At 40.4% G+C, this 70148-nt stretch overlaps 6 protein-coding genes, 1 long non-coding RNA gene and 2 other non-coding genes across 9 annotated transcripts in view; 5 read left to right on the top strand and 4 right to left on the bottom strand.

Moving 5' to 3' along the window:
* Positions 1 to 12786: 12786 nt before the first annotated feature.
* On the top strand, positions 12787 to 25667 carry nipsnap2 (nipsnap homolog 2). The gene is made up of 10 exons (XM_057838849.1): positions 12787 to 12916; positions 13306 to 13442; positions 13522 to 13567; positions 13944 to 14038; positions 14342 to 14412; positions 14508 to 14648; positions 17332 to 17363; positions 17780 to 17874; positions 20322 to 20405; positions 24221 to 25667. The coding sequence occupies exons 1-10, from the start codon at positions 12825 to 12827 to the stop codon at positions 24283 to 24285; spliced, it is 858 nt and encodes a 285-aa protein (XP_057694832.1). The 5' UTR covers positions 12787 to 12824; the 3' UTR covers positions 24286 to 25667.
* Position 25668: 1 nt separating this feature from the next.
* On the bottom strand, positions 25669 to 29894 carry psph (phosphoserine phosphatase). The gene is made up of 7 exons (XM_057838851.1): positions 29827 to 29894; positions 29684 to 29764; positions 28151 to 28297; positions 27943 to 28077; positions 27692 to 27837; positions 26877 to 27025; positions 25669 to 26161 (listed from the first exon to the last, which is right to left on the bottom strand). Exons 3-7 carry the CDS (start codon positions 28288 to 28290, stop codon positions 26051 to 26053), a joined length of 681 nt encoding a protein of 226 aa, XP_057694834.1. The 5' UTR covers positions 28291 to 28297; positions 29684 to 29764; positions 29827 to 29894; the 3' UTR covers positions 25669 to 26050.
* On the top strand, positions 29804 to 31171 carry LOC130917450 (uncharacterized). Its single transcript, XR_009063465.1, has 3 exons — positions 29804 to 30126; positions 30657 to 30714; positions 31000 to 31171. It is a non-coding gene; the product is annotated as an uncharacterized LOC130917450 (long non-coding RNA).
* On the bottom strand, positions 30183 to 38090 carry LOC130917445 (phosphorylase b kinase gamma catalytic chain, skeletal muscle/heart isoform-like). The gene is made up of 10 exons (XM_057838847.1): positions 37606 to 38090; positions 36038 to 36157; positions 35150 to 35328; positions 34953 to 35007; positions 34768 to 34833; positions 34516 to 34679; positions 33802 to 33892; positions 33408 to 33561; positions 33179 to 33304; positions 30183 to 32452 (listed from the first exon to the last, which is right to left on the bottom strand). The coding sequence occupies exons 2-10, from the start codon at positions 36118 to 36120 to the stop codon at positions 32195 to 32197; spliced, it is 1176 nt and encodes a 391-aa protein (XP_057694830.1). The 5' UTR covers positions 36121 to 36157; positions 37606 to 38090; the 3' UTR covers positions 30183 to 32194.
* Positions 30441 to 30573, top strand: LOC130918252 (small nucleolar RNA SNORA15). The gene has a single exon (XR_009063698.1). It is a non-coding gene; the product is annotated as a small nucleolar RNA SNORA15 (small nucleolar RNA).
* On the top strand, positions 30796 to 30924 carry LOC130918253 (small nucleolar RNA SNORA15). Its single transcript, XR_009063699.1, has one exon. It is a non-coding gene; the product is annotated as a small nucleolar RNA SNORA15 (small nucleolar RNA).
* Positions 38091 to 38226: 136 nt separating the features above from the next.
* Positions 38227 to 41618, bottom strand: chchd2 (coiled-coil-helix-coiled-coil-helix domain containing 2). Its single transcript, XM_057838852.1, has 4 exons — positions 41428 to 41618; positions 40618 to 40855; positions 40163 to 40337; positions 38227 to 39747 (listed from the first exon to the last, which is right to left on the bottom strand). Exons 1-4 carry the CDS (start codon positions 41475 to 41477, stop codon positions 39737 to 39739), a joined length of 474 nt encoding a protein of 157 aa, XP_057694835.1. The 5' UTR covers positions 41478 to 41618; the 3' UTR covers positions 38227 to 39736.
* Positions 41619 to 41947: 329 nt separating this feature from the next.
* On the bottom strand, positions 41948 to 51269 carry im:7138535 (uncharacterized protein LOC797998 homolog). Its single transcript, XM_057838848.1, has 8 exons — positions 51150 to 51269; positions 50881 to 50987; positions 47344 to 47469; positions 46965 to 47215; positions 46802 to 46882; positions 46597 to 46713; positions 42316 to 42462; positions 41948 to 42240 (listed from the first exon to the last, which is right to left on the bottom strand). Exons 1-8 carry the CDS (start codon positions 51191 to 51193, stop codon positions 42088 to 42090), a joined length of 1026 nt encoding a protein of 341 aa, XP_057694831.1. The 5' UTR covers positions 51194 to 51269; the 3' UTR covers positions 41948 to 42087.
* A 10224-nt stretch (positions 51270 to 61493) lies between these two features.
* Positions 61494 to 70148, top strand: part of si:ch211-235m3.5 (BICD family-like cargo adapter 1) — a 33610-nt gene continuing 24955 nt past the window's right edge. Inside the window, exons 1-2 of the mRNA XM_057839661.1 lie at positions 61494 to 61850; positions 62890 to 63105. Of these exons, the coding sequence (XP_057695644.1) occupies positions 61605 to 61850; positions 62890 to 63105 (462 nt within the window). The 5' untranslated portion in view covers positions 61494 to 61604. The remainder of the gene's footprint in view (positions 61851 to 62889; positions 63106 to 70148) is intronic.

Below are 70148 nucleotides of genomic sequence, written 5' to 3'. Positions count from 1 at the left end.
GCCCGGCTTCCCAGGGTTGGCAGCGTAGAAATCCCACAAGACGGACGGGTCCAGAATTAGACTTCGGGAGATCCATGACCTCTCCTCAGGGCCAAAGCCCACCCAATCTACCAGAAACTGGAAACCACGGCCGCAAGGTCGGACACCTAGAATCATTGAGACAGCAAATGCTGGGTGGCCATCAATGAGAAGGGGTGGGGGAGGTGTAACAGCCGAAGGGCAGAGGTCACTGGAGGAAACTGGCTTGATCAGGAAAGGGTGGGGTGGACATTCATGGATGCCGGGAGGTCCAAACGACCAGCAGATGGCTTAATGATCTTTGTTATTTTGTAAGGGCCCACGAACCGGGGCGGGGGGGCAAATTGTGTGACTCCACCTGCAGTGGAAGGTCTCGGGCAGACAACCAGACCTCCTGACCCACCTTGTATTCTGGCACGGGTGAACGATGGATATCGGCCAGTCTCTTGTTTTTCTCCGTGGTGCGAGTGAGGGCTGCCCTTACAGTAACCCAGATGCTCCTAATCCTGCTGATGTGGTCCTTCACAGCAGGGACGGCTATTTCCCTTTCCTGCTCCGGGAACAAAGGAAGCTGAAATCCATTGCAAGCCATGAAAGGAGACATACCAGTGGCCGAGCAGACGAGCGCATTATGTGCATACTTGACCCATGGAAGGAAAGTGCTCCAGGAGACAGGATGGTGGGCGGTAACACAACGCAGAGCAGAGCAGCCTCGAGGTCCTGGTTGGCCCTTTCCACATGGCCATTGGTCTGGGGATGGTATCCTGAAGTAAGACTTACTGCCGCACCCACAGCCTTGCAGAACTCTTTCCCCACCAACGAGGAGAAGTGAGGACCACAATCTAAAACAATGTCAAGAGGGAGGCCATGAAGCCTGAAGACATGCTTAACCAAAAGATTGGCAGTCTCAAGAGCAGAAGGTAGTTTGGGAAGGGGAACACAGTAAACAGACTTTGAAAAACGATCGATGATAGTAATGATAACTGTATTACCTTCAGAGGGGAGCAGACCGGTGACAAAATCCACTGCAATATGGGACCAAGGCCGACTGGGAACAGGTTAGGGACATAGCAGACCAGCGGATGGCTGATGGGAGGCCTTTCCTCGAGCACAGACTGTGCATGCCTTGAGAAATTCGGGGGCATCTTTGGAAAATTCCAGGCCACAAGAACGATTGTCGGAGGAAACAGAGGGTCTTATGGATACCAGGGTGACAGGCTAATGGCTCCATTCCAGGACTTGAGATCGCACACAAGATGGGACAAATAAGCGGTTTGGGGCACCATTTCCTGGATCCGGATAAGCCTTCTGAGCTTCCCTGGCCAGCGACGTTATCGCCCATCTAGCTGCAACAACCACGCAGGCCGAGGGAAGAATGGATCCTGGGTCTACTGTGCTCGGACATGAAGAATGCAGCGGTGACAATGCATCGGGTTTGCCATTACATGAACCTGGGCGGTATGACAGTGAAAAATTGAACCGGGCAAGGAACAGTGACCAGTGGGCTTGAGACGCTGTGCGAATTGTATGTAGGAGAGGTTTTTGTGATCTGTCCAGATGAGGAAGGGGATCTTGGCGCCTTCCACCCAGTGACTCCATTCCTGCAGGGCCAAAACAGCTGCCAGCAATTCCCGGTTTCCAACATCATAGTTCCTTTCAGTCGGGCTGAGTTGTCAGGAGTAAAAGGCACAAGGGTGCAACTTGTGGGTAGTGGGGTCCGCTGGGACAAGATGGCCCCAACTCCGGTGTCCGACGCATCAACTTCCACAACTAATTGTTGCAGGGTTAGGGGTGTTTGAGAATTGAGGCAGAGGTGAAGAGTGACTAACTGTGAAAACACCTTACCAGCAGCTTCGTAGCAGGCAAAGGGGTGTTTGGGGGAAGTGAGTTGAGTCAAGGGGAGGGCCGTCTTGCCTTAGCCGTGGATAAAGCAACGGTAGAAATTGGCAAAGCCCATAAATCTCTGAAGCTACCTTCCGGGTACTGGGAGTAGGCCAATCAACAACTGCTTTGATCTTTATAGTGTCTGGTTTGAGGTGCCCCTGGGCGATAATGTAACTCAAAAAGCTCACTGAGGACAATTGCAACACTTCTCCAGTTTAACAAAAAGCCTGTTCTCCAGAAGCCGGTACAAGACCATCCTGACATGATGGCGGTGCTCTTCTAGGGAACGGGAAAACACAAGTATATCGTCAAGGAAGAAAAACACAAAACGATTCAGAACGTCTCTGAACAGGTCGTTCATTACTCTTGGAAAGACAGCGGGGGCATTTGTTAGACCAAAGGGCATTACTAGGTATTCAAAATGACCAAGGGGAGTGTTGAACGCTGTCTTTCACTCGGCCTGCTCACTGATTCGGACGAGATGATATGCAGTTCGGAGCTCCAGCTTGGTGAACAACCTGGCGTGACTAAAGGGCTCAAAAGAAGGTCAATTAGAGGTAAAGGGTGGTTATGCTTTATTGTTATTTGGTTTAGGCTGTTGTAATCAATGCAGGGGATGCAGAGTGGAATATTTTTTCTCCACAAAGAAAAAGCCAGCACCAACCAGAGAGGAAGAGGGGCATATGATACCAGAAGCCAGGGAGTCTCTGATGTAGTCTTCCATAGCTGCTCTTTCAGGACCGGATATGTTGTAGAGTCTGCTCGTTGGAAGGGGAGCCCCTGGCAGGAAATTAATTGCACAGTAATCGCGGCAATGGGGAGGCAGAGTGTGGGCAAGGTCCTTGCTGAACACCGTCGCGAAGTTATGGTATTCAGGGGGCACATTAGTGAAGTCAGGAGGAACTGGTGGACAGGTTGGCTTTCTTACCGGTCTACTAAGTGGGTGCACCGAGCCAAGACATTCCAAATGGCAGCGATGGCTCCTTCCCACGATCTTTCCCTCCGTCCAGTTGATGTTTGGGTTGTGGTGTTTAAGCCAGGGGAGACCAAAGATGACATGCGGTACTGGTGAGGAAATAATAAACAATTGTATTAATTCATGATGATTTCCCGAGACCTTGAGCATGAGAGGGATGGTGCGATGGGTAACCGAAAACAGTTTTCTACCATCCACTGCTTCCACTACCTTGGGGCCTTGAGGGGTTCGAGAGGGATTGTAGCTTGATTCGCAAAACCTTCGTCCATAATACTGTCGTCAGCAACAGAACCGATTAATACCTGAAGTGGCATAGCGTCCAAACCATGGGAGATGCTATCAGGAAGTATGAGTCGCGACTGAGAGTCGGAATCGGAGTAGGTTTGGCTCACCAGGGTGCTTCCTTTCATCTGGTTAGTCCGGACTTTTGGCTGAGCAGAGCAGGTGATTGCAAAGTGTCCAGTTTGCCCAAGTTCCATGGGTTCTTCCAACGGAAGAGGGGATGTCGGTCGCTGAGTGTCGCTGGGGGATGGTTTGATGGTATCGGCAGAGGGTGATATGAATGGCGGAAACAGATGTGACTTAATAGCTTTCTCCTTCTTACGTTCTCTCATGCAATTAACCATCTTTATTGCTAGGGAAATTAGCTCCTCCAGGGTGGAAGGCTCATCCCGTGTTGCTAGTTCGTCCTTTATTTCCTCCGCCAAATTACGCGAAAAGACAAATTAAAGCCACCTCACCCCAACCACTTTCGGCAGCCAAAATACGAAAAGCGATTGAAAACCCTGCCACTGATTTAGAACCTTGCTGAAGGGAAAAAAAGGCATTTTCTGGCCTCATTCCCGCGAACAGGGTGATCAAACACTCTGCGTAGTTCTCCAGAAAGTGCCTTGAAAGAATTTAGCACTGGTGAATTCTTCTCCCAAAGTGCTGTCGCCCACTGACCAGCTTTTCCCCTAAACAGGTTAATACAAAAAGCAACTCTAGCGGCGAGGAGGAATAACTAGAAGGCTGAGGAATAACTAGAAGGCTGCAAATTAAACACTAGATTGCAATTGAGTGAAAAACGACAGCAAGAGCCAAACTCCCCGGAGTAAAATTCAGGAGTTGGAATGAACACGTCCGGCCGAAGGGGGGCGGTAGGCCACCAGTAGTACTACTCACAGAAACAATTGGGCCGGCCCTGGAAGTGGGGGATTGCGAGAGCTGTCTTGACCCGCTGCAAGTCCGTAAATATTCTCCGGAGAGTCTCTCCAAGGCTACATAGTGTCTGCTCATGCTTGCCCAGCATGACTCCCTGGTGCCCGAGGGCCTCTTGGAGGGTGTTGGCGGTCGCTTGGTCCATTTCCATAGGCCAGATGATTATGTTAAAGCAAGGCAGGCAAAGTTGATGTGGACCAAACTGCGACTCGGAAACAGATGGAGTGTGAAGTGGTATTTCTTGTACACAGGCAAGGTGTTGAGCGGCTGGTGGGTTGAATGGTCAATGGCTGTGGCTGCGAGGGCTTTGATGGATGGGTGTCCTGATGGCACAAAACAGAATTAGTTAAGAGTTCTAAGACGAGAGTCACAAACTACAGGCTTAGTTGGCCAATGTACCAATGGTGACTGGCAAATCATCTGACACCTGCTTGCTGCCCAGGCCGCTCCTTATATGCAGTGTGGATCGCTGATGAGCTGCAGGTGCACTCCCAAGTGAGCCAAGTTAGAACTGATATCTTACATCAAAACAGGAAGTGTTATAACAATACAAGCCAGCAGAGGGGAGTGTGGGCAAGGACCACCACAGGGTTTTAAATTTAAACAGTATATTTATGTTTTTCTGCTTCATGTTGGTTGGTACAGCCTCTCACTCTCCCTCCTGCTGCTTTTTTTGGTCAGCAGTGCAGCTAGAGTTTTCTATTTAAAATTAACGAGGATTTACAGGTTAGTAGCTTTGATCTGGCAGGTGAAGGCTCTGTAGCTCTACGATCAAAGGCACAAGTGTGTCATCTTCGTTTAGTCGATCTTTGTTGTCTAGAGGCTGTTGTCGACAGCGTGAGTGAATTTGAGTGGACTCAATCATATGAATTATATGAATGTTATGGAGAGTGATTAAAAGTATGGCGTTAAAGGTGAGGCAATTAAACATGTGTTTGCGCCTACATTTTGTGCTGGAGCACCTTAAGAAAGAAATAGGCACACCAATGCAAAAAAAAATGCAAAAATTAAGTGTGGAGCCCTGGCAATATACGTATATAGCAATGTTATTTTTTTCCAATATCCTTCAGACCTATTTTATATAGTTTTTTTTATCTCATTATCAGCAGATTCTCAAAATCAGGTGACTTGGTGCAAAAATATGCGATCGGGACATCCCTAATAATAAATAATAATACAATATAAACAATCACAATGGGAGTACAACAAACTCCTATGTGGAAAATTAAAACTGTTCTAGCCTTTAAAGCAGACATGTCCAAAGTGCGGCCCAGGGGCCAAATGCGGCCCGTGGTCCAATTTCATCCGGCCCCCAGCCTCTGTCATAAGATCAATAACATCTGGCCCGCACACAGACCTAATAAATTGGTCAGCAGTACTGCTACCAGCGTATAAAGTAGTTTACACATTAAAGTCTGCTCCTCATTTACCCACTAAAAGGCAGCAGCACTCTAAGCAATGTTACCCTGTGTGACACTTCCAATTTTCAAAAATGGCAACAATCAACAAAAAAAAAAAAAAAAAAAAAAAAAAAGTTGACTGCGTCAGCCTACGTGCATGGATAGGTGGAAATTGGACTATTTCGTCACTAAAATACCCACAACTGTGTCTGCCTCATTTGCAAAGAGACAGTCGCTGTTTTTAAAAAGTTCAATGTGAGGCGATATTACCAAACAAGACACGCTGACCTGTACGACAAGATTACAGGGAAAATACGCAGTGGGAAATTGAAGCAACTTGATTTCTTAATTTCACAGCAGCAAGATACCGAGAGTCAAACGCCACAAAGGCTAGTTGAGAGATTGTTGAAATTATTAATTATAAAAATAATAATACTAAAGCAAATGTGACACACAGAATGGCTTGCTAAAATTTGCTTAAATATATTGTTTGACGTAAAGAACGTCAGCCAAGGTCGGCCCCCCACATTTTTACCACACCAAATCTGACCCCCTTTGCAAAAAGTTTGGACACCCCTGCTTTAAAGACACTCAGATTTGCCATTCTTCATGTCTAGGCAGATTAATAGGACACAACTTTTTTCAAACTCTTATCATTGACTTTTGATTTCAAAACTACTTATCTTTCTTTTTTTTCTTCTTCTTTTTTTTTTCTTCTTCTTCTTGTGTATACTGTTGCAACTGAGGCAATGGCAGGATATTATGCATACGTATGTGGTTATACAGTCACTGAGAAATTGCTGCCACTGGGAAAGCTGCAGGCTGCCAAGATGAAAATGTGGTCTTGCTGCGGCCATGTAAAACATTCCCATGACAATAAATATATTCGTTTTCATCTCCACAGCCAGATGTTGCCGAGTGATGCAAACATTAAGTGACAAATCTGGTTTAAGTGCATTAGATTTATATTTGACATGAGTTAGAAACACGAGTCTTGAATGACATACAATATTAGGTCGGTGACTCTGTAAATGTTAATAATTTATACCTTGTAATATAGCGCCCTCATATGTCCTTTTGTTGTATTAGGATATTGAAATTATTTTAGTGAACTCTCTTTTTGGGATATAAACAATATATTGTCACCATTGTGTGAATTTGTGCCAGAAAGCTCATTTTACTGAAAATTGTGATAAAACAGGAGCACCTGATAGGAATTCAGTTGTACTGTATTTTACTTTATCATACTTGGGTCAAATCATAACTTAATGATGCATACAATTTAGGTTTGTTGTTTTAACATGTACTATATTTGACTAAAATCATCAAAGAAAATAAGCACAACTCCAATTGATAACCTCACCACTACCTCATGTGTTCTTGCATTTATCATCACGCTCATAAATCACTTATACAGATCACTATCATGATTATTTCTATCACCTACACCCATGTGCTTTAATCTGTGACTAATGAGAGGCCCAATGCATGAGGTGAATGAGGTCAGCGGGTTTCTTGTACACATTACATTGATAAATGAGACCTGAATAATTAAACACAGTCTGACGAGGTCTGGTTAACCACGATAAATCAAATGAATGTAAATGTTTTCACTGCAGGTAGTATGAGGCCTGACGTAAGGAAACCTGGCTGACTTTCAGTAAACATGGTGCATGTATGGAGAATGAAGCGCTCATTTCTTATTGGTTCGCGTGTGAGCTGGAAATTATCCACGTAGACTTTATGCATAAGAAGAGGTACAACCCGGATTGGTCACCAGCAAATTGCAGGGCACAAGGGAGAGATCGTAGTTGGGTGTTTGTCTCATTTGCTATAGCCTATAGTATAACTCGACCACCAGAAAACAGTGTTGCGCATTATCAGGATTTCGCCTGTAAAAAAAAAAGTTAAAAAAAAAAAAAAAAAAATCTATCTCTTTACTGTAGACTCCACACAGTCTAATTAAATGTTTTTTTTTCTATAGTAGAGTGTAGCATCACTTTTAAGTAAGATAAATTTATTTATTTATTTATTTTTGATCAAAAGGTGTTTCCATTAAAAAGTATGAGGAGAAAACTAGTTTTGAATCACTTTCTTTAGCTAGCAAAATGCTTGCTTGCTTGCTGTTAGTTTAGCTTCTAGAGAAAAAAATACACACTAACAAATGGGAGTTGGGGTTTGTTATCACAATTTGGTTAGGCAGGTTGTCAAAAGTTTAAAGGATGTTTATTGTGACTGTACAGGGCATGGTGAAAATATTTTGCAATACCTTTTAGATTTGTACATCGTATAAATAGAATAAGAACTCTAGAAGATATAATATTTTAGGGCAGTAAAACACAACATTGTACAATGCAGAAGTGGATAGGAGTAATGTGTTACATTTACTGAATTACATTTACTTGAGTAACTATCTGAGAAAAATGTACTTCCAAGAGTAGATTTATCACACCATACTTTTAATTTTGGGCTACATTTCAATATCATTACATTTTCCTCTTCTACATTAGATTTTTACTTTATTTTAGTATGCTGGCCTTTTCAATCAACTGGCATCTTTAAAGTACAGTAAAAATGTATCAATTTGACATATAGTCAATATTACTCGAAAGCACTGATTTCAACCTCCCTCCCAGTTTTTATCTGGCACCGATAGACCAAGGAAAACCGGAGATATGATCGTTTGAATTTCATGGTAGGATTTTTTTTTTTTTTTTTTAAATCAACTAGAGGACACTCATGTATGGGGCCCCCCGGGTTCTAGCTAGAACATAACTAGATGAATGACAGTTTTTGCCTGATGAAATGACAACAAGACAAAAATGTGACATAGTTTCTGTCATATGTTCAAAATGTGTGAGCCAGTGTAAGATTTTCATATTCTACATGGTGTACGTCAGCTTGCATCATGTGAGATGTGCTGCGCCTCTCCCTCACTCTTCTCACTGGAGTTTAGGATGTGTTTCAAGCTAGGCTGCGCTCCATATTGCTTATTTGGAAGCACTTGGTAAGATTTGTTTACTTATCTTGGCAAGAGAGAATATGCAATGTTGCTTTAGTTTTTAAATGTCTGTGCTTAGTGATCATCAAACACTAAATGTAACTCATTGCCTTAGCATAGCATTCGCATTAGCATCAACTTTAGTGTGGCGAGCATCCACTTAAATGCTCGAAAAACTTTTTTTTTGCATACAGTTTGTGGCTTCTATGTGGGTTTAACTGAAAATAAGGTTTTGCTTTTCCTGCTGAGTGTCTGAGTGTATATTATATTCACAAAGTTGGTGTTGTCCTTGTAGACTAGGGGTGTGTATTGCCTCATATCTGGCGATACAATTTGTAACACGATTCACAGGTTACGATTCGATTCGATAAAGATCAATCCCGATACGACTCTTGAAGACGATTATAGCGATATTTGTATATATGTATATCGCTTTAGGAAAAAACCAAATCAAAACGGACATAAGTACATTTATTCCTGAAACCTCATCCAGCACTCACGTCAAAAAAAAAAAGGTTTTTTGTTTGAACAACATGTGGGTTTCATCATAACATTTTCTCTTTTATAGTGCAAATCTGCTGTAATCCAAACCTGCTTAAAGTGCGTACGACAGGAGAAAAAATGTCTTAAATAGCATTATTATATGAATTATAATCATATTTTGAGACGATTCGACTATATACAACAATTTAGTAAAGCGCAGATGACGCGAAATTAGTCTTTTAATCTGCCGGTTAGCCACGCCTACCATTATAGGGCTCTAACTTCCCCAACATGTGGATGACGTCAGCGGGAGAATGGGCTGATCGGTTTTACTATTCAGCCCATTTAGGGGGAATTATTCAGAACGAGGAAAACACGACGAAGAGAGCCGCAAAATGTAATTGTTTCAGTCTCTCCAATATTTTTACAGGATATTCTTTTTATCCAAGTATTTTTTTCCCAATAGCTAAATAAATGGCATGGTCATGACAAATTACAGTCTTGTGCTAAATGGAATAAAATAATAATAAATAATAAAAAAGCATTTATTCAAGACGACATGGCAAAATTAGCTGTCGACTTAACCTTTACTGTCGCACCTCCCGAACGATATTTTATACCACCTAAATCGGGCTTATGTCATTTCCCTTCTCTGGCTTTGGAGAATGTAAACAAACCTAGAGGCGTGACAGCTAGCCGACATGCTAATCCAAACCGAGTGATGTTTCAAAGTCTTTGAAGGTGAAAATCACACATAAATAGCCCGAATCATTTCACATGACGATTGGGTTGTCGATTGTTTTTGCTGATCGGCAACCCGCCCGGCGGCGAACAAGTTAGAGCTCGTCGTTCCCCTGCTGAGGGCAGAGGGCTCGTTTGCGGGGAAGCAGCTGGACAATGAACGCCGGACAAACCGGCTGATGTCGGAGGAGTGTGTAGCTGCCAAATGGTTAACACGAATATGGCGAAAATAATGCTTTGCTACACGGCGAAGTTGTAAACAGCATGAGACTCATAGGAGGGCGGCTGCAGTTGTTATGCAGCTAACATGACAATATGTGTATGAGGAGAGCTTTTTACATGCCCATCCATGATCAAACGTAAGTAGTCCTTTATTTAAAGAACGTTTGTAGTGTTTACTTTGTAATCGCTGTATTCGCGACTATTTTTAACACGAAGGTCCAATTTCTGATCGGTTGGAAAAATTTGACAGAACACAGAGCACATAAAGAGGGCAATAAGCCGAGTATGGTACTCTCCCGGCGGGGTGATGTGCGACAAGCCGCCGGTCGTCGCCCGAGGGGACAAGAAGCATGTCAGCCACAAAATGCAAGCCACCTACATATTCAAATAATCCCAGTATTTGACATAATACAAAACACGATGTTTACTCATTTCCTCGTAAGTCCCATGGTCCCACAGTAGTAGGGCTTGTTTTGGCCAAAATCCACCGGTGAATGGGAACCTTTTGAAACCCCAAAAAGGCGCACACGCCTCTCCCTCGTACAGCAAGATTTTTCTGCAACCGTTTGGCTGGCGTGATGCAAAAAATAAACGAAATAACCCACAAAATCAGCTGAATCCTTAGTCCTTCTCATCCAGTATGGCTGTATAGTGAAGAGGACTCCTTCTCCCGTACATGTCACGGCGTCCTCTTCCTCAATGCAAGACTGAAGCCGGAAGTCTGTCATTTTCGTAGAGCGAGATTCAAAAAATGTAATCAATATATTGATCGCTTCTTCACACATCCAAGTGGTCCATTTCACTCAGGAGCATAAACTACCGCGTGTATTATGAAATAAACATGCTTTTTCGTGTCACAGGCACTTTAAATGCCGGATTTTAAAAACTTTCTGCAGTCAAAGCCACAATGAGCCCAAATTTCAGCCACTGTGTAAGACACGTGTAAGAATCGATACAGACGGAATTTTAATAGAATATATACAGTATATATAGCGGAAAACACAGACAAGACTGAAAAATCAGTTTCTACTCTTGCACTCTTTAAAAGAAACTGCTGTATTTCAAGCAAAAAGAACTGTTGTTTTTGATAGAACAATATGTCTCTATGCTGCAGATTCATGGCGCATTAAGGCCCCGAACTATTTTTAATTAGCCCGTTTTACCCTGAAAACCCCCGTTTACAGACGTTGCGCAACTGTTTTTGTTTCAACCTAGCCATGAAAACAAGGTAAGTAATTATATTTATTATTCAAAATGTCTGTCATTTTTAGCTTTGAATCATTAATTGATGTCTAATATTTCGTTTAAAAAAAAACGACTTAAAAAAAAATTATTCACTCGCATATTTTGGACTTTTAAACAAATTACGTCACAATGAAAAAAATGGCGTCCGTTAAAAAGTCATCGATATCTACCTCATAACGATCGCTAAATTGTATTTTTTTTGTTACTGTCGCATTTTCCCCGATATGATAAATAATCGATACAAACAAAGAAAGATTGGGGAAAAAAAGACGTTTAAAAGGGTAAATATATGAAAATCTCGACCACTCCTTGATGTCTGCGATTTCTGCATCGCATATATCTTACCATATTACCATGTTTCACCCTTAAAATCCCCCAAAAATCCAGCTGTGACAATTCACTGCTGTGTCTTGACACTCAGTGATACATGCGACATGGAGTTTTTGGATCGAAACAAGGTAAGTACGCGATAATATCTCGTTAAAGTCATGGCGTCTGTAATTCTGCTCTCGCATGCTCTCACCTCCATATAGGGTTTTGCTGTTTTAAAACGTTTTTTTTTTTTTTTAATTCCCAAAACTGTCCAAAATATTTCTTCCACCAGAAAATTGAGATTTTAAGCTTTCCAATGATGTAACCCACATGCATATCGGACAATTTTGAAATTTGGCCAAATTGGGGGTCACAGAGCGGAACTTCAAGTCACCTGAGTGTTTTCCGCCATATATAGCTGGAACAGCGGTGAGTCTGGTGTACCAGGCTAAAATCCATCATCAATCGTGCAATTTTATATATTTCTTGTGCTCAATAAGATCAGTTTCAGTATCAGTTGCAAGTGAGCTGGACCTGATTTCAGTTTAGAGGCAGGGCAAATTCCAGATGGACTCTAGCCATTTGCAGAGAACATATCGCCAAACAATCAGTCACACTCACATTCACACCTGTGCAGAAGATATAATTTCAATTAACTTACATTTATTGTTTTTATGTGGGAGGATAAACAGGTGTGGGAAATTCTGTGGTGAAAGACTTTAAAATGTTAACTAGTTGCTACAGTGATCTTTTTGACGACTGTTAACGTGCACTTGAGCAAGGCACAGACTGAAATTTATTTTCCATTATTTGTTCTTGATCCATAGGCAAAAAGATGTTTGAAAATGTTGCAAAATAAATCATTTGCAATTAAATAAATTACACATTTTTGAACATGAACGCAATTCAAGTATAAGTTTAACTACAGTTAATGGTTGCAAAAAATATATAATGTTACAGGTGTGGCAACCGTGCTATCTGGTCAAGCACAAACCATTAAAAAATCTCAAAGTAATGATTAGCCTACCACGGTTGCATTGATTTGAGAGACTTGATTTGAGGATATGACTTCTTCCCGTGATGACGGTAGTTTTTGCTGAGCCTCTTAGCTGGGTATCTTTTTTTTTTTCTTCTTCAAAACGACCAAAATTAAAATCTTGTAGTAACAGGGTTGCATTTTTTAAAACACCCAACTTCTGATGAGTTTATATTTTTTAGTTGACCCAAAAATAGTGACGTAACTGTACGTCACGCCCTGCCTCCACGCGACCACGCGCTCAGCACGACTCTATCGCCACCTAACGGTCAACAGTGTGAACAGCGCCTCGAGCCCGTTAGGAAGATGGCGACAGGAGTCCTTCAGAGAGTGAGCACCGGCTTGGCTCGGGCTAAAAACGGAGCCCAGTCAGCCGGGCAGCTTCTCGTTTGGACCAGGTCAGCTAGCCAGCAAGATGCATTAAGCGTTTTTCTATTTGGCGTAGGCTGTTATTTATGTGTTAGCGTGGAGGTCAAGACGATGTAGTGGCAGGACAAGCTAGCTGCCGACGTGCTAAGCAATGTAGAGTGGCGGTCCGTTTGAACTATACTGTATAAAACACTCGTACCTTCAAATCCTTATTCTACGATTTGAACAATAACATTGTGCACTTACTGATTTAATAGAAACGCACTTCTTGAATTGTTCGTCGGGTTTGTCAGATGTTCAAGGTCAATTTGGTACTTGAAAAATGTCATAAAACAATGGATGCTGCCACCCTAACCTCTGATGCAAATGGAAATGTTTTCAAGCATCTACTCCCTTATAACTAATCCTTATTTTTCAGAGGCTTTTCCACGTCCACCATCACCAGACAAGACAGCTGGTTCAAATCACTCTTTGTCAGGAAAGTTGACCCCAGGAAAGATGCACACTCAACTCTACTGACCAAAAATGAAGAAAGTAACCTCTACAAAATTCAGTGTAAGTACATTGCCCATTTCTGATAATGGACATTATGAAGTTGTCATAAATGTTGAACTTGGCATCTATTTGTTTTTAGTCCATAATGTAAAGCCAGAATGCCTTGAAGCATACAACAAATTATGGTAAGTCCTATTTTGTATGGTTGATTCCCAGATATTTTTTCATCAGCATTACCGTAGCTACAAATGCAACACCAGGACTTCCAGGACCTTTGAGCCCAGCGTTGTGCAGCTAATAAAAATAAACCAGTGCAGTCTATTCCTGTAAGGTGTTTAAGGAGCTGCTAGGCTGCAAGTCATCTGTGCATACTTCGGATGTCTACATGCAAAGTACTTATAGTTGGCTTCTATTTAAGTTCTCCAACCGTAGACATCACGTACCATGTGACAGAATTACTGTATTGAGATTTTGGAGCTATATTTGTCATTTTATTCTTTATAAAACAGCGTAGTATTTGTTATACTTTGTTGTATGATTTTTTTTTTTTAATTGTCACAGCGAGGATGTCTTGCCCTCCATCCATGCTGATAAGTACTACCCCTGTGAGCTGGTGGGCACCTGGAATACCTGGTACGGAGAACAAGACCAGGCTGGTAGGATTGCTTATGTCATCACGGCTAAATCAACAAAACATATGTATTGGTATTTCATTGTGGTGCATTAGTGTAACGGGAAATTATCAGGTGTGCTATGAGGAAAAAAAGGTCCATTTTTATTGACTACAAAAATGTAAGAACAGTTAAATATTCTTACTAGAGGGCAGAAGGTATTCACTTTTTGGATGTACAGTACACTGTACATCCTTTCCAGGAGAATACTGCCATGTACAGTATATTGCCATGTAGATTGCAAATATTTATAATTTTGTGTTTGTAAGGTTTTGTTTTTTTGCCCAGTTCACCTGTGGCGTTACAGAGGTGGTTACCCAGCCCTAACAGAGGTGATGAACAAGCTACGTCAGAACAAGGTCAGCAGAACCTTTTTACCCATTCTGTTTGTCGTCCCTACTGTGTCGTAGCCAAATTGAAATCAGTACTCATCCATTTTTTGTCCCAACTGCAGGAGTTTACAGAGTACAGGAAGGAGCGTGGTAAGATGCTGTTGTCTCGCAGGAACCAGCTTCTACTGGAGTTCAGTTTCTGGAACGAACCAGTACCCAGAGAGGGACCTAACATCTATGAACTCAGATCCTACCAACTGAGGGTGAGTACTCAAGCTCATTTTTTTGTTTGTAGTTTTACATCCAGAATCTACCCATAACTTGGAAATTGTGATTTCTTGCTCCCATACAGATTTTAGGATTGCAAGCAAAAGACCTATTGATCAAAAAATACATTTTCCATGTCTTAGGAATGTGTGACATGAAATGGTTATTACTTTGATAGCATTGTAGTTACTTTGCGTGACATCTTTTATTACCACCACATGATAAAGACAACCGTCCTTAGCCATTAATGGCCATCATGAGTTCAGTTAACCACTTATTGAATGATTCAATTGTACCTATTCTGTATTGCATTAAAAAGTAAATGTGTACAATCGTACAGTGTATAGCGGCTGACATTAATTATAAGCCTTTTAGTCGGGGTGAAAGTGGCTATTTACTGGGGGGGGGGGGGGGGGCAAACTTCTTAACTACTGAAATGCAAAGAAAACTGTTTTAGCACAGTTATTTCTATAACACATACAGTGGGGCAAATAAGTATTTAGTCAACCACGAAAAGTTCATCTCAATACTTATTACTCTTATGTACCTTTTGTTGGCAATAACGGAAGCCAAACGTTTTCTGTAACTCTTCACAATCTTTTCACGCACTGTTGCTGGTATTTTGGCCCATTCCTCCATGCAGATCTCCTCTAGAGCAGTGATGTTTTGGGTCTGTCGTTGGGCAACACAGACTTTCAACTCCCTCCACAGATTTTCTATGGGGTTGAGATCTGGAGACTGGCTAGGCTACTCCAGGACCTTGAAATGCTTCTTACGAAGCTACTTTGTTGCCCTGGCTGTTTGTTTGGGATCATTGTCATGCTGAAAGACCCAGCCACGTCTCATCTTCAATGCCCTTGCTGATGGATGGAGATTTTCACTCAAAATCTCTCGATACATGGCCCGATTCATTCATTCCTTTACACAGATCTTTCGTCCTGGTCCCTTTGCAGAAAACAGCCCCAAAGCATGATGTTTCCACCCCCATGCTTCACAGTGGGTATGGTGTTCTTCGGATGCAATTCAGTATTCTTTCTCCTACAAACACGAGAACCTGTGTTTCTACCAAAAAGCTCTATTTGTTTCATCTGACCATAACACATTCTCCCAGTCCTCTTCTGGATCATCCAAATGCTCTCTAGCAAACCGCAGACGGGCCTGGACGTGTACTTTCTTAGGCAGGGGGACACGTCTGGCAGTGAAGGATCTGAGTCCCTGGCTGCACATTGTGTTACTGATAGTAGCCTTTGTTACTGTGGTCCCAGCTCTCTGTAGGTCATTCACTAGGTCCCCCCGTGTGTTTCTGGGATTTTTGCTCACCGTTCTTGTTATCATTTTGACGCCACGGGGCGAGATCTTGCATGGAGCCCCAGATCGAGGGAGATTATCAGTGGTCTTGTATGTTTTCCATTTTCTAATAATTGCTCCCACAGTTGACTTCTTTACACCAATCGTTTTACCTATTGCAGATTCAGTCTTCCCAGCCAAGTGCAGGTCTACAATTTTGTCTCTGGTGTCCTTCGACAGCTCTTTGGTCTTGGCCATATTGGAGTTTGGAGTGTGACTGACTGAAGTGCTGGATAGGTGTCTTTTATACCGATAATGAGTTAAACAGGTGCCATTAATAAATGTAACGAGTGGAGCTTCGTTAGAAGAAGTTAGACCTCTTTGACAGTCAGAAATCTTGCTTGTTTGTAGGTGATCAAATACTTATTTTCCACTCTAATTTGGAAATAAATTCTTTAAAAATCAAACGGTGATTTTCTGTTTTTTCCCCACATTCTGTCTCTCATGGTAGAGGTTTACCCATGTTGACAATTACAGGCCTCTCTAATCTTTTCATGTAGGAGAACTTGCACAATTGGTGGTTGACTAAATACTTATTTGCCCCACTGTATGAACTAATATAAGTCCAAAGTTCACATTGACAGCTAAGATGTTCTGAACCTCCCCATCAGAGCAAATAAAACTAAATATGATAAATAAGCCTCCTCAACTCTTTCGTTGCTTAAAGATTTGATCCATTTTATGTTGCATTGCCCTTTTTTTGTTGCGTCAATTCAACCTTTTTTTTTTTTTTTTTTTGCCTTTCCAGAAACATGCAAATTTAAACCAATAAAAGCTAACTATCTCTGCTGATCACATGTCAGTATGTCAGCCAATTGAACAGATAAATGAGTTCAGGCGTTTTGCTTTGCCGAGTGCATTCGCACGTTGACGTGACTCTTCATCATCAGACTCCGATAACTGCAGCAGCTGGGGAAACCATGCCGTCCGTGGAATAAAATAAATGATAATATTACACACTACACAAGCAATTTATTATGCTTGTTGTTAACACTTGTGTATGTAAATCTGATGTTAGTAGATTGCTTTCTTCTTGGAGATGAAATGCATGTGTGGCAGCTTAGCTTTTTTTTTTTCATTAAACATAGCGTTTTGACCGTTGCTGTCTGAATTTCGGAATCAAAGCACCATGTACCGGAACAGCATTCCTGCCCTGAATCTTATACCGGAACTGCGTTCCTTACCGTTCTGGCCCACTTTCACCCCTGCTTTTAGTATACTTTAAGAGTGATGTCTCACTGATGTTTATACTAGATAAACCTGGTAAGAGGCATGTTTGGGGCGGTAAAATGATTACGATTACTAATCCCATTGGGTTTTTTTCTCCTCCAGCCGGGGACAATGATCGAATGGGGCAATTATTGGTAAGACAGCATGAATTAATGCACTTAAGAAACATACCGTTCTTAAGAACACCCCGCACATAATTGTCCTGTTAAATGATAAAACTAATGAAGTTACATCACTATAGCCAACAAGACATTTATCACACCACGCAATGCCGTTCATTATGATTAAAATTAGATTTTTTTTTTTTTGTAATTGTGTGCTTTTATGCTATTGAGTATACTTGAACAATGTGTGCCATCATCTCTAACATTGTCTGCGATCACACTGTCAGGTCAGTTTGTATATCTAATCTGTAACTGTAATGACGTAAGGTTTGTTCTTTTTTGGATTAAACATCAGATTAGTCTTCCTCTACGTACATTGACCTGATTGCATGTATTTTTTTTGCCCTAAATCACATTATAAATGATTGCTTTGTTGTCTTTGGCAGGGCAAGAGCTATTGGAATCCGCCAGCAAAACAGTGAAGCTGTTGGAGGATTTTTCTCACAGATCGGCAACCTTTATATGGTTCATCATCTCTGGGGTAAAAAGAAAAAAATGACAGCAAAATTTTAAAAAAGGCACAAAATTCTTATTAAACCTCAGTGTTGTTGTAAAGCCAGCCATCATATTTTACTAAATAATAAATACAATACTCTAGTGCAGGGGTGCGCATTGTTTTTTTGCTCAGGTTTTACTTTTCAAATAGACAACCTCCCGCAATCTACCTTAACAGTGAGGTGTAATGGGGGCTGGTGCATAACCTCATATGTTGCTCATAAAACATCATTAACTTTACACACACACACAAAAAAAAAAAAAAAATCACCGGCCACTTTGTTAGGTACACCATGCTAGTAACGGGTTGGACCCCCTTTTGCCTTCAGAACTGCCTCAGTTCTTCGTGGCATAGATTCAACAAGATGCTGGAAGCATTCCTCAGAGAGTTTGGTCCATATTGACATGATGGCATCACACATTTGGTGCAGATTTGTCGGCTGCACATCCATGATGCGAATCTCCCGTTCCACCACTTCCCAAAGATGCTCTATTGGATGAGATCTGGTGACTGTGGAGGCCATTTGAGTACAGTGAATTCATTGTCATGTTTAAGAAACCAGTCTGAGATGATTCCAGCTTTATGACATGGCGCATTATCCTGCTGAAAGTAGCCATCAGAAGTTGGGTACATTGTGGTCATAAAGGGATGGACATGGTCAGCAACAATACTCAGGTAGGCAGTGGCGTTCCAACGATGCTCAATTGGTACCAGGGGGCCCAAAGAGTGCCAAGAAAATATTTCCCACACCATTACACCGCCACCACCAGCCTGAACCGTTGATACAAGGCAGGATGGATCCATGCTTTCATGTTGTTGACGCCAAATTCTGACCCTACCATGCAAATGTCGTAGCAGAAATTGCGACTCATCAGACCAGGCAACGTTTTTCCAATCTTCTATTGTCCAATTTCGATGAGCTTGTGCAAATTGTAGCCTCAGTTTCCTGTTCTTAGCTGAAAGGAGTGGCACCCGGCGTGGTCTTCTGCTGCTGTAGCCCATCTGCCTCAAAGTTTGATGCACTGTGTGTTCAGAGATGCTCTTCTGCCTACCTTGGTTGTAACGGGTGGTTATTTCAACGCTGTCACGCTTTTATAAGCTCGAGGCTGGATTACTGCAACGCACTTTATGTTGGTCTTCCCAAGTCCTCAGTTTCTCGTCTCCAACTTGTTCAAAATGCTGCTGCTCGATTTTTAACAGATACACCTAGACGTGAACATATTACCCCCGTGCTATCATCGCTCCACTGGCTTCCAGTCCATTTTAGAATTGATTTTAAACTTTTACTGTTTGTTTTTAATTCTATTAATGGCCAGGCTCCTTCTTACTTATCAGAAATTTTAACCATCCGTAACTCTGGCAGGACTCTTCGCTCTACCGGCCAACTTCATTTGCAAGTCCCAAGGTCCAAACTCAAACAGTGGGGAGACCGATCTTTTGCGGTTGCTGCACCCAGGTTATGGAATAGTCTTCCCCCGGAGATCCGCACCACTACAAATTTGGGCCTTTTTAAATCTCGTTTAAAGACACACCTTTTTAGACTCGCCTTTCCCCAAGATTAGTTTAGCCTGGTTTTATTTCCTTAGGGTTTTTAATGTTTTCGGATTTTATCTGTTTTATTGTTTTGTTTGCTGTCTGACTAATCGTGATGTGATGTTTCGTTTCTTTTTTTTCTTTTCTTTTCTTCCTAATGTCATTGTATAATACTTTCCTGCCTTTTATTTACTATGTGCCATGTTTGTCTTTGTTGTAAAGCACTTTGGGGACCTTTCGGGTTTTGTAAAGGGCTATATAAATAAATTTGATTTGATTTGATTTATTTGAGTCACTGTTGCCTTTCTATCAGCTTGAACCAGTCTGGCCATTCTCCTCTGACCTCTGGCATCAACAAGGCATTTCCGCCCACAGAACTGCCGCTCACTGGATATTTTTTCTTTTTCGGACCATTCTCTGTAAACCCTAGAGATGGTTGTGCATGAAAATCCCAGTAGATCAGCAGTTTCTGAAACACTCAGACCAGCCCTTCTGGCACCAACAACCATGCCACGTTCAAAGTCACTGAAATCACCTTTCTTCCCCATACTGATGCTCGGTTTGAACTGCAGGAGATTGTCTTAAACCATGTCTACATGCCTAAATGCACTGTGTTGCCGCCATGTGATTGGCTGATTAGAAATTAAGTGTTAACGAGCAGTTGGACAGGTGTACCTAATAAAGTGGCCGGTGAGTGTATATATACATATATTTTTTTTAAATGCCGCAAGCTACCCACACTAGTGTTGTGATCAACATAATGGGCACCCCTGCTCTAGTCTTACTCCTATGATGTGCAAATTTAGTGGGGATTAAGTGGCACCTGTTAGACTTTGTCAGGTGGCAACAGATTTGTTATTGAATTGAGGCTAGAGGTGTAAGAGATTTTGTTCTTGCAGCCTACAAAGACCTTCAATCCAGAGAAGACATAAGGAATGGTGCATGGCAGCAGGAAGGCTGGGACGAGGTGGTCTATTATACAGGTGGGCGAAGAAACTCTTAAAAATGAAAGCTGGACAATAATCAAGTTCATTGATTCCTTTTTTAAAAACTTTAACAAAAATGTTTCAAAGCTTGATTGGAATCACGGCTAAAAAGAAAATAATCAAAGGGGAATGAATTTGAATTTTACTATTGTCACTTTCTCTAACCAAAGGGAAAAAAATTAAAATAGCTTTTGTTAAAAGCCCCTATTGCACACTCTTTCTACAAATGCTTGTAAGGTCTTGCTAAATTTAGATGTGCCTACAATATAACAGAAGTCAGTGTGAACAGGGTTCCTGTGGGTCCTTAAAATGTCTGAAATTTAAAATCCGGACAATCAAGGTCTTACATTTAATGGAAAATTGAAAGTAGGTATTAAATTTCTAGACAATGCGTTTAATGCCAGGGAAATCACTGTAGTCTGCCGTAAAACTTCTAATGATGTGTATTTGTTTTATTAATGGCCATGCACTAAATACAAGAGTTTGGGATTAATACTGTATATATGTTCTATGGTACGTTGTCCACAATTTCGGCGTATGTCAGCGACTTCAGTTGTCCCCATGGTGAAATTGCCCTAGGTGAAAATAACGGCCCGGTGCAAAGTAGGGATGTGACAATATATTGAAAGGGATGATTAGTGCTGCAATCATTGTCAACAATTAACTCAAGTAATTTGATTAGGAAAAAAAGCTTTGAATTAAATGCTGCTGCTTCGAGTATTCATTTGAGTGGCGTTGTAATGTTGTTGTTTTTTTGAAAGTGTTTGCATTTAGTGTTATTGATACAGTGCCCTCTTGTGGCAACAATAAATATGACATAACTCCTTAAAGAGCATATGACACGAGAAAAAAAAGAGTCTAAAATGTCATTATTATGTGAATTAGAATAATATTTTGAGACGATTCGACTATATACAACAATTTAGCAAAGCACAGATGACGAGAAATTACTCTTTTAATCTGCCGGTTAGCCACGTCTACCATTATAGGGCTTTAGCGTCCCCAACAGGTGGATGACGTCAGCGGTAGACTTGGCTCATCGATTTTACTATTCAGCCCATTGAGGGGAAATTATTCAGAACAAGGAAAACGTGACGAAGAAAGCCGCAAAATGTCATTGTTTCAGTCTCTCTACTCCAATATTTTTACAGGATATTCTTTTTACCCAAGTATTTTTCCCCAATAGCTATATAAATGGCTTGAGAAGGACCAGTCAGCCCGTTGAGGGGGAACTATTCACAACGAGGAAAACGCGACGAAGAGAGCGGCAAAATGTCATTGTTTCTGTCTCTTTACTTGAATATTTTTACAGGATACTCTTTTTATCCAAGTATTTTCCCCAATTGCTAAATAAATGACAAATAACAGTCTTGTGCTGAATGGAATATGAAATAATAAAAATGCATTTATTCAGGACGACATGGCAAAATTACTCCATAATGGTCAAAACTGTCGACTTCACCTTTACTGTCGCACCTCCCGAACGATATTTTATGACACCTAAATCGGACATATGTCATTTCCCTTCCCCGGCTTCGGAGAATGTAAACAAACCAGAAGGCGTGACAGCTAGCCGACATGCTAACCCGAACCGAGTGATGTTTCAAAGTCTTCAAAGCGGAAAATCACACATAGCTATCCTGGATTATTTGACATGACGACCCGGTTGTCGAATGTCTTAGCGGATCGGCAAACCGCCCAGCGGAGAGCAATTTACAGTTCGTTCCCCGGAGGAGGGTGGCTAACGCAGCTAATGTGCTGCTGCTAATGGATTAGGAGAGCTTTTTACATGCCTATCAATGATCAAACGTAAGTAGTCCTTCATTTAAAGGAAGTTTGTAGTGTTTACTTTGTAGTCGCTGTATTCGTATTTGACATAATACAAAACAAGATGTTTACTCACTTCCTCGTAAGTCCAATGGTCCCACAGTAAATGTCCACGGTGAATGGGAACCTTTTGAAACTCCAAAAAGGCGCATACGCCTCTCCCTCACACAGAATGATTTTTCTGCAGCCGTTTGGCTGGCGTGATGCGAAAAATAAACGTATTAATCCGCAAAATCAGCTGAATCCTTCGTCCTCATACACAACAGTACACTGTAGCGTGAAGAGGACGTCTTCTACCGTACACGTCACAGCGCCCTCCTCCTTAATGCAAGACCGAAGCCGGAAGTCACTCATTTTCCTGGCGCGGGATTCAAAAAACTAAATAAATATAGCGATCGCTTCCACACACATCCAAGCGGTCCATATCATTCAGGAGCATAAAATACCGCGTGTATTATGAAATAAACATGCTTTTTCGTGTCACAGGCACTTTAAACATGACTAGTGCTGCAATGATTAATCGATTAACTTGAGTATTCGATTAGAAAAAGATTCAAATTTTGCTGCTTCGAGTATTCGTTTAAATTAAGTGGCGCTTTAATGGTTTATATTGAAAGTGTTTGCATTTATTTTTATTGAGTTGGGTGGATACACTGGCTTCTAGTCTGCCTCATTTCACATGGCTGAATCCAGGTGCTCCCTGTTAAGTTTTTGTTTGAGCTCATGTTTTTTTTTAATGCATTCATTAATCATTATAGGTATATTTAGCCTACAGCCACACGACTGCACAACAACACTCAAGTAAATCATGCCAATTCAATTACTTCAAAGCTCCTTACAAAACTGTTAGGGTAAAAGCATGATTTCATTTGTCCATTTGTCTGCCTGTAGTTAGCTGGGATAGGCTCCAGCAGCACCTCCGCGACCCTCGTGAGGAAAAGCGGTTTGGAAAACGAATGAATGAATGAATGAATATATTTCGCCTGTTTTTGTTGGAATATGTGTCTGAACCATTTGTTCAGAGCATTGTAAAAAAGTTAGCATTTTATAGCGTTTAAACTAGCGGACTTTTGCAATGTAAGTTAGCCAATTGTTCTTTTGTTGTACATAAATCCTCATTTATTTTTTACACCGTTTGAGGCTCAGCTCAGGTCAGGTAATTTGATTTTTATTGTTCCTTATCTGATTACTCGATTATTTGAACTAATGGTTCATCGAGTAATCGACTACTAAAATAATCGATAGCTGCAGCCCTAAACATGACTGAATCCAGCTGCTCCCTGTTGAGACCAACATAAGTTTAATTGGTCAGTAACCCAAAAATCAACAGGAAGTGACCCGTAATTGCCCCAAAGCAAAAGGAAGTAATCGAAAATCACCAGGAATTGACGTGAACTGCCCCAAAATGAACTCGTTTCCTGACAGTGGCTGACACCGATGGCCGAAGACGTCCAATTCATTTGAAGCGGGAGGGATGCCAGCGAATCATTCGCTGCCACCCTCACATTTCAAACTGATTGGATGTCTACCCGTGATAAACTCATTCCAATTCACAGCAGAAAAATGAAAATAGCTTGTTTTGCTGTTTATTAGTTGTTTTGTAGAATATCCTAGAATGATTTCCTGACCCATGTATCGCTAATTGTTGTACTGCCAAATTGTGAGCAAATCATATCGTATCGTGAGGTTCCCAACCCTAGTGCAAAGTCTGAATAAGACTTTTTCATTAGGAACAATGGGGGTCAGAGCCATCAAGTCGAACATGAGAGGAGAAAAACGTCAGTTACAGTGAAATGAAATTTGTTTTTTTCTCCATCAGAAATTGTTGCAACATTTTGGTCTTAAATTATATTTTTAAGGTCTTGAAAATGTTTAAGCACTAAATTTGACTTTTAAAAGGGTGCAACAACCCTGTGTGAAAACTTTTGAGTTGAACTGAAAGTGCAGTATTTCTAAAACTTGTGTTGTTTGCACGGTTTCCACAGTCCCTCTTATTCAGCATATGGATTCCCGGATTATGATCCCCACCAAGGCATCGCCACTAAAATGAAAAGACAAGAGCCTCTCACAGGACTGAGCATCAATTGGGACCGTTCCGATTAAGTAAACAGAGAATTACTTCCAACAGTTTCAATGCTGCCAAACTATATGACCCGTTTCTTTCATCATTTTTGTTTTTTTCTGGACTGTTTAATTTGATGAAAGATTGATATCAAAATGAATACATTTACATATTTTGATGGTTACAGGTGGCATAGCATGGGGTAAACGTTAAAAAAAAAAAAAAAAAAAAAAGTTATTACAACATTTACCATTTTCCTTTTTGTGTTGATGTCCTAACTAAAAATTGTGTGTGTTGTGGTAGTTGCAGTTGCACTCAAAATTATTCAACCCCCATTGTAAAATTCATCTGCTAAATGCACAAAACTTTCAGTAGTCGGCAAGTTTAAAATGTGCTGCACTATTTATTTTGTTTCCCCTTTAGCTTATTGGTGACAAATTTAATTAACAATGGGTGTTGAAATATTTGGAGTGCAAATGTTTCAATTCAATCACCGGATGACCGCATACCCAGTACAGCATCTAAATTAACATAACACAAATCCCAGTTAGATAAAATGGGAGCTAATAGTTGGAAAGACTATCTCAGTGATGCTTGGTAATATTTAAATTACTGGTCATCTACAGTACATGGACACAAACTACAAAAGTGTCAACGCAAACATTATGTCCAAACAAATATTATATATATTTTATTTTATTTTGGGGGGGGGGGGCAAGTCGACATTTTTGCTTTGACATATTCGTCGGTCCTTGTTACTCCACCGCCATATGTCACTGGCTGGTCATTAATTTCAACATTTTCTCTTGCCACATGTCAGCTAATCATTGATAAAGAAGCTGAGAATTTACCAAAGTGGCTTGAAATATTAAAAAGCAGCTGTATGGCATGTACATGTTAATATTCTTGATCATATAACTGCTGGAGCTCACTATATTGTGCAACAGGGGGCTTTTATTTATTCAGTGTAACCTTGATTGTTAACTGTTTAAATGTTAGCTGGGATAACATGATCATCAAAACTTTGAGTCGCAAAGTTAACAGTATCAACGTTTTTTTACACGTTTTTTTTTGACTGAAATGCATCTTGTTTTCCCGAGATCCTTTTTTTTAAAAACAATACAATCCTGTTATGAAGTTTCCTAGACGTGTTTGTAAATGTGACCTTTTCATTTTTTTTTTTTGCTTTTGTGTGAACAAAGCATGCCTTGCTTTTAAATTATATATGTAAGATATTTTCAGGGGATTAAACGATACACACATGAGCAGTCACACCTCTATATTCGGATTTTATCCTCCAAAAAAAAAAAATCATGTCTTTTGTCGTGCTCAGGCAATAACAACAGAATTAAAGAAATTCAAGAAACCAAGTTTATAGCCTGTTTGTTTTTAATCTTTATCATTATAACACATTTAGCTGCAGTCTTACATAATTAAAATCTTGGTTTTTTTCACATTGCACTTCCCATTGTGTTGGAGTTGTCTTAGAAGAAAAAAAAGTGCCTAAAACACAAAAATAACATTTTGAACCTTCACACAGGCAGTGGATGTCTTACATCTTCTAGTATAGAATATCAAGATTGTAAAAACCACATGAAGGTAAAATTGGTCGGACTCAAGTAAATGGTCACTGATTCAAAATCTGTTGACATAATTGGAGTATGCACAATGGATAAAACCATTAGATACATACATTTTGGTGCAAATAACACTGATAAAGTTTTTTTTAAAAAAAGTATTCTTTCTAGGATCTTCAAATCTTTTCCATTTCTTTCAGCAACTCTCCAAAACTTGTAACATACCACGTACTCAACTCTTTAACCTGAGGCCTCACGACATTGCCACCAAATCCGATGAAGGCGCTCTGAAGAGGATAGAACAAATTGGCCAATCAACATTGATTTTCATTACAGTGAAGTTGAATACATTCAAGCTTTGAAGTTTAGGGCCTGTTTACACAGAGACGCTACGACCAAATCAACAAAAATCAAGGCAGTACAGATTTGCGAGCACACGACCGGAGTCTGATTTCAATCCCCGAACAACACTGCAAGCTCCTGTGAATTCATTCATTAGGCAATGTAGTATTCATGCCATGCAGTTGGGGCAGTGCAAGTTTAGAACACGACAGCCAATACACGCACTTCCTTGACGACATCCTCCTCAGCTCAGAATGTGGGTGGAGACAACTAACATTGTTTTTCAATAATTATAGCAGTGAAGTGGTAATGATAGCCTGGCGGTTTTCAGTTTAGATTGACGGAAAATTAGAATTACTAGTTAATTAGTAATTACTAGTAACTAGTACTTTGCGTTACAGGACTACAAAACAAAATATTAATGTAACGTTGACTGGGATTCACTAACTTCACAAATATCCAGAAAGGACACATTCAATTGTTTATTCTTGCACGAATTGTAGGTAGTAATCAAAAGCTTGCGTCTTTGCTCTCAGGATTCACTGTCACCTTCAAAATGCGAAGCCAATCTGCAACACAATTGCTGCAGCTTGCTGTCGCAGCGGCTCTGCATAAACGGCCCTTTAAATGAACCCTGGGGGTATTAACATAAGAACTTACAGCTGGAGGACAGGCCTCCAGATCAGTGGCTCCATCTCCAATCATTACAACTGTCTTGAAGCCGTACTTTTCCTTCAGCATGCTGATGACTTTTCCTTTGCCACCGCTCTCTGCTGTTGCTTGGCTCTCATCAAATCCTGCATACTCGCCTAGACAAAAATCACATTTACTCAATTAAAATCACACTGGAACATTTAATTGAAGAAGAGCAGTACAATAATTGATTCCTTACTGAATGAGGAAATAAAGAACACAAGGACCTTAAGACTCTAAACCAATGTATTGCAAGAATGTTCAGCTACCAATTCATTTGCTTTATTTATTCTTCATCATCTGGCTGCTTTGTGTGGTGTACATTATACCTGGATTCTGCTTTACATCGGTGCAGCGCAGTATTTGCCTTCAGTTTTTGTAATAGTTATTCATTACCCGGATCTTATTTCAACTGATATTGAGTAAAAGGTGGTGTGCCCCAGGGCACAGGTACAATCCCTCACATTCACCCTTGTAGACTACTAAGGCCATAAATTATCCGCAGGTATAATATGGGAGGAAGGCAGAGTGCTTTAAGAGAAAAAACGCGAAGGAAGAATTTGCCAACTTTGTGGGAAGATAAACAGATTTACTCTTGGAATCACGTAACCTCCTTTTAATAGCCATTCTATTCACAGAATACCGAGCAATTTTGAAGGCAGGATTGCAAACCTGTTTCACCTTTGGATTTTTGGTACCTGATTTAAAAAAAATTTCACACAAACCAGATTACCCCATAAAACAGACTTAAAATGAATCAGATGAGATCATACTATACTTACCATTAAAGTAGAACTTGAGCCTGTTGGCGTAGACATTTTCTAAAGGAATATTTAGCTGAGTGGCCACATGTTCAACAATACAGCGAAAGCCACCTGAGATGAGGAACACCTTGATGTTGCGCTGATGTAAACGGTCCACAAGGTCCCTGGATGTAAATACAAAGGGACATCATCAATGTTTCAACGTACGTGCTGCATTCATTCTTTCCATTTTGGAAAAAATATAAAAATATGGTGGTTGTGGCTCTTACCTAATACCTGGGGTGAGCTGTGGAGGGTGGTCTGTGATCAGTTTATTGACTTGTTCTCTGGAACATTTGATGATGGCGAGACGCTCAGTCAAAGCTGATTTGAAAGTCATTGAGCCACCCATGGCTCTACGTGTCCTATAATGTGCAAATTTGAAAAAAAAGTGATAACATCAGGCAAAAATACATTATTTTGCATCAGGCTACTTACATTTCAGTTACCGCATCCCCCACACCACAGAACTTAGCTAGTTCATCAATGCCTTCTTCTTTGATAACTGTGCTGTCCACATCAAAACATACAGCATCTGCTTGTCTGAAAAGTTCCTTTGTCTCTGACATTGTGGACATGGCTATGCTATGAAGAGAAATAAAGGATACGGTATCATCAATATTAGAGGACTAAAAGAAAAATACGAGAAAAACTTTCCACAGAGTTTCTGTTTTGTTTAAATAACAAATAGATCAGATAATATTAGCCTGTGAAAGTCAGTCTGAGAGCAAAGCTAACGAAAAAAAAAAAAAGATTGTCACATTCAGTATGAGATTGCAGACTGCAGATTTTTGTAGTCTGCCAACACGCTATCCATAGGTTTTCTATTCTCTTATTGCCGTGTGACTTTTTTCAGCCTACAAGTAGTAGCAAGCGCTGCACTAGAAAGCGAAAAATGATCAATTCCTGGAAAAAAAAAAAGTTGGTGCATTGTTTTGGGTGGAATAACAGTGAAATGATTTAAAAACAAACAAACAAAAAAAACAGCCAGATTTGAGTGCCAAATGTTTTTTTTACATGTAAACTTACAACGGTGTAGACATTTTTGACTTTTTGACCCCGTCACCCTTTCATAACACCAGTGCATTGCAGAGTAAGAAGATACAAATTCTGTAAAATTTGTACTAGGGTATTTATTTTTCTGATTATTTTTATTCCATGTCGTTTTTAAGGTCCACTTATTTGTCATAATAGGCTTGTCGTGAACATCTGATTTAAAAAAAAAAAAAAAAAAAAAGAGTGAACATCAACCATGTTTCAGGTATTGATTGACACCTTTGAGGTCTACAGTATTATGAGGCAGACTACAGAGATAGATGCTATATGAAGAAAGCTGAAACACCAATATCAAAAATAAAGGGAAGAAAAACGAAGATATTCCCCATCTATGGCCTCATATAAAAAGGGTTAAACAGTGAAACCATTTTGTGTGCAGTGAGTTTTTTCCCATAGTGCTAAGTTAGGAAATGTGTATTGTATCTTTTTTATATAATTTACAGGCGCATAGGTGTGTGTGTGTGTGTGTGTGGGGGGGGGGGGGGGGGGGGTATATAAAACTTAATTTTTAAACCGCGTACATTTCAGAGTTTGTACTTTTACTCACATACATGAGTTGTACCAATGATTTAACTTTTACAATAGTCTTTTTTAAATATACTATAGGTGATCACATGCACAGCAAAGTTATTTAATGTCTTGGATCCAGTGATGCAGCAAAAAGTTTCACAACAATGGCCAGTGAGTGCCAAGAACGCGTTGCATAATGACCGCTTAAACAAAACATATGAAGGGGCCATAGTAGACATCATCTGCCACTGTTGCGTCACCCCTCACTCAACATAATAGTGTGGCAGACTTAAAATGAACCAGGAAAAAACAATAACGCAACATAACAGGCAATACAAAACTGTAAACCATCATTCATATCCGAGGAAAAAGCTGACATTTAATCAAATCAACTAATATGTTCACCTCAATCAATGATGTTTTCGCTCTGCTGTCATCCGCTGACAAACACACCGTTGATTCGAATTAACAGGACTGGTACAAGCACTGGTAGGTCAAGGAGAAGGTAAGCAGTACAAAAGCACACGTTGTTCAGCAATAGTACTTACGGAAAATAGCTACGACGAGAAGGCACGAGATGCCGTTTCTGGACTGGCAAGTCTGGCAGAGGTGCACGGTTAACGGAAGCACCGGTTGGCAAAAAAAATGCAGAAGAAGAGCCAAGCGGAGAGTTGCACCAATCAGAGGAAAGCCGGTGACGAACCGCCCAATCTCTCCTGATAGGACGTCGGAACGGATGACCAATTAGATGTGCGATATCAATGATCCCGCCCATGCATCAGATCATTCGGGTTCGTGTGATGCCAGAAACTAAAAGAAGGAGAGAAGAGGGAACACACCAGGAAAAGGTAGAGCTGCATCGTGAGGAAAAACTGATTCCTTTTGACATTTGTGTCACGCTGTCGTCGGAGTAATACATGAAGGCAACATAATTCCTGCAAATAAACAACTAACCGTCTTTTAACTTTTAAATTACGGTCTAATTAGCTTTAGCTCGTTAGCATTTTTTTCGAAGTCCCTGCTGTAGAAAACTAATAGTAGCTACTGTGGGACATAATGCCAGAAATCTTATATGTATTCAATCTTATCAATGTAGATTTAGTATACTTAACATGTCTTCCCAACTTTACTGAGAACCTTAGCGCACGCCACGTGTTATACTGCATGGCCGAATTCTGATTTACCGTTGATGTGGTAAACTCGGTCAGACACCATGCGAAAGAAATTTCTCACATTGACTTTACAGTGAGTGAGCAGTGTTGTAGCTCATTTCGCTGTCTGGTGAGGACAGATAAATACCAATTCTCATGCAAACTTTAAAGGCATTTCACTTCAATATTTCAGAAAGTAACATGTTTCCCTTTTCTTTTTACCGCAGAAAATGAGGGAATAGCTCTTGCTGAATCAACTCTTCAGTTTCTGGACCAAAGGCTGAGGTACACATTCATAATCTAATAGTTTCAGAATCGAAACGTGAAGTCATTATTGATATTGGGACCAAACTTGACCAAATGACCGCATGGCTGAATTCTGTTCCAACTCTGTGGTGGACACAGTCAGACACCATGCAAGAGCATGGCCTCATTTCTTTGGATGGCGGGAGTGATTTCTTAACTTCACCCAGCACTTTAGAAATGAAAACAAATTAAACACTTGTGACATTTTCCTGACTTTTACTATTATCTACTTGTAGTTATGTCTTTTTTTCCCTCCTTCAACAGGACTTCCGAGAGGATCTTAAGGTCAACTGGCCTAAATCCGAGTGGATCGTGTAGTGAGGTCATCCAGGCATTTATTTGTTCAAGCATATGGTACATATAACTGTCTTGGTGTTACGAATATTTATTGTACGTTCCTATATATAAGTAAAAAAATAAATAAATAACGTTTATCACTGACTTCCTCACTGTTTTTTTTTTTTTTTTAATTCATTAATATACAAAATTTTTGGTTTATCAACTTTTCACACATCCAAACATTAGGGAATGTACCCTTTTGGTCACATCTAATTGGACACTACAGGTACAACCATGTCAATCACATCTGACCAAACTTGAATATATGGCATATGAATCAAACTCGCGTCACCGTTGAGCCCAAAAGCAGGACAATGTTGAAGGAAAAATTCAAAATTATATTTGTTTAAAAACTACTTGTATAGAAAGGGAAAACAGGCAATCTTACCATTTGAAAACAAGTTTTGTTAAAAATGAATGTGGTATGAGTTAAGATTATGAACGTGAAAAATTAGATTATTTTTTATACATTAGTCTTATTTCTCATTGAGGATTGGCATACATTGAGCATTAAGAAATAACCAAAAGCAGTCTGCAATTTTAATTATGAACCAAAGCTACATTTAATATTTAAACATTAATGACATTTGACGCAGGAACCTACATTGAAACTTGAAAGCGCTTTACCATGTTAAAAGATCACAAAAAGTATTGAACAGCATGCGTTATCAAATCAAAAAACAAGTGACTTTTGAAGATGTACAGTTGTGAACGCCTAGAGGGCTTTAGAACAGATTTAACTAACAAGTAAGTTTAAAAAAAAAAACTGCCATACGTATTGTGTCGAGTAAAAACACAGTTGCATTAAATGCATGATGCGGCGTCTCCCTGAATCCAAAAGATGGTGCTATTTTTCTGTAGTGAAGGTAGTCAAAAGCAGCAACTTCAGAAATGGTGAGAATAAAAATAAAAAATGTACATGTGATACTACAAATGTTTGCTTATCTTTAATTGCATTTGGCGAGCCAACTAAAATTTTATATCAGTTTATTTCCTTTGAAGTAACACATATTTAGTTTGCTGGGGGTATGTTTGGTTACCTTATTGATGTTCTCAGTGCTCCACCATTTTCACTTATAATACAAACTCCACCAACACAGCCGAAGCGACCAATTGTATATTACCAGATATTCTGGACTGGCTCATCCACTATAGACAGCAGGATGGCCTTTGGCGTGTTCTCGAAAAGTGCTGCTCTGTTCTGCGTTTGGCCCTTTTTGACCCAGTGACCGTAAATCTTGAAGGCACATGCATCAATGAGCTTGCGAAGGGGCTTGAATGCATATGGGTCACTCTGGATCACCTCCTTGGTGATAGGCTTGACTCTACGGTAGCTGCAGTAGATGCGCATAGTGGCTAGCACCGTGAGGCAGATGACCTGGTGGAAAAGCAAAAATCATTAATGTAATGAGTCAGACTGAATGAATGAATCTGTTTGATGTTAAACAGCATTTTTGATGCAATGTCATACATATTTAAGTTCTTAGCATCATCTTTTGGGTATATATATCTGGCCACTGTGGCCAGACAGTGTCTCTATTAGTACTGTAGTGTAGTGTGATGGTCGTTATTGTACTCATTATCTGAATTCAACTTGTCTCAATCAGTGGCAGAGACTAATGTCTGGGAACATGTTTAAATTGAAATTGAACAATGTTTCTTTGCATGCAAATATTTTATGTCAAATGTCAGTCTTGGCTGACCTAGACTTTTCAAACAAGCTCTAAAGACACCTTGACTGGATGGTGGCCGCTTGTCACTAAAAATGATAAAGTATTGTAATATTTCCCTACAGTTTCTGTTGAGAGGTTGATTACTACAAAACTTCAAACGTTAATTTATTATCTTTGGATCAATTAACTGGAATTTTCAGAAGTTAATGGCCGAACATTTTTGCACATACTGTGCTCAGTTTGAAAAAAGAAAAGTATCAGAAGTCCCACTGTTAGTATTCAGTAAATAATCTGCAATTTCACAAATATACTGGACTATTACATGGAATTGTATTGGCTCTGCTCGTTTTGATAAAGTGTTCATGGACTTTTTAAATGTTTGCTTCTTGAGGCATTTAAAGTCATTTTGACACAGGCTCTGAATACCTCACCTTGAATTTTCTGTATGGACTTAATTGTCGGACTTCATCCACCACATACTGCGAGAAGAACGGATGGTTGAGCACGTCGGCGGCAGTGTACCGCTGTCTTGGGTCCACCACGAGCATCCGAGAGATCTGACAAAAAACCCGAATGAGTATGTTTTACTGTAGTACCATGTAGGAAATTTTTTAAAAATAGATGAAACTACTGAGCAAGAACGAAAATAAAATGGCCAACCAAATCTTTGACTGTGTCGGAACGGTCCTCCCATTCAGGGGATGAAAAACTGTAATCTCCCGCTAAAATCATACGCAGCATCAGCATCTGTTTCCTGTGCCAGAAGGGTGGGGAACCAGCTAACAGAGTGTACATAATCACCCCTGCACTCCATCTGCACATATAAGCCAGACAGCAGGCACTGTGTCAGAATGTATTCATGATTGCAGGAGCATTCATATCACTTACATGAGCACTTGTGAATAAAACGTCTTGGCATGGATGTAGAGCAGTAGAGCAAAGGCATCTAAATCCACTAGCCCAGCCATCAGAAATATCAGTAAAAGCACCTTATGTATTATGTAATCATTTTTACTGTTTTGTAGTGTGTTTTGATTTTTGGAATAGGACTCACATATCCACAGCAGTTCCGTATCCCTCGTGGCCAGAGTCCATGGAGCACTGGATGATCTCGGGTGCAAGATAAACAGGAGTCCCACACACCTCTGCGTGACAGAAACAAGTTCAACTTCAAGTAACACGGCCAAATAACGTTTTAAGGCGCTTTTGAATGAGTGCAGCAGTAATATTTGATATTTGTTGTATATATATATATATTTTTTAAGCATAAATAGACAGGTGTTTACTGCAATCTTGCACACTAAAATTAACGTTAAGGAGCTGTGGGCATGACAGAGATGACATCAGATCAAGCTGATTTAACACTTTGCTTCTTCGGATTTCATAACATACCATGTATGCTAGCGCCATCATTGTCTTCTGTCAATAGTATTTCCTTTGATTTGATGATTCTACTGAATTAATTAACCTGACATCACATGCAAATAAGTAGTTGACCTCGTCGCTCAATAGCAAATACATTTGAATATCTTGTTGCATATAAAGGTTTGTAACTTAATGATGTGGAATCAGATACTTGAATTTGAACAGCTGCTAGTGCATTTTGAAAACTTGTTATATTACTTTATTTAAGAGTACTAACCTGCTAATAATATCACAATAAATCACAGTGTACTGTATCCCCAACTGTGGCAGACAGGGAACTAAGAATCTGATTTGTCCAATAGGCTTTCTGGTGGGATCTTGTTTGGAGTTGAGTTCTTCTAACCTTTAAGCTTCTCTCCCGGTTGGATTTGCACAGCGAAGCCAAAGTCAGTCAGTTTGATGTTCATCTCATCATCCAAAAGAATGTTTTCAGGTTTGAGATCTCGATGAACTATGTTCTGGTCGTGGAGAAAGTGAACCACATCCAGCAGAGCACGCATGATGTTCCTACAACCGGTACACAAAACAACTCATGAAGGCTTATTTTGGTTAAAGTATGAGAGTAGGGTGGTTTTTAGTCAAATTCCATAGTGACCTTGTTTCCTTCTCACTCAGTGTTACTTTCTCCGTGAGGTAGTCAAAAAGTTCTCCCCTTTTCATCCTTTGAAAAAGAAAGACAATTATTAAAACAACAAAGAATCAATATTGTGGAAAGAAAATTATCCCCCGTAAAGTATAAATAATATAGTAAGTGGCTATATTTTGCTTGTGCTTACTTACAGGTCAAAAATCAGGAAGAAGAATACGTTGGATTCGTAGCAATCTTTTAGCTGTACTACAGGGTGTGTCAAGCACAAGATACATCAAATACATAAAATCGAATGGCAAATGTCAGCATTTGCAATTAGAGACCAGTGGTAGGTTGGAAGGACAACAACCCATGAATGAGGTCTTACATGCATTTAAAATAGACTTACTAATATTCTCCTGTCCAAAGACTTTCTTGAGGATATCAATTTCCTTCACTGTAGAGTCCCTGATCTCCTCAATTTCCTCTGGGGTCATTTTGTCTGAGGGAGTGACATCGATAATCTTCACAGCATACTCCTGAGACGTCCGTTTGTCAACACAGCGACGCACCACGCTGCTCACTCCCCTGAGGGTAATAACAAGACAGACATACCCTTAAATGTGCTGTTCCATACATGTTTATTTGTATTGCACTAATACGTAAATTACACTGAGGTAACTTCATGCAAAAACTTGGATTTTACCAATTAATCATCCATCAATTTTTGATGGAACTCTGGAGTAAGTCAAAGGCAACCATATGACTATAAGTGCTCCACTTTAAAATAATGTATTATAAATACACTTCAGTCCAGTCAGTACTTCAACTTATATCAATGGACAACAGGCCTGGGTTAGAATATTTTGTAAAACAATAGTAAAGGCAATTACTGAGCCAATAGAGAATGGGATAAGAATGAATATTTTTTGGTTCCTTCATTTTCCAAATGATCTATTTATAAAAATTAAATTAAAAAAAAAGTGACAGTAAATATAACCTCCATCTCAAAATCTGCTTTGAACACAGAACCAAAACACCCAATAAACACATGCTTGGCCAACAATGTCACTTTATGTAAGCGAGCCACTGTCCGAGAAGTGGAGAGGAATGACAATTAGTGGTCTCATTGTCTGCTCACATGCCTAAAGAGATGTATGGATTACCATTGAGACAGATTTCTTGGGACACTGGTAGACTTTACTTTGAATTATTTTATAGGTTAAAAACACTGAATCATAATACGCACTCTAAAATTAAATTGCTCTCAGTTTATTACATGCCTTATAACATGTACCTTCCCAGAATCTCCTTCGGCTCATAGTTGTCATAGAATTCCTGGGCGCCCACCCAGTCTGGGATCTCCTCCTCTTTAGTCATGATGAAGTGATTGACACAACAGCTCTTTGCTTCCACACTAGTGGGAAGGATGGGGGAATCAAATGTCATCACATAATTCAAAGAGTTTGTATTTAAGAATGTGCAGTTTGTAAAACGGTGTTATGAATCTTTGACACCAAAACCTAAAGGCAATCTGCCTTTAGTGGGCTAAAGATCATTGACGGATAACGACATAACTTATGTCAGAAACAAAATGAAAACGGCAATATAGTAAACAGATATTGTAATGTATGTCTATGTAGGTGCTTACAAAGCAGGTATAATACTGAGAAAAGGAAAAAAGGTATGATGACAAAATTTGCTCTTTCAGGTGGGTGAAGGACGTGACTATTTGCCTGAAATGGTGGAGATTTGGTATTTTATTTATGAATAAAATTATAACTATTGTGATAACTGCATCAGTGAATATAGTTGATTACTGCAACTTGAGAGGGAAATAGTTTGCCGTTAAGCAAGTTGTTAAATGATAACAAACACGTGGGTTTAAAACAAATCCTCGGTTCACGGCGGAGTTTTGTCCCTTGGTATGTTGTTGACCTGACCCAGGGGTCAGAAACCCGTGGCTCTAGAGCCACATACGGCTCTTTAGCCGCCCTATAGTGGCACCCTGGAGCTTTTTCAGAAATGTTTAAAAATGGGAAAAGATGGAGGAGAGAAATATATTTTTTCTTTTAATATGGCTTCTGTAGGAGGACAAACATGACACATTCTCCTAATTCATTCATAATGTAATTAAATTTGAGGCAGCATCGTACAACAGAGTCGTCACGTGGTGCGTCATTCTCTATGCACTGCAGGGAAAATAAACATTTAATCATGAAGGCTCATTATGTATTTGGATCCAACTTAGTCATTTTGATAGTAGGCTAATATAGCAAATATAGATACATACTGCATGCGTTGCCTTCATTACAAGGCTTTTAATTTTTTGTGGCTCCAGACATATGTCTTTTTTTTTTTTTTTTTTTTGGGGTCCAATATGGCTCTTTCAACATTTTGGGTTGCTGACCCCCAAGTACATACCTCGCAGTCTATCGGTAACCCAGCAAGTCCTAATTTCAACAAATGTTTGCATGAACGTCTTGGGATATATAAAACAATTTTATTTTCTGTATAATAGCTACTGTTAATGTACTGCGCTCAGCAAAGACCATTAAGGCTGTTATTATAATTTCACGAAGCGAAGGATGCCATTAACCAGTAACGTTTTCTATATTCTAAACATACTGTATTGACCACAGCATGACAAAGACGTAAACATTTAGGATTTAGCTAGGTTTTAACTCATTTGGGATGATTTTCTCGTAACGCCCCAATTATGTCCCCTCCCTTTAGCTTAATTGAAAAATAAAAGATTTAAGATGAAAATGTTTGTCCTCCTTTCGAAGGTTGTCGCGTTGTTCTAAGCGATATTTGACTGGACAACTTGGAACGAAAGTTAATTAGAAAGGACGGTCCACTCACCGCGTTTCGTCTCACTCAGTCCCTCCTATCCTATCAAAGATTATCCATTATATTGAGAGGAAGAAGTCGTTCAACGTCGGACACAGCCACAGCTTCTGCGGGTCGCTGCCATGACAGGAGCTCAAATGTCAGACGCCTAAAATAAATGGTGGCTTCAAAAGCGACCACTGCCACGGACAGTATCCGCTTCGAAAGCAAAGCTCCTGAAAATAACCTCATCAAGACGGCCCTGTCCTTCATTACCCCCAAATGACCGATTTAGTGTTCCAATTTACAAACTGAGCACAAGACTGTTTTTCTTTGAAAGAATAAAATTGTCCCAAACTTGGGACATTTTTAATTCACCGTTAGGTTTGACTTCATTGCTATGTGACTGTGCAGTAAGAATAGCTTGTGTAGCGTGGAGAAACTATCACTAACACAAATACAGTTCATATCGTTCCAAAATTTCCGACAAACAGGCAGCATGTGTTAGCTGTCCCTTCTCAGTGTTTTATTTAATAAGACTCGGGTGACAGTTCATTTAAGACCTCATCCAGTTGTAAAATGTTTTTTTCAGTCAATTAATGCGTTTGGTTATTATGATACATCATGCTGGGAACCTAAGAGTGAGGAAAAGCATTTATCATAGGAAGCACATTTTATTCGATTATTCCTTGATAGTTGTGAAATGTCTTTACAACTTGCAGCTTTAAAGCAATTTGCCAAACGGCGTAACAGGGCCTTATTTCACAGTAGGCACTGTGTTTTAAACAAACGACATTTAAAGATTATCAGCAAATTATCATTCTAGTTATGAAAAAATGTCACATTTGTCGGAAAATGTAGTTTGTTGATCTTTGTGGATGATTGTCCTTAGAACTGATGAGATGGCCTTTTAAGTTAAATGAGCCACTGTTGACCTATGTATAGGGAGAAACACCACAAAAATAAATGTTCTGATTTTATTAAGGGTACACTAATGTATCTAGACCAGTGGTTCTTAACCAGGGTTCGGTGAGTAAGTCGCAGGGGTTCGGCGAAGGTAAAGAAACGTAGAGCCTTATTTTCGTACGCTGGTTAAATCTAGGCAAAGTGGCTTTTTTATACCAGGTTTTGGACTGATTTGCTCCCAATTTACAGGCTTAATCCATTTAACTGCTAGTCTTCGATCTGAAGGGAGGAGGAACTGGTTTGCGCAATGGACGGTTGACTTGCTCTTTGTATGAGGGAATACAGCAGACCAATGGGCAACGTGGTCTTAAATTTTGACCTGTTTGTGAAACATGCTGTCAAAACGAGAAATTTTGAAATTAAATTATTAGCTTGCTAGCTTAGATATATCGGTTTAAAATCTGAAAAAAATTGCTATATTATCTAATTCCGAAGGGTCTGGTGAATCCAAATGTGAAACTTGTGGAGTTCGGTACCTTTAGCAAGGTTAAGAACCACTGACCTGGACCATATCAGAGTGAGTGGGAGCAGTTTGCTCATTAGACCGTCGAAACACCTCATTGGGATTGGTTGTGCAACCAAATATTGGTGTAATCATTATTTTCCGGGTCCTTGTTCATTTGACTTTTTTTTGTAATTCTGTTTGCCTGTAAAATGCCAGCTTTCCATCTGTTCGTATGTCGTTAAAGTTCTACTTTTCATGCAGATCGTTACTCTTCTCCCACACCCATACACAAACACGGCAGGGTACCAAACAAATATTTCAAGTTACAAGCAATTAAACATTACCTTTGTTACAACCGTAGTATATTTCTCAGTCTGCATTATACATACTGTCTCAAGTGTCATTACATGGATGCCATTTTACTTCACACACTTAAACTATTATGACAGAAAAAAGGTTGGAATCTTGTTTTTTGTCTTCATAATCCAAGAGTTTTAATGATTTGACTTGAAGCATCAAGTTGTTTGCATGCAGTATCTAGTGCTATTATTTTACAATAAACGTATTTAGCAGTGGAATTAACAACAACTCAAAAATATATATGTATCCATCAGAATGTGATCTGCTGCAGTCTCCTAATGATTGAACAAACTGATATAGTCTGAAGATAATCAACTGTTAAAGTACATTTGACACGTTGACGTCCAGCGACGGAGCGTCAATGCCTGCCTGTTGAAGGTTTCTGGATCCAATTCAAGAAAGACCTGTGGATTTAACAAAAGCAATTTAGAGATTTGACTACACAATCCTACTCCATCTACAGTACACACAAATGTCAACATATTGATAACTAGATCATACATGTGTGGTGACTAAATGCTGATTCAACAATTCTGTACCGTCTGTGCATACAATTAAATATTATGAGGTGTCTACAAGATATCATCTATTTTCTTTTCTATTGTTCTCATTAGGATTGTTGGTGTGCTGGAGCTTGTCCCAGTTTACTTCGGGCAAGAGGCAGGGTTCACACTAAACAGGTAACTGGCCAATGATAGGGCACATAGAGTTGAGATTAACAACCATTCACACCTATTGACAATTTGGGAAAAAGAACCTACTAGGAGCTTCAGTGCTCTTCTTTATGCAATACTGTAAAAACAGGCTTTCCATATTTACCATTAGCGAACTTGCACTGCTTGAGCACCTCGCTGAAGCCCTCGCAGAGTTTAAGATCGCTTTGGGACTGAGCGCAGTCGATGAACTGTTTGAGCTCATAGGAACATGCTTGTTGTTGGGTGTTCTGTTGCTGGTAGGGGGATTGTGTCTGGTATGGCTGCGCCTGGTGGGGCTCCTGACACAAACATAACCACATCAGAGATTACAGCGATTCAACTCAACAGTATTCATGTGTTAAATGTTATTTAAGGGCATCCAAGGGCTGACAATTCAGCAATTTGAATGTCATCAAATGCAGTACATTTCACAGCTTTTTAATTTTGCTTGCAATGATTTAACACATGAGCTTTTCTTTATGGGCTCTGACATCTCTTTACATTCTCTGTATCTATGCAAGTCTCCAACTCAAGATTCTGATTGATGAATAAAATCGGTATAAAGAGATGTTTATTGACCTGGTATGTGACATCAGGCCGCGCGGGCTCTGAGCTTCCCCCACTGAAGGCGCCTGTCATCGCGTGGCCAAGAGTATGTCCGACAGCAGAACCCACAGCTACCCCAGCAGCAGTAGTTGCCATCTGGGCAAACATACCAGGCTGCCTAGGTGCTGCCGCTGGTGCAGCCACAGCCGCTGGAGGTGCATGCATTGGTACAGGTGCGTGGGAAGGAGGGGGTGGAGGTGGCGGTGCTCGGCTGTTACAAGATTGAGAGTAAATTGTCAATGGTATCACCTTCAACTTTTTATTTATTTATATATATTAGTCTTAATATGCTCATGCCGAATCACAAAACCAAAAAAAAAAAAACTCCCATGGGTTACTTCATGACTACACGAATGTAAACAGGTTCAATATCAAGCAGAAGATAACGTCAAATGAGATTACCCACCAGGGATTAGTGAACAAGATCTATTAAGTGTTTCCTAAAGTATAACCTATAGAATTAGCAAGACGTATTTTACTATTTCAGAAAAAATACATTTGACACTTTTGTCAATAATTTAAGTCTAGAGCGACAGCTTGATGTGTTGTCTGGTCAACAACATGACCTTGATAGAACAGTTGCCTCTGTTTGATAAAGAGAATCAAATCCCACACAAAAGGAATATATAAAGAAGTATAAAACAAACTAATAAACGATCTGGATGTGCTGAAAATATAATTTTCTATCGAAGGGTATAGTCACAGTAAAAGGGCACATGTTTGTGTGTCTGACGCAACTGTGAAGGCTCTTAATAATTGGCATCCCCGAAATTGAAATGTTACCTTGCTGGAGAAGGGATCCTCGAAGTTCGGCTTCTGCTTCCTCTAGGCATGGTGTCGAAATAAAAAGTTGTTCGGGAAAATGTGTCTGGTTAATAACACTCGTATAATGTGGCCTCCTTTCTCCTGCTAACGCTTTTATCAAGTGAGTAGCGACCTTTAGCTATTCCGGAACCTTCTGTGTTACATCATTTATCTCCCGGGTCACTTCCGGTGTGTTAGACAAGCGCAGTTACGTACAATTTTTTTAAAATGAATATTATTCATGACATTTTTAGGATTATATATTTTTGCATTTATTTTATCCAACCTACATCTTAAGTATCTCCACAAAGCACATTTGTAAATGAAACCAATGATAAATAACAAACACCAGCATTTTGTTTCAGGTTTTATATATTTATCAGCGTGTGAAAATAAATACAAAAATCCATTATTATTCCCATTTATAGCCCCCCTCAAATAGTAATAAAAAAAATATCAGGTCATATAACAGATTGTACAGATAATTGAGTCAGATTGAAAAAAAAAAAAAAGAAAAAAACGTACAAGATGTACTATTTCCTAAAATTAACTACAAATACTATTACTTCTTTATTAATGCATCTGTTTCTACCCTGAGAAAAAAAAAAACACTTCATTCAAGCTATATATGGATGCATGCTAACTCCTTTTCCCCTTCCTCTTTTTATTTGGATTTTTATGCCATTGATGACCTCCACCACCATGTCCTGATCGGCGCCCTTCCCAGGCAGGCATAGGTGCCTCCATTTCCCCTGGTCGTCCTCCTCTGTCCGGTACATGGCCCATCATTTTCTAGTCACCAGAGAAGAGTTATCTGGCCATGAAGCTTTATTTCCACTTAGAAAGGAGCATTAATAGTTGTTTTACCTTGTACACATTTGTACTGGTTCCAGCTTTGATTGGCTCAATGCAGGATTTATCCTCTCTAGCAGCCAGTAACAGAGGGAGGGACACTCTGGATGTAACTGCGATGGATGCAAGGGGAGGGACTGAGGCAATTGCTTCACTACGCTCCTGTGTATCAAAGAGTGAATCTGTTATGAGTTTCATGGAATAATAAATTCATGTAATTCGCAAAGGCATTCTATTTTTTGGTCTTGGGCAAGATGTCTGAATCCATTCATTCACTTTCTATAGTGCTCATCCTAATGAGGGTCACAAGTGATTTAGAGACAAACGCCGTACACCTTGGACTGGTCTCCAGTAAATTGCAGTGCAAAAACACAGACATCTATTCACATTAACCCTTGGCAATTTAGTCTTCAGTGAATTTAATCTTTTGGATCTGAGGAAGCTAGAGTACCTCGAGATAATCTATAGACTCTACTCACCTACGTCACAAAATGACGTGTCGCTGTATCCGGCCACCATATTGTCTGTCATTTTTTAGCCCTATTCTCAATGGTTTCAATTAGTCGTGCAATTTATAGAGCAATTCATGGAAACCCCGGAGTTATCTGACGCTGTAAACTCATTGGATGCGTTGCATAAAAGGCGTTATGTGGAAAAGCTTCAGTTTATCCATTCGCCAGATCCATATTTGATGCCTAAATCGATGTTTTTCGACCCGCTGTCTTCGCCGTCTCTGCCTGACATCTGCTACCCTGATATTTACACCTATCTTGTCCATACAAAATCAGCCTATTCTCACGAAAGTTTGAAAAACTTTAAGAGCTTGGAGGCTTATAAATACTTCGTTGCTGGTTGGGTGAAACAGGTCCTCGTCCACGAAAATTCGGCAGGAATCAATCTTGTGCTCGGGAAGGTGAGTTACGAAATTTTCAATTCAAAATCTTTTGTTCTTGCTAACATCCACTGTCAAGTCTAATGTATTTCATGTCATTTGTCAATGGAGCTCGGGCTTTTAATGTTTATATGGTTTCGCGATAGCACTCTCACTACGTACATATATAATATGTAATAAATATGAAGTGCGATAGCACTACTCCAGATTGTCCCTAGTTGAATTTTATTTTTTGGCTTTTGACCTCAATAGTGAAATTGTAAATTAATTGTATGACAACTGTCTTATTATCCCCTTATAATTATATATTTTCAGGTAGTTCGTTCACAACGTCTGAGTGTATGTTGTTGGCGATTAGCCTAGCAATGATCTTAATTGTGGTTGTCAGCCCAAAACCCTCAAAATATATATTAAATGCATCTTACCAGATATAAAATGACTACTACATAATCTGCGGTAATCGTTTGGAGCCCAGTTTTCTCGTCGAATTGCAGCAGTCCATCTCGCTCTCCTCTCCGGGTCTCTCGGAGTATAGTAGAACTTCAAGTCTCTCCGTCTATCTTCTCTGTTATTGCAACCGACCGCCACACACGCCTTCACCATTTTGATTATTAATGTTAACGAGCAGAATAACACGCTATAATAGGAGGAATTTACGTAGCGGTAATGCGTCAACACGACGAGTTGACGGACAATATGGCGCGGTTGTGACGTCATGTGAGTAGGGTCTATAGACCCCAATCACCAACGTCACACAATCACGTGATCGCTGTATTGTGCCGCCATATTGTCTGTCATTGTGTGTCCGTATTGTCATTGATCGTAGTTAAAGGTGGATTAATTTGGAAATTATGGAAGCCCCGGTGCTTTCAGACGCTGTAAACTCATCGGATGAGTAGCATAAAAGCCGTTATTTGGAAAAGCTTCGGTCGATCCAATCGCCAGATCCATATTTGATGCCCAAACCGATGTTTCCTCCCGTCCGGTCCCGTCCCTTGCGTCAGAGCTCGTCCTGAGACCACAAAATTTCCAATCATACTCCAGTTTATGTCACGTTGAGGAGTCGGGTACCAAAAATCGGCACCGGCCCGAATATAAACCAACATTTGGTCAGCTGAGCGTCACCGTTGTCACGATTGTAAAGTTAAACTTGACCGACAACGGGCCGGTGTATTTCGAAAAATAGCTGCCCCGCGTGAAATGTCCCCCCTGACGGGAGTGCTTATTTATAAAGCTTTACTGACGTAAAAACATCAAATGTTTTCATGAACGCATTACAGTAATGGATTTACGACTGTAAGATCAGTTTTAAATAAATAAATTACACAAAATATTTGTACTGTATTTTAGTAACAAATCGTGGACTGGGCCACATAACCATCTTTGAATAGAAATGTATAAGTCTACAGGTTTTCACGACCATATCCCAATGACAATCACATAGGTATGACATTTATTAGTTCAAGCAGAGTAAAATAATACATTTTCATGGTACAAGAAAGTCGTTTCTGTGTGGGCGCTCCCGTCAGGGGGGACATTTCACGCAGGGCGGCTATTTTTCGGCACAACACCTGTTGTTGTGCTCACATTCTTGCTGCGCGACCGCGGCGACGAGCTTCGTAGTCTCCATCTGATGATGTCTGCGATCGTGTTGGCATCATATTGATGTTTTTTCCGCTGTAAATAAACAAACTGTGCTGCTTTCGAGATTTGCCCTTTTAACAATGGGCACACAGCAACTACTAAAATGACTGTTTATCTCCTCTGTTACTGCAACCACCCACCAGACATGCCTTCACCATTTTGATTAATCAATGTTAACGATTGTCAGGAAGGTTTTTGGGTTCATTTACTTGGCGGTGATTCCTTAGACAAGCAGAAAACACGAAGTAATAGGAGGAATGTACATAGCGGTAATTCGTAAACACGATGAGCTGACGGACAATATGGCAGCACCAGTCAGGGGGGCGGAGTTGTGACGTCACATGATTGGGGTCTATACATAAAAAGGGACAACATACAAAATCTGTAAGAGGGGAGAGGGCCGTAAATATGAATCGAGAACCTCAGGACTTTGACGCAAATGAGCTAACCACAATATCAGTACGAGGTCCAATTCAAATCTACAACAATACCAAACAAACTGTATGTGTCATTTGATTCTCTTAGGCTAGGTTCATACTGCAGGTCTTAATGCACAAATCAAATTTTTCCTGTGTTTTTCTGACTCGAGTGAGGCATTAACTTAACAGTCTGAACGGGACAGGTCGCATGAAAGTGGACCATTTAAACTCCAATCTAGGCCACATTTTTCCAGAATGTTGCAGCGGTCTGAACTGTCAAGTCCCCCAAATCGGAATTCATGCAGCAATTACGTCAGCAAAGAGCGAGAGAGACGGTGCTACGTTAGCGATGGAGCTGTGCATTAGCGTTAGCACCTAGCAGGGAAGAGACCAGCTTGACAACAGTCATACAAAAATAACATGGGGGCGGGGTGTGTCTGTTCTCCAAATGAGCAATATTTCAAGATTGCTTACACGGCCCAGAGTTGGGGTAAACTGTCCGTATATGTGTGCGTCATGCACGCACGGTGCGTGCGTGCTATCAATCCATATAAACTTTGAATAAAAGACTAAACGGGGATTATTTATGTCTGTTATCTGTGTCCTGTTTTTGGAAATCAAAATATGACTGCCCTAGAATGACGTTGAGCCACCATTTCTTTTGATAGTCCACCTAGGGTTGCCACCTTTCAGAAATAGAAATACGGGACACCCCCCCCCCTTGCGCCCAAAGCTGTACAGGCAGAAAAAAAAAAGAGACATCCCCAAAATTCCTAAAATGCATAGAAATGTATGTATTCATATATATTCCGTATTGGTTCAATACAGAACACAATAATTAACTCCCAATTACGGATTGTTCCTTATTTCAAGGGACGGGTGGCAACCCGTCCTCCTGCGCATGCGGGCCATTTTGCACAGCGTGTCTCGGACTGTGAATTAGTGCGCATGCGTGATACTTGAACGGACTCAATGGAGAAAGGCAGTTTGAACAGGCACGCCAAAATAAAAGATATGACAAAAAAAATCTCAAATATGCATTAAGACCTGCGATGTGAACCTAGCCTTAATTTTATGTTCTTTTTACACAAAATTACATCTGGGCTTGTACTTGAAATTGCACTGAGCATCGTATTTGAAGTAATGTTTCCTGTCTGCCAAACTGTTACATATTGTGAAGGTTGCTGCATCCATCGAGCACTCATAACTCAAATACAAACTAATTCAAATACTCAAAATAAGAAATTTCAGTTTTAACAGCTCATGTCTTGAAAAACCCAAAATCTGATCACTCATAAATTGAGATCCTTTTTTCTTTAAACCTAACCAAGAGATTCCTACCTTTTGTTTTTCTCCCCATGCAAAGGACTCAAGTGAAACCTGAAAGCGTTTGACCATCATTTGCTGTCGACAGCTGTAGTCGTTGGACAGGACTCCATTGATCTTTTCGAGCTGGATCTGTGGAACACAGAAATGAATATTTTGTTTTTCAGTGAATCAGACAATAAATTGCTGGAATAAATTGCAGAAATCACAGTTTGCATACCCACTGCTCTGCATTGAGGCTGGAGTGCAGAAGAGGGTCTGTCATGGCTTCACCAGGAAGATGAGCAATTTTTAACTCCACCTGCATTGTAGTATAGAACTATTACATATCTTTGCAGTTTGCAGTGGTCAATATAAAGACTTTCTCTGGGAAATCAGCTCACCTTATGCAGCACATCAGAATATTGAGAGGATGCATCCATGTTAAGAGCGTGAAGTAGTAATATCCACTCTGCCTGCAACTCAGCCGAACTTGGGTCATCATTTGCATAGTGGTCTTTTTGTTCTGGAGAAAAGGCTGTCATTTGCTTCACTCTCTGCTGTTTTGCAGCTTCTTTACCAGCAGGTTCATCCTCAGACTGCAGCTCTTTATAGTTGATTATATGTGCTGCTAGCAATTCTGACACAAGGAACTCTGCAATGTTTCAAATAACACTTTAGTTGTTTCTGAATTGATTCTAAGGTTTTGAGGCAAGATCGTTTCATAAGACTGAAGCGTTTTTAGATCAACTGCTATGAAAGTCCTTCCTCCTTGTTTCTTACCAGTGATTTTGTTGAGGACAGTAGGTTCCAATATCTCTGAGTTCAACCCAGTGAGGGGAGACTGCAAGTCGGACAGGATGTTTTTCAGCTCTTTCACTAGAATGGCACCACGATTTCCACTTGAATCTGCAGTATAGAAATGACTCTTTATCCTGGGCACATTTTGGAGTATCAAATGGCGGTATCCTAATTCTATCAATAGTTTACTATTTTAATATGAATTTTAAAAAATGCTGTAACAATTTTAGTTAACACTAGAGATAGACCGATTATCGGCTGGGCCGATTATGGGCACCGATATTTGGAAATTTGACGTATAACGGTATCTGCCTTTTTTTTTTTTTTTTTAATTTGACCGGCCGCTATGAAAAAAAAAAAATCAATTTTAAACTGGGTTTTATCGGCTCAGATGCACCTATTAGTGACACAGCACCACGAGAAACGTGGGCATGGGTAGAAAATAAGTGAAGTTCACTGCTTTAGAAGTTTACTGGCCCCACTATCAAAACCACTGGCCCAGTTCAATACGTCAGTTACTGATCCCAATAATCACAAAAAAAAACAAAAAAAACAATTTGCTTGAATAACATGAATAACATTTATTTTTCTGAGGTAGATTTAATAAAAAGTACAGCAAAATGGTGCAGGTACGGTAGAGCCCAGTGCCTGGGCTTAAGCCTGTCGCAATATGCAATAATTCCATTTATCGCACAATAAATAAAAATGAAGGCGGTAATTTTTCCGCTGCGATTTATCGCCTCGCGTGCACGTGCGTGTGCGGCAGACGTGCTGTTAAAAGTTCGGATTCCTTGTTGCCTACTACGCAAAATGCATCTTCGTTCCAGGTCCGGCAAAAAATAGCGCCGGAGCCAACCGTTCCCATTATATCCTATTGTTCAACGTATACCGGCCGCGTCAGTGCTCCGGATTGACTGCGGACCATCTCGGGCATGCCGCTGTTCTTGGCGTGTGGGCCCTCCCATCAGGGGTGGCCTTTCACGTGGGGCGGCTATTTTTCGGCACAACACTGGATATTTACAACGAAGTCCGCCAAAACATTGTTACTGACTTGGCTGCTACGAACAACCTCGCTTTGACAACTGACAGCTGACATGATGAACATTGAGTGGCAAATTAAGAGCGCTATGCTTCAAACTCGTCCTGTTTATGAAAGTCAATTGTCATATGCTGGTGTTGTGCGGTAATGAGCAGATGTGACTGTGGCGTTCGCTAACTTTTTATGCGCGCACATACTAGATATCATGAAATAGCAAACTAGATGTCCTATGTGCCGTGCTATTGGCTACGTGAGCTCAGAGTGATTATGGGACACGTAGTCCATATACTACATCGATGAATTATAAACCACCATGACTGAATGGAAGTTAAGAAGGTCAAATTAATCCATACCAGTGACTATAGATAATACTACAAATATTGTTAATTCAGTACGTGACACTGATGGATTCGGACCACGAATAGGATGTCTTGCTCATGTAGTAAACCCAGCTGCTAAGTGAGCTGTAGCAATCAACAGTGTGCCCCGCTTCACTTTACAAACAGTAAAGATTGTTCTCAGCACTTTTATACAAAATTTACTCAGATCAGTAAGAAGTAAGCACATAAATATTATGCACTAAAATGCATGTTTATATGATGGCAATTTAATTTTTGCTCGTTAGCAAAAAAAAAAATACAATGTTTTTTTTTTTTCCAGAGCATTAAATGTATTGAATCGGATCGAAAATCGTGTCCCCTGTATTGTAAATAGTACCGAACTGTGACTTAACTGTATCGTCGCATCCCTATGGAACACTATAGCAGAAGCTATGAGGGGAAAAGTTTTCATTTGCCTAAATGCTGAAGATATTAAGTGCAATTTTATCTTTTTTTCTTGAAAAACACATTTTATTTATTCTGTGCGGTATTAATATTGTTGTGTTTTACTTAAGAGGCATGGTCTATTGTTTTCAGTTGTGATTTCTTTAAAAGTATTTTTGAATTTAAGAGTCAATGTTCATCGCGTTTAAATGGGTGTACTTGATCTATTATTATATACTGTTTTCTCACTGTTATTGTAAATTGTTTTTTTAAAAAATGGGGGGGGGGGCACAATAATATCGCATATCGCAATAATTTATGAGATAAATTATTGCACACTAAAATTTGTTATCGCAACAGGTCTACCTGGGCTAAGCTTTCCTGTCTTCCCCTTAACGCCCTCTGGAAGTCTCTTCCAGCTTGAGTGTCGTGGCAACAATTTAAAAGTCAAAGAGATGACCAAGGCAATGGCATGGCTAACGATTTTTAAGCTAGACTGTCGTTATGACGATATTATGTTCTTCGTAGCACTTGGATGAATTATCACGTTATGTTCATACTATAAGTTTCATACTCTTTAACTCTTATCTGACTTACTTGTCTGCATATGTGGGCATTAATCTGTACACATCACAGTAAACCTAATTTTTTGTCTTATCATAGCAAAGCTAATTACAGCGTTTTTGGCACTGGGACTGAAACTTTCTTTCGCTTTCCCTTAACTCCTCCAGTGACTTTTTCTTGAGTGGTCGTCCCCTCCCTGGTCCTTGGCCGGGTGCTGGGGGTTTCAGAAACAAGTCGTCTTGTAGTATAACGTTAGGTTGGTGCTTAGATACTGACAATCAATCAGCAGCAGTAATCAGGTTGTGCCCGTTCATGTGAGAGCAAACGAGCGATCGAGGTGTGATAACGCCCCACAGAGAGCAACGGCTGGCTGAATAACAGTAAAGTTGTATTTGAATGGGAATGCATAACGTCTTTAAAACACAGAACCACTGAGAATTAATGTGAAATAAGATTTTTTTTTTTTTTTTTTTTTTTTGAATCGATGCATTATTTTTACTGGCCCAGTGGTTGGAGCATTCTGGTGGGCCTGACGGTTTTAAAAGTACGTCCAAGCCACCGGACCATTTATATTGTCGACACCAGTTGGGGTTTAGTATCTTGCTCAAGGAAAATTAGATACGGTCATCAGGGCTTTCTTTTCTGTGGAAAATTTTGAGAGAGCTATTTATTTAACCTTTTATCCAACTTTATAAGAGAGGTTCCTGAGTCTAGAAAATTCAGGCACTTCTAGAGCTATTATTTTCAATTTGTGTGATTCAATAAACATGCTTTAGGCATTTAAATGAAGTTCAGTGATTATCGGCCCCTCCAACAACTAATAATCGGTATCAGTCCTGAAAACCCAGATCGGTCGATCCCTAGTTAACACTGTGAACAGCGTTGGAGTGGCTTACAACAATATTAAAAGCATACTTAAGGACTGTAACATCTACCCGTTTATTTAAAAACAACACTTGGGCCTATGTTTTGGTACTTAGAGGAAAAAGAGTGAGAAACAAAGCAGTATGTTAAAGAAATAAAGAATGGGTAAAAGTTAATGTAGAGTGTGTGTTAATGTGTGATTTTGTGGTGTTTTTCTTATATCGGCCAGTGTTTGAAATAAAACATTGACTGACTGAATGTTTCATTGTACTGTCTGTACTTTAATACCCTGAAGCTCCGGACACATAGACTTCAGTTGGGACGTGAGCCAGTTTAAAAGTGGGCATGGAAGTTCGTCACATGTACACCTCGACAAGCAACAATCGCTCGTGTACCTGTGCAGTTAAAAACAAAAGGATAAGTGTTTCATTTGGAAAATCATTAAAACAAATTTAAACCATGTTTATGTTGACCATTTAGTGTGCACTCAAAACGATTATGACCACTGGGGGTCCGTAACTGCTCAGAAAACAAGCATGCAACTACATATTACTTACCCAAACGTTTTAATTACAGAAATGACCCCGGGATTCCTGTCCATAGTTATTGACACTGTCTGTCAGAAGCTCAGTAAGAAGCGTGTTCATTAGCGTTCAGATGTTTACTTGCATCACTTCCTGATTCCAAAGAAACGAAGCAAATTTGTTACACATTGCCACCTGCTGCCTGAAGAGTGGAGAGACTGGAAGTACTGCAGTAGTGTAGTCATAATTACGGTAAATATATTTATGAAGAACATTGGGGAACCATAAATGCAAAAATAAATTCATTTAAATTTCTGTTCGTAACTTTGAAATTTCGTTTGTGCTATACAACAAAATATATAGGTTCTGTTAGATCTCCTTTAGTTTCAGTATACAGTAGGCTAAATGAAGAATGATTATCAATACCAAAGTGACATATTTTATGTGCCACTAGATGTCTCTACAGATCACAAGAGGAAGGTTTGTCTGTGTCTGATGGTCTGATGGTATTCGTTGGTATAATTCAGTGCTTCTCAATTACTTTCTGTTACGCCCCCCCCCCCAAGGAAGACGTAAATGTTTCGCCGCCCCCCCACCCCCCCAACTCTGCTGCCACTGTAATAGTATCATTTGTCTATAATATTACTATTATAAGTACGCCTCTGACTCATATTCTGTCCTTTTCTTCTATTACAGAAAATAACATAGATCAACTTATAAAGTCTAACTTTATCAACATTGTTTTGTTTGTAACAGAAAAGACTTAACGCGCATCAATTTGCCTGAATTAAAAAAAAAAAAGTCACATCCAAACTGTAAAAATACACTCAAGGTACATTTTTAACATTTGATACTGAAAAATAAAATCAGTAAACAATAACAAATTCAAATTGATTAGAAACATTAACTCATGAGGACAATATGCCAAAAAATTTGACCGAAAAAACAAAACTGAATAGAAGAAGGAAAAAAAAAAGTGTCTTTGGACAGAAGGACAGTTTTTATTTTCGCTGCTCGCTGCTCCCAGTATCACCTCCAGTTTGCAATGGTGTGAGTTATTTTCCACTGAGCATGCTAACAGTGCTCACTGGTTTACTTATAACACTGACAAAGCGGGACGATTATTGGCAATATACGGCACGTTTTCGCTGAAAAACAACCAAGCGGCTTATCAATGAGATTGGGGTCTAATGTCTTTAAGTGGCGTCTTAATTGATTTGGCTTCCGGCTGTCCGCTATAATCATTTTTAGACACAGTAAACAGTGGTCTTTCCTCACCTACCACTGTATTAAATGTCAAAGCCAAAGGGCAACCGGCCCGAAAAAAGCGCATTCTCGGCGGCCGAGGGAGAACCGTAGGTGAGGGCGGTCGCCGTGACGATCCCAAGCCGAAAATGCCACTTCTCCAGCGGACACGTGAGAACCAGAGAAGACAGTGGGTCCCTGCGTGAGTCCAGTCGGAAAACGGCGCACAGCTCTTCATATCTCTTGTCTGTGTGCTCTTGCTTACTTCAAAAATACTGCGCGCACTTTGAAAATGAGAGCGCCACTGCCACCCACTGAGTGGATGCGCAAGTACACTTTATTCTAGTACGGAAAAAATAAATAAATAAAATACATTTTTAAAAATAATAATAATAATAATAAATAAATAAAAAGCATGTTCCCCGAGGTCACATGCGCCACCCCTGGCATCGCTCTGCGCCCCCCTGGGGGGGCGCGCCCCACTATTTGAGAAGTACTGGTATAATTGAAGGTTGACTTTTTTTGTATTAAAAAAAAAAAAAAAACTTTTGTATTGGTCGGATGAAATATGCAAATTTTTTGAGATAGGGATTTTTGGTTTTTCTTGACTTTTTTGCCAGAATCATCAATATTAAACCAATGAAAGGCTTGAACTTCTTCAGTTGTGTGTAATGAATCTAAAATATATGAAGACTAAAGCAGAACATGCTTGGCTTTATTAAATGCTTCATTAAGTGAGTCAACTCAAATCTGCTCAAGCTGCTCACTTACACACAATGAGCTGCCACAGTAACTGGCTAACAAGTTAAACGATGATTGACGCATGCAGTGCTTTGAAGTTCGCCTCTCTGGCAATATCAAAGATTAAACGTCTTCAGTCCTCCTTAACTTTAATAATCAACTTCAGTGCACTCACTGCCTGACCAACAAAGAGCAGGGAGGGAGGGAGAGAGACTACGCGATCAGCTCGGGCAACTCTTCTGTATTTTTTTTTTTAATTGGAAAAAAATCCGTGATGGACTGAGGGCGCGAAGTTTGAAGCGCCAAGCAGCGAGGGATCACTGTATATGGGTTTAGTTGCATTTCTTGCTAGTAGCTATTTCCCTTGCAAAATATAATTCAGCTTGCACATATCAATTGAATACTGTAAGATACATGTATTGGTTTATCTGCAAAATGTAGACAGTGGTTTAACCTTTTTATTTGTTGTTCTGAGGTTTGAGATTTGACTCTTTTTCAGCCTTCCTTTGCAGAGTTCCTTGTGCGCCATGTACTTTTGTGGATTAACAATACATAGCAAATTTAAAGCTTTAATCTGTCATTTATCATGATTGTTCTGCAAAGGTCCCACAGTAGCTGACTGTAAATAGTGTTTGAATTTTGGTTCATGACCTGGTGTAGTCTGCATATTCTCCATAACTTTGCTCTCTTGGGTTTCCATGGAATATATTGTGTGGGTAAACATGTAAGTTAGGTTAATGGAAAGTGCATTGTCTAAATATGCCTAGTGTTTCACCAACGAGCAGTCCAGAGTGGGCCCTATCTTTAATCCAGTCACCTGGGATCAGCTTCCAGCAAAACCATGGCATTGAAGAGAACAAGCACAAGAGAAAATGAATGGATAGACTTTCTAAACCAGAAAAGGCTACTGAAACAACTCAGACACAACTAAGACAATGGCAGCATAAGAAGCGTTGATGTGCTGTACAGCGTGTGTGCGCGCAGGCTCCATGCTGGGACCTCACTGCCATATGTGCGGGTGCTTTGGTCCCAGTGACAACAAAGCTGTGCCATGCGTCAGGATGCGCTATCTTTTATTCCCCTGACATTGCCCCGTCTCAATTAAATGCCCTGGGGGCTGACCTGTGACCCCTGGCAGCCAGCCTAACAATGCAAGCAGACGCTCTCCTCCGCTTGGCAGCCTTGATCATGTGAGCTTTCCGATTATTTGTTGGGTGGAAACACCGACACAGTGCTGAACCGTAATTTACTAACCTGAAATAAGGATACTTGTGATCTATGCTTGCATTAAAATGTGCAAATTCAAAATTGAAGATGCTTCCTCTTCTTCTTGTTTTTCTTTTTTTTTATCCATTATTATTATGTATCACTTGTCATTTGTCTTCCTGAGCTGATTAAATTGCCTCCATTCAATAGCAAGACACACACACTCAGGGGCCAAAATTTTAACCTAAATCCTAACCATCCCTCTAGCTTGCGGCCTTAATTGTTGTCTCATTATAATCCGTCCCCTCATTTTCTATAGTGCTTGTCAAAGCATCCCAATTAAGTTTGTGAGAGAGTTGTGCCACCCACTGGTCTGGTTACAAAAAAGAAAAAAAAAAAAACACTAGCAAAACAAGCTTGAACTCTTGTTTCTTTTACCGTAAATTAGGCCTGCACAATATGTTGTTTGAACATCGCCATCCGATAGGTGCATGCGGAACAGTCCTATCGCATGAAGTGCAATTTTTTTTTTTTTTTTTTTTTTTGCTTTTTGATCACGTAAACTTTTGTTTTGCTTCATAAAAGCAGCAAGTTTGCAGAGATGTGGCCTCCTGGATGCCTCCTGGATCCCTTTCACATACATCAATTTTCGTAATTCACAGATGAAGCCCCTTAGCCTGGCCCTGGAGTAAACTGTATTATATGAATACAATGCGGTCATGGTGAGTCAACCAAAGTCTTCCTATACAATTCAAGTCATTCAAGTGATTTGGTGAAAATTCTTCTAGTTTTAATATTGCAGTATACAGTATATCGCAATATATCGCAAACCCCCAAAAGTCGCACTGTAAGTTTTTTCCAATATCGTTCAGCCCTACCGTACATACTTTTCCCGCTCCAAGGTAAGGATGGACTATTGGCAGTTTGGATTTTTTTGCAGGGGTGAGGGTTGTTTTGTTGGCGGCCTGTTAAAAGAATAAAAATAAAAACAACTACAAAGGTCGTCGGTTTGCTGTCTATTTAAAGTATTTGAATACGAAATAAATTCCTGATTTTTTTTTAACAATATCTATTTTCAACAATATCAAGATTTGCTTTTTCAGAGGTCAATGTTTTAACAAAATTCAAGTTTCTTTTCAAATGAGAACCTTTAAGATTGGGAAAACATACACACAAAATAGCAGCTTTAAAAATTTGAATTTGAGCTGGCATCCCTTGTACTGAGTTTTTCAATCAGTGTTGTTGTTGTTGACCTATTCGAGAACAGGTAGACTACAAAAACCCCGCCACAGAACAGGACCTTAGCCAAGTTTCAAACCTCAGACCTCTCGACTGTGAGGCAGACCATAAGCGGAGTTTAAGGGGGGCAGGCCCCCCTGGCGGCCTAAAAGTGTCATTGCATGTAATTGACTTTCCTATAAACAATATATATATATATATATATATAAAGGCTGTAAAGCATTAAAGCAAACAACAAAAACAAATGAAATGAACCAAAAAAAAAAAATGTTTATAATGGGTCAAAATTATTTTCCGAACAGATCATGTGACTAGCACCTTAGACGGTCATGTGCTTTGCATATTATTTACCAAAAAAAAGATGGGAAAGGGCAATTTTATTTTTCAAATGATTTTTTTCCTTTGTTTGAATTTTTTATTTATTTATTTTTTTTTTTTGATTGAAGCAGGTTTTTTGGGGATTGAATGATTTAGACACAAATGGTCCAAACATAAAAAGGTTAGCTAAAATCAAACTCTTTAAATTAAAAATTAAGTGTTCAAATGCAAATATTTGAGTCTCAAACATTTTTTCACATTCAAAAACTTTTTTTCTATGTTTGAAATTTTTCTTTTTTTGATTGAAGTGATTTTTCGTTTGAAAATATATATTTTTTTAAGCAACTTATTTTTTTTAATTGAAAAATAAAGCCACAAATCTCCTAGCCAAAATGTGGTCCAAATGAAAAAAAAAAAAAAAAAAAAAAACATTACTTCAATCAAAAAAGTTGCTTCATTCAAAAAAAAAAAAAATTGACTGTAATAATTTTTTAAAAAAATAAAAATAGCTTTCAAATGCATTTTTTTGAGTTTCAAATTTATTTTGCATTCAAACACATTTTTTAATTGAATAATGAAGACACAAATCTACCTCCATATGGCTCCACCCAGGGGATACAATTTTTGACTGGGGTAACTACATTGGCACGACACCGGCAGGCGTACCATATTCAATGGATGACGATCTTGGCGAGTATAGCTCTCCTAAGCAGCCTGATTTAGAATTCCCCTCAAGAATGGTGGGAAAAAAAAAAAAAAAAAAAAAAACGGTCATTTTCATCTTTGTGATGTTCACAATGTAGTTATTGCATGTATGTTAATGTAGTTGGGTTCTGGTGCCTTTGGGGGGAGCCATCGGAGTTGTTGTGGTTATTGGGAATGCGGAAGCAAGGGAGTCTAAGTAAAGTTGTTGTTGGAAGCAAACGTGTGTGTTTCTTCGGCATCACAAATATAACATTTGGCAGACGAGGATGGCTGATTTTGCTCTGCCACCGCCTCCACCTTTTCTCCCCTTCCCGGGGGAGCCGACTGTTCCTTGGGATAGGTGGCTGGCGTCTTTTGAGGACTACCTGCTGGCTTTGGGTCACGCAGGGTTGGAAGATGCGAGAAAGTGCGCGCTGCTGCGGCATTGCCTCGGGCAGGAGGGGCAACGCATTTTCGCAACGCTTCCGTTAGTGGATGACAAGTATGCCACGGCCATAGCTGGCTTAAGAACTCATTTTTGTTCGGGACGGAGCCGGCGTATGTATCGTTTTGAGTTCCGGCGGAGGGCTCAAAAGGCGGGCGAGTCGGTTGCTCAGTACGTCGCGGCTCTGCGTGAGCTGGCAAGACACTGTGATTTCGGCGGCTTGGAGGATGGACTTATCGTGGATCAGCTAATAGAGAAGACACACTGCTGTCAGCTGAGGGAGAGGTTGTTGTTGGAACCTGACACGATGACGCTCGCTGACGCGCTCGCACTCGGAAGGCAGTTGGAGGCGGCGTTGTCGGAAGCCCGCCTGTTTAGCCGCGCAATCCACGAGCCGGTGACGTCATCAGACGCGCCCATCCAAGCTATAGAGTACGCTGGCGCGGCGGGGTGCAGCCTGGAGGTGCAGAGAGTGGATCGGGCACCAAAGGAGGCTGCGCCTGCGTGTTGCACTAATTGTGGATCATCCAAGCACACGTCGAGGGATAGTGCATGCCCCGCACAAGGCAAACGATGCCGTAATTGCAATAAACTGAACCATTTTGCTCGTTGCTGCCGCTCCTCTCCAGCGCGCCAAAATACAGCAGCTGTTCCCATTAATGCTGTTCATAGCAGGCAGGCATCGTTCAAACATTGTACATGCAACGTGGGGGGCGTGCCTGTCTCGTTGCTTGTGGATACAGCGGCTAAAGTGTCAATTCTCAACAAATACACGTATGATCGTCTGTTTAGTCATGTGCCGTTAAAAAGGGCGACGTTGCCTCTGTCGGGCTATGGCCATTCTCCAATCTCCATCATGGGCGTAGCGTGCCTTCCTGTCAGGTACGACGTGCGCAGTGTTCCTGCTGCTGAATTCCACATCACGCGGAGGGGTGCGAACATCATGGGCCTAGACCTACTGCTCGCATTGGGCTTCACCATGACTGACGCAAAAGGCGTGCAGATCCTGAACGTCGCCTCCTCCTGGACTGACTGCTACCCGGAGCTGTTCGTAGGACTGGGCCACATGTCCGGGTTTGTGCACCAACCCACCGTTGATTCGTCGGTGCGTCCAGTTATCCAGCCGCTGCGTCGCATTCCATTGGCTCTTCGGGACTCAGTGGAGGTGGAGTTACACCGCTTGGTGAAGGAGGACGTCATTGAGCCTGTCAATGCTTCACCATGGGTGTCGAACTTAGTGATTGCGAAAAAAAGAGGGGGCGGATTGCGTCTTTGTGTTGACCTGACGGACGTCAACAAAGCCATTATCCCGGACAAATACCCTCTGCCCACGGCCGAAGAACTGACCAGCCATTTTCATGGCTCTTCAGTTTTCAGTAAGATGGACTTGCGTAATGGATATCTTCAAGTCCCTCTAGCTCCAGCCAGCATGGACCTCACGGCGTTTGTAACCCACGTGGGGGTCTTCAGGTACAAACGCATGGCATTTGGGCTGTCGTCGGCTCCTAGCTGTTTCCAGAAAATAATGACTCTCATCCTGGCTGGCATTCACGGGGTGTCCATCTACCTGGATGACGTAGTGGTGCATGCCCCATCAAGAGAGCTTCATGACACCCGCCTTCGGCAGGTTTTTGAGAGGTTTAAACAGCACGGCGTCACCTTGAACCCCGATAAGTGTACCTTCGGTGTGGCTGAGGTGGAGTTTTTGGGATTCAGGTTGTCCAAAGAAGGCATCGCTCCAATTATGTCGCACACTGATGCGGTGCTCTCGCTGCCAGACCCGCAGTCACCCTCCCAGCTCGCGTCCTTTCTGGGAATGGCAACCTACTACCTGCGGTTCCTGCCTCATTTCTCAGAGTCAACGGCCCCTCTGCGACAGCTCCTGAGGAAAGATGCCGCGTGGCACTGGACCCCAGCCTGCCGGGAGGCTGTACAAACAATCAAGCAGCAGCTTACGTCCCCTCCTACTTTGACGCACTTCAGCCTGACTGCGCCCACTATGGTCACCTGTGACGCATCTGGAGTGGCGCTTGGTGCTGTTCTCTCGCAGGTCCACGGAGGAGTTGAGCGTCCTGTAGCCTTTGCCTCCAGAGCCCTCAGCCCGGCTGAGCAGAAGTACTCAGTGGGAGAAAGGGAGGCTCTAGCCTGTTTGTGGGCATGCGAGCGCTGGCATGTTTTTCTGTACGGCAGGAGGTTCACAATCCGCACAGACCACCAAGCACTGACGGCATTGCTGGCGACAAAAGGCTCAGGTCATAAGCCAATGAGATTGCTGAGGTGGTCAGACAGGCTGAACCAGTACAACTTCGACCTGGAATTTATGCCTGGACGGGCGAATACAGTAGCCGACCTCCTCTCCAGGGCAGTCTCAATCACGAGGGCAACGACTGATCAAACGCCTGAGCTGGAGTGCGAGGAGGACTGGGTCCATGTGTTGCACGGGCCTCTCAGCACGGTGGTCACGCTGGCAGAACTGCAGCAGGCGTCGGCTGAGGACGATACACTCGTGACCCTCCGCCAGTACATTCAGAATGGATGGCCGGGTAAGGTAGAAGACCAGCTGTTACCCTTTTACCGGGTCAGGGATGAACTCTCGTGCTGGGGAGAAGTCTGCCTTGCCCGTGGTCACCGCACCATTGTTCCACAGAGACTAAGGGCCCGAGTACTGCATATGGCACATGAGGGCCACCTGGGGGTGGTCAAGGTGAAACAACGTTGCCGTGACACCGTGTGGTGGCCTCAAATCGACACTGATGTGGAGGACCTGGTACGGAACTGCTCATGCTGTCTCCTGAGTGGTAAGACAGGCAAGCCTGCCACGGCACCTCTTAACCCAACACCATGGCCTTCAGCACCATGGGACCATATTCAGATTGACCTTTGTGGGGAGCTGCATGGGGCACCTGCTCATGCACGCTACCTGCTTGTGGTGCATGACCTACATTCTAAGTGGCCCGAAGTGGTGCAGTTGTCCTCCATCACCACGCACGCCATCATCAACAGTCTGGACGTGCTTTTTGGGCGTTGGGGCCTCCCCGCTGCCATCACCTCGGACAACGGGACTCAATTCACGTCGTCGGAGTTCCAGGAGTTCTTGGCACGGCGGTCCATCAAGCATATCAGGTCAGCGCTGTATCACCCAGAGGGTAACGGGGGGGTAGAAAGACTGAACAAAACATTGAAAGAGGGCATTCGAGCCTGCCTAGAAGACGGACAAACGTTTAATGCTGCTCTAAATCGCACCCTCCTGACTATCCGAGCATCGAGACACTGCACCACGGGAGTGTCACCTGCGCTGCTGATGATAGGGCGAGAGCTGAAGCAACCGTTGGACCGTCTGAGAGCTGTGACTACGCGTATACAGGAGGGTCAGGAGCATCGAGAAGTCAGGGCCCATGTCCAAAGTGCACAAGCCCGCATGAAGGGGAGGTTTGATGTCACTCATCATGCCCAGACCCCGGCATTCTCGGTTGGTGACTGGGTCAGGATCAGGTATGCACACCGTCAAAACAAGCTGAAGTCGTACTGGTCTGAACCTGTTCGGGTGTCAGCGCAATTGGGTCCGGTCACATACCGTCTGGAGAATGGGACTCGTTGGCACTCAAACCGGCTGCACAGGGTCTCACCCCCCACAGTCACCCCTCCAACGTTCTCCCGGGCCGCATCCCTTAATTGGAGGCCGCGCCCAGGAAACCTCCAGGAGGGGACTCTCCCAGCTGAACAGACAGGGGCGGCCCGCCAGCCGACTCGTCCTCAGAGAGCAAGGGCCCCGCCGGTCTGGCATGGCGATTATGTTATCGGGACATGAGAGACTTTGGGCGAAGGGGGGGCATTTCATGTTACGGTTAAAGGTTTGTGATTTTGTTGTTTTCTCAAGGGAAGAGGGGGAAAATGTGATGTTCACAATGTAGTTATTGCATGTATGTTAATGTAGTTGGGTTCTGGTGCCTTTGGGGGGAGCCATCGGAGTTGTTGTGGTTATTGGGAATGCGGAAGCAAGGGAGTCTAAGTAAAGTTGTTGTTGGAAGCAAACGTGTGTGTTTCTTCGGCATCACAAATATAACAATCTTATTATTATAAATATTCTTGTAAGTCAATTTTATTGCTGACACTGCGATTTGGGGTCATCAGCATGTTGTGCCCCCCGGCCCAAAAGTCAAACTCCGCCTGTGAGGCAGACATGTTAATTTCACGATGGTCCCCTTTGGATTATTATTATTATTGTTATGATTGTTTTAATCATATGAAGTGTAAAATACAAAAATGTCTCAGTGGTATACAACCATCCAAAATAATAGATTATCAATGAGAATAGAGGGTCTGATTGAAAATATTTCTTACAAATGAGCTGTATTATCTTTTGTAATTTAATTATTGTACTGCATTGTTGAGATGGAAAGGACGCCAAACGTTGCTAGGTGACGCAAACCAAGCCGACGCCCTGCGCACACAAAAAAGTCAGCTGCAGATGACACTTGTGCCTCCCCCCCACTCCGCCTCCCACATATGTACTGTTGTGCACCACAGTCAGGTGCCATGGTGCACGCTTTGTGTATGCCTTCGCGTAACTGCGTCTACATACAATACTTTGGAGTACGCGATAAGGAGTCATGAATCGACCATACGAATGGGGTTTCTCAGCCAAGCAAATGGGCCAGTACAAGGACCTCTTCATAGACTACGGAGAGGAGGAAATAGTCGATTACCAAGACCCCGGTCAACTTGTGGCCGCCTTGAAACAAAAGGAGGAAGAGGTTATTTTGGCAGCCCAGCTGGGGAACGCGTTGCTTCTGGAAAACCGTCAACTCAAAGAACAGAGCGACAAAATCCACGAGAAGTACGCACATAAGATAGAGGTAAGACTTTTCAAAGTCAAAGACAAGTTAAATGTAATGTTTTGTCTTTTTTAGAGGGGAGCGCATATTTTTCACTTGGACAGAGAGCGGGAAAAACATTTTAAAAGTCAAATGTTCCCAGTTCTGGGCTGTTTCATGTCTATGGAACGAGCGTGATTATACTTCGCATATGATTTTATTCCCTCTGACGTGCTGGCACTGACTGTGTAGAGAAAGGACACGACTCCATTTAAAACACTTCGAAATTTAAATTAATTTTAAAAAGACATGAAATATGATACTTTTGACCTCATCAGCACAACTTTAGAAACGTGTTTAACTGTATATTTCTTATCTTTTTGAATTGTAAGCGATCATTTCAACATTGTTACACACTTTAGTAACGTTCCGACTCTTCCATCACAACAATAGGTGCTTTATTCGAGTTGTTGTGAGAAGTTTTTTAAATATTGGTTGCCCTATTACAGATACACGAGAGGGGCAAAATTGATTTAGAACGAGGAACACTTCAATGAAATCTTACCAACAAGAAAATCGTGTCATTCTGAATTATAGATATTTTGCATTCATATGCTGCAGCAGAAATTTAATTTGATGTATATGGTGATCTTTAAACTGAGTAATATTATAGTGTTCTTATGTAGTTGCAGTATCAGCAGCTTTTAAAGTTCTCCCTACTATGATTGATGAATTGATCAATCCAATCAGACAGCAGTGAATCAAGATTGGCTGTTTTTTTTTATGGATTTATTTATTTATTTTAACAATAAGTCACATTTTAATCTGTTTTTTTTTTCACATTATCTATAAACAACTGAATTTAAATTATTCTTAGAATAGTGGTTTTTAAAGCATTGTAGAGTGGCAATAAGAATTCTTGAAAGCATTCCAATACTATACTTGTAAGTTTTTAATGTGGTGTAGCTGGGGAGAGGCAAGCTTGTGCTTCCTTGCTGAAGCTGCAGATCAGTGGGAGATGGACAGTGAATTGACATGTTTAAGATGCACTTCTTTAAAGATTCTCCCCCACCCTGTGTAGGAGCTGGAACAGAGCAATCACAAGCTACGCTTAAAGCTGGAAAACTGCCAGTCTCAGTGGGAGAGTCAGGTGGGCTACCTGGAGAGGGATGCAAGAGAGTTGAGTGCTCAGGTGCAGCAGCTCACCCAGGCCCTCTGCCTGGCTGAAAGGGACAAGACACAAGCTCAGATGGATTACAGTGAGAACACACAGCAACTGAAGGAAAAGCTCAACACAGTGAGTACCACCCCACACAGAGCTGTGTGAGAAAATATTTCACTTGTCTACGTGAGAGGCCCACAAGGTGATCAAGTAACAATACACGCAAGCTCCAAAGCAGATAAGACTTGCACTGACCCAGTCCACCCCACACATTGACACTGTGTTCTTTATAAGCCTCTCCGGTATCAGCCAGACACACAAGGCCACGCACACAGCTTCAGCTTTTCTGCTCTCACAATAAAGGGCATACGTATGTTTTTATTCAAACTACAGAGACCAATTTCCCAGTAGAGATGGGCATTCAACCTAATTTTGATGATTGGAGAAAAATATGAGTAGGGAATTAATCAGGCCATTGCCATTTTTCTGAGACTGTTTGAATGGACTCTCATTTAATGTCAATGTTCTATTAAACAGAATTATGCTACCCAAAAAAGTTGTCCCATAGCAAAAGTGTTTATGGATGGAGGTCAACTTTCCATAGCTCAAATGCTGTTTAAATATGGTCATTTTCAATGATAGAACTTGTTATATAATTTATCTCCGATTTTTGAAAACATCCTCCAAAGCCAAATGCTTATTTATAATCAGGAGGATCACTGCCAAAATAATATATATCTTCATAGATGCACAGCAGCTGCATGAGACTAAATTATGGCAGCACAACCGCTCCATTTTTCACTGAGAAATTAAGCTAAATATTTCTAAATATCTGATCTCACAAGGTGAAGCTGCACTTTTATTTTTATCTGCACTGGGCCAAATATATTCCCAAAATGTTGTGGGTTTTGTGGGGACATGTTTGGGAAAGTAAACAGAAGAGTACTATTATTTATGACACTTTATAGACCCAATGAATATTCAGAGCATAAAGACGGAAATGTAAATAATCATTTGGTAGAAAACCTGATGATGTATATAAACAAAGTATTTAACATGTTTGTTTTTCTTGGCTTTAATACACTTTTGGTGTACTTAAAAGGCATTGGTACAGGTCTTGAGCAATCTTTGCTTCTCAAGCAATCATATGACCTCATGGAAAACTATCCTTGGTTGTAATACAGCTGATTCAGCTTCATCTGTAGTCAGTCAAACATTAAGAGCTCGATGTTAAGGAAGCAGTGCTCAAAGCAGAGGGTAATCAAAGCAGTGATGTATTTTAGGGCTTCTTATCACCTCATAACGAAGAAGTTGATTTGACTTTACAGTATATCAACCTTTGAGAGGAGTGAAATATTGTTCAAGAATATTTCCGCAGATGTAGAATTGGATTTCATCAACACTTGCAGTATGTTTAAAGAAAGTTTCCTTGTGCAGATCAAGAGCAGTCAGTTATTTAGTTTTTGCCCAGTTTAAAAATGGATCCAAAGCAACTCTCCCCTCCCATGTATCAAGGTCCACAGAATAACAGACTGTGGATGTGATGCCTTTCCCTACAATATAATTTAGAAACAAAATCCTCTTCAAGAGCAGGAAAGAAACAAAAACAAATCTTTTTTTTGTTGAAGGCGAGGGAGGTGGACAAGTGGTTTTGTTTGGCTTTAGATATACAGTATTCTAAAAGTTGTAGGACGGAGAAAGTGTGGAGAGGTAGTCTCATGTCGAATTATATCTCTTTCCTTGACCCGGTGGTAGGGGTGTCTGAGGGGCTTTCGGTGAGTAGAAGCTTATACTTTTGTAGTTTTTTGTGAACAGGTAGCGCAACAAATTGATACAAACATAAAACAAAATAAATTTGTGTTTTGTATTTGTTTTCTCTGTTGTAATTGAATTTGAATTATGCCTTTTGAGCCATTTAAATAAATATATTAAGGAACTTTTTAATCAAAGTTTTTGTTTTGTTGACCACTTGCGTGAAGGGAGTAGCCAAACATATGTGAACAGGAAAGCATAGCTACACTCTTGAGGAAATGTTTGTGGGAAAACAATAATGTCACGTAGCACAGCAGTGAATGTTTAGACAATCACTCAAGTGTTGAGAAGTATGCAATAAAATATGAGGGAGAGTTTACCCACTGTTTTGTACAGTGGTGTGCTAATTATTTTCCTGCGGCTGCTTGAAGAGCTGTCATAAAGTTTATGTTCAGTTGGTCCAATCTTTGAGGTTTTTGTTTAAATTATCTGTGAGTGAATTGATTATGTAATGGATTTTGATAAGATTTTAGTTTAGATAAGGTGAGGTGATAAAGTGAGTAGCTTCAAACTAAAACATAATGACTAATTTCTGAGACAAGGGAAGGTTGAATGACAAGCTGGAAATACTGATTTTGTTTTCATGGTGCGAACAATTTGCTTAACTGGAATAATGATATCGGAAAAGTAGTACAAACTAGTACAGAACACTCAGATATTGGTTTAAACATTATTATTAAACAATAACTGGTGTATTCTTATCTCGCTACTCTTTTATTTCAAATTTGTACCGGTGACCTATACATGAATGACTATTTGTTCTTCTATTATGGTACTTTGATAAATTATTAACTTATTATTATTATTATGCAAGTATGTATTGTAGCGGTAACTAGAACACTTGTTAATAAGTTGTCAGGATATTTTCTTATCATTGATATTGATATTGGTCAATATCAATGAAATATCAACATAATATCAAAACTTACGTGCACACCACGCTCATATCTTTCTATCATTTCCATCCTAATTTCAATGGTAAGCGTCACCTTTTTCCTGTTTTCACTACCTGCGCGAATGAACCTTCTTGGGACTCATGTTGATTTCTCTCAGAAGAAAATCTGCCGTGCTGCTGTGTTGTGGGAAAACAATGAAATCGCGATGCTGTCGTAAATCGTCGCATTGCGAGCATGTCGTCATATGTTGAGACATATAGACTCCATCATCAGTTGACAAGACAGCTTCCACAGACATTGTGGCACACCTTCTCATTGGGGGCCGACCCAGGCAGAAAGGTGAGTTGGCTTTCACTAAGATAAACTCAAACACACGCTGTGTTCTAATGCCAGATTTAGGTGGAAATAGGACGAAGGTTTTACTGTATCCAAGCAGGCAAGAGTGTCTCAACTTCAAGAGTGATTTGGTTGATGATTTAACGTAATTATTATATTAAATAGCACCATTCATGCATTTTGAAACGTTGTGAAAAAAAAAAATCAACAGATAAAATTAGTGTAACTTTGGCTTGAAATTTTTACGTAAAATGAATGATAACTACCCTTTTTTTTGCTTTTACCAAGAACCTAAACTGTTTTACCTTCATATCTATTAGAAATTCTGCGATTGAAGCATTCATTTACAAAATTTTCAACTTAAAAAGTCTTTGTTTCGTGACGGCCGCCATGTTGGATTACACAATACCGTAACTTTTGCTTAAAATATTTACGTAAAATGAATGATAACTGCCGGTTTTCTGCTTTTAACCAACAATCTAGACTGTTTAACGTCCATATTTATGGAAATTCCACGATATAAGCATTTCTTTACAAGAATTTTCAACTTAAAAAGCTCTTTGTTTTGTGATGGTCGCTATTTTGGATTTGGTATCACTACACAATAGCGGAATTCAACCTAAATATGTTGTGATTGTATATAGAAAATATAATACTGCGTGCGTTCCTCAAGTATTAAGTTTCTGATGTGAAAATTGAGTGATTTATTAGCTGTTGAAAACTTGAATAAGAAAAATTAAGTTGAAATAAATAAATAATGAAAATAATAATGAATAAAATAAATGAATATTGCTATTGATCCTGAAAATATAGGTTATTATCTCTGCATTCGGTGGTTTTTGTGCATCTAGCATAACATTTGACAATTTTATAGCCATTTTAAGTTTTGTTATACTAGTACTTGTATAAAAAAAAATTTTAATCTGGATTTTATCAGGGAACAACTTTGAATTCTTTTATGTCGCTGCTCATGGAGACTATGGTTAAGGAAGATGCCTGTTTTGGTCGCTAGCGGCTTCGGTTTTGAAGATATTTGAATGCTATGTTTTTGAGAATAGGCCCCCTATGGATGGGCCGCCAGTCCCGTGCCGTGTCCCGTCAAGTGATAATGAAGTCTATGGTCGAGACAAATAACAAGTAAAATTTTACATTGGATGTCGAATGGATCGTATGTCAATGTGTTAGTATGTCAAGGTATCACTATATACCGTATTTTTCGGACTACAAGTTGCAGTTTTTTTCATAGTTTGGCTGAGTGTGCAACTTATACTCAGGAACGACTTATGTGTGAAATTATTAACACATTATGATATTATTTTATATGTTATTTTGGTGTTTTGGAGTGAAACTGATGGTTTGGTAAACTTGTTGTTGCATGTTCTTTATGCTATAGTTATTTGAATAACTTAATAGCCATGGCCACGTTCGCATTCTGCCTTTGGCAATGTGTGTTCAATTGTATTATTGACTTTTTTTTATAGGGCTTTTAGTTTGTGGCACTTTCACGGCCACGTGGGGGCGCACTTGCACTTGTTTACATGAAGAAGAGCGCTCACACACCAGAAGAAGACCGACAGCTACGTAGCTGAGTGAGTGGGCGAGTTAGCGAGAGAGAAACACTGGTGCAAACCTACGTTCATTGTTTATTAAGGGTGTAACGGTAAATGTATTCGTATTGAACCGTTTGGTACTTGGTGGTCGGTTCGGAACGGAGGCGTACCGAACTAGTTTCTGACGTAGTGTAACCCTTACTTTTCGAGGCTGCGAGTCGATCGGGTTTCAGTTTCTTTGTGTAGATTATATTTACTCCGTCTTCTCTACTATAATGAGGGCCAACACGATAGGACAGTAAGAAACGTAAACGGCGCGACAACGTGGCCGCCACGAGAACGCAGTCAAACGCGGCCGTTAAAGTCAACAGCCAATGCACACCAGTCGCAGCGCGGCCGCGTGTTAGACGCGTCCCAGAAGCGGCTCAACACGATGCACGCGAAAAGAACGGCAGAGTTTATTATTTGACGCGAGACGCGGCCCTCCTGCGTCAATACTACTAGCTAGCAGACCGGAAGTCACTCGTATAAAAATACGGTGGATCCGGTCGATTTTCAAACTAATATGCAATCGTAGCTTACTTTTTGAGTCCATCAGATCTCTTGAGTGGTAGATCGGGGCACAGTTGACTTGTCTTTGTTGATTTACAGTTGTCTTCTCTGCTATAATAATAATAACCAACACGGCCCTGTGTTCAATACAAAGCCCTCCTACCACAACAAAACAAGTAGGAACTAATGTTCACATAGGAACTAAAGTTATACAACATAAAATATACAATATAAGTGAATACTACATCACATTTGTAAAATACAAACACATAATAAAATAAATAATAGCCCATTTAAATAAAATAAACTGAAATGAGCTAAAACACCTGTAATTAAATAGTAAGAATAATAGACAGATCCTGCTTACACAATTAAATTTATTAATTTCTGTGTGGCGCTTTAACTTGAGAAAATCCACCAATAAAGCTTTTGAAAACCGTTCATAAGAAAAAAAATCATTGAGGCATTTCATTTGTAAAATACATGTTAAAATCTTTGTCATTGGGATTGCTTTTCTCTTTGGCACAGGACTTCATTTTTCTTCTTTCTTTCTGAAAGAAAGCTGACCAATACGCGGGGTCTGAAAGGCAAATTGTTGTTGGATTATTATCTTTAAATACTCACTACTTTTAGAGCAGAATTATAGCTTTGTATAGGCTACTGTTCCTATTGTTGAAAGCACAAAAGTATGTAATAAACAACTAGCACATTTATATTTTGCATTTTGTTTTCTTACTGTACCGAAAGTGAACCGAACCGTGACCTCAAAACCGAGGTACGTACCGAACCGAGAGTTTTGTGTACCGTTACACCCCTATTGTTTATGCTTGTAAAATATCTCTACAGAGGCAACGCCTGTGTGTATCATCTTTTCTGTTGTTGTTGTGTGTGTTTTCCACCCGCGATCGGACACTAAAAGCCAATTTTGTGGTTGTTTGAACGATGCGCTAATCCTAGCGAACGCATGCTAACTGTTTGTGTCATGTCATTGCTGTGAAAGCACCTAATAATTTATTTACGTCGATGCGAACCTGTTTGGTATCGAGGACGAAATTGATTCAGCAAATTATACGGACGTCCAGCATCGTCATTTGGGAGTTTAGCCCGCTGGATAGCCAGGACCGAGCCGTAGCGTCCTGGTGAGGACAGTATATTCGTATTTCGTTGTTCATGCACTGTACACTGTACACTTATTCAGCATGTTGTTCTCTATTGTATTTATATATTAACTTGCTTTTCAAGATGACATGTCTGTTCTATGTGTTGGATTTTATCAAGTAAATTTCCCCCCAAAAATGCGACTTATACTCCGGTGCGACTTGTAGTCCGAAAAGTACGGTAAACAATTTAGGCTATTTATTTATTTATTTATTTGACAGTACAACTGATGACAGTAATTGACTCACTTCCATAACTACATTTTTGGATTCATTTTAGCATGTTAAATAAACAAATTAGGTAGGTGAGGTTTGTAAAAGTGGCAGTTCCATCCATCGATCTTTTTTTTTCCCTCCGGTATGCAGTCATTAAAAGAAAAGCCCGAAACACCAAAAAAGTGACCTGTTAACTATCTTATTAACACTTAAAAATCATTTTAATGACAGAGAATAAGACTCGGCAAACGCAATCTCCATGTTAGCCATAGATTTATTGTTTCACTGGCTGGATTTATGAGGGTTTCCTGCAATGTTTGCACCGATACTTGATTTCTGCCATTTATCATGTCTTTATAAAAGTGGGGAAATTCCAAACCTCTGTGAAGCTAGGTGCAAGATCAATTTTACCCCTTGTAAAACCATGTGTTGACCACAGTTTTAGGACTGCTGAGTTTAATTTCACTGACCAGCTCTGGCCTTTATCGCTGTCAGTTTTTTTGCGTCAAGAACTCATATAAATTGTTCAGACAAAACGAAGTAGCTGCAAGAATGGAACCATACCATTCAATGATCCTGATAAAATAAATAACAAACAAGGAATCTAATTGTTTTGAACAGGTTGCAACAGCTTCCTGTACTTTGGGACTCAAAAGAAC

Source organism: Corythoichthys intestinalis, chromosome 6, assembly GCF_030265065.1.
Source record: "Corythoichthys intestinalis isolate RoL2023-P3 chromosome 6, ASM3026506v1, whole genome shotgun sequence".
In the NCBI taxonomy this organism is placed as follows: domain Eukaryota; kingdom Metazoa; phylum Chordata; class Actinopteri; order Syngnathiformes; family Syngnathidae; genus Corythoichthys; species Corythoichthys intestinalis.
The sequence above is the reverse complement of the archived record's forward strand: the minus strand, read 5'-3'. Positions and strand labels throughout refer to the sequence as shown.

What these genes read in the sequence shown, in the direction of transcription:
- im:7138535 (XM_057838848.1), bottom strand. Translation starts at nt 51,193, where the DNA reads ATGGACAGGAATCCCGGGGTCATTTCTGTAATTAAAACGTTTGG. An exon ending in CATGGGGAGAAAAACAAAAG is followed by an intron (nt 42,463 to 46,596) that starts GTAGGAATCTCT and finishes TTTGATACACAG; the next exon opens with GAGCGTAGTGAAGCAATTGC. An exon ending in CCAGTACAAATGTGTACAAG is followed by an intron (nt 42,241 to 42,315) that starts GTAAAACAACTA and finishes TCTGGTGACTAG; the next exon opens with AAAATGATGGGCCATGTACC.
- LOC130917445 (XM_057838847.1), bottom strand. Translation starts at nt 36,120, where the DNA reads ATGACTAAAGAGGAGGAGATCCCAGACTGGGTGGGCGCCCAGGAATTC. An exon ending in ACCGGGAGAGAAGCTTAAAG is followed by an intron (nt 33,893 to 34,515) that starts GTTAGAAGAACT and finishes TCTGTCACGCAG; the next exon opens with AGGTGTGTGGGACTCCTGTT. An exon ending in CCGACACAGTCAAAGATTTG is followed by an intron (nt 33,305 to 33,407) that starts GTTGGCCATTTT and finishes GTTTTTTGTCAG; the next exon opens with ATCTCTCGGATGCTCGTGGT.
- nipsnap2 (XM_057838849.1), top strand. Translation starts at nt 12,825, where the DNA reads ATGGCGACAGGAGTCCTTCAGAGAGTGAGCACCGGCTTGGCTCGGGCT. An exon ending in GAAGCATACAACAAATTATG is followed by an intron (nt 13,568 to 13,943) that starts GTAAGTCCTATT and finishes TAATTGTCACAG; the next exon opens with CGAGGATGTCTTGCCCTCCA. An exon ending in ATCGAATGGGGCAATTATTG is followed by an intron (nt 17,364 to 17,779) that starts GTAAGACAGCAT and finishes TGTCTTTGGCAG; the next exon opens with GGCAAGAGCTATTGGAATCC.
- chchd2 (XM_057838852.1), bottom strand. Translation starts at nt 41,477, where the DNA reads ATGCCTAGAGGAAGCAGAAGCCGAACTTCGAGGATCCCTTCTCCAGCA. An exon ending in AGGATCCCTTCTCCAGCAAG is followed by an intron (nt 40,856 to 41,427) that starts GTAACATTTCAA and finishes ATCTTGTAACAG; the next exon opens with CCGAGCACCGCCACCTCCAC. An exon ending in GGCCTGATGTCACATACCAG is followed by an intron (nt 40,338 to 40,617) that starts GTCAATAAACAT and finishes TGTTTGTGTCAG; the next exon opens with GAGCCCCACCAGGCGCAGCC.
- psph (XM_057838851.1), bottom strand. Translation starts at nt 28,290, where the DNA reads ATGTCCACAATGTCAGAGACAAAGGAACTTTTCAGACAAGCAGATGCT. An exon ending in CAGCTCACCCCAGGTATTAG is followed by an intron (nt 27,838 to 27,942) that starts GTAAGAGCCACA and finishes ATTTACATCCAG; the next exon opens with GGACCTTGTGGACCGTTTAC. An exon ending in TGGAGGCCTGTCCTCCAGCT is followed by an intron (nt 26,162 to 26,876) that starts GTAAGTTCTTAT and finishes TATCCTCTTCAG; the next exon opens with AGCGCCTTCATCGGATTTGG.